At 38.5% G+C, this 72,089-nt stretch overlaps 1 protein-coding gene and 1 pseudogene across 4 annotated transcripts; one reads left to right on the forward strand and one right to left on the reverse strand.

Annotated features, from left to right (window-relative positions):
* Positions 1–17,731: 17,731 nt before the first annotated feature.
* On the reverse strand, positions 17,732–52,946 carry LOC138943135 (uncharacterized; annotated as a pseudogene).
* Positions 25,311–32,065, forward strand: LOC138943134 (uncharacterized). 4 transcript variants are annotated; one of them, XM_070313679.1, is made up of 9 exons: positions 27,066–27,145; positions 27,433–27,540; positions 27,965–28,474; positions 29,249–29,290; positions 30,279–30,438; positions 30,540–30,702; positions 30,796–31,006; positions 31,204–31,240; positions 31,853–32,065. In XM_070313679.1, exons 1-7 carry the CDS (start codon positions 27,114–27,116, stop codon positions 30,999–31,001), a joined length of 1,221 nt encoding a protein of 406 aa, XP_070169780.1. In that variant the 5' UTR covers positions 27,066–27,113; the 3' UTR covers positions 31,002–31,006; positions 31,204–31,240; positions 31,853–32,065. The 4 variants fall into 4 exon arrangements, with proteins under 4 accessions (XP_070169777.1, XP_070169780.1, XP_070169778.1 ...); XM_070313677.1 differs by lacking the exon at positions 27,066–27,145 and having other exon boundaries at positions 27,306–27,540; XM_070313678.1 differs by lacking the exons at positions 27,066–27,145; positions 31,204–31,240 and having other exon boundaries at positions 27,306–27,540.
* Positions 52,947–72,089: the final 19,143 nt, after the last annotated feature.

Genomic DNA, 72,089 nt, shown 5'->3' on the forward strand with positions numbered 1-72,089 from the left:
GGAACCTCGGGAGAAACGCTTTCCTGAGCACAGAGCTGAGATCGCTATGTACGCAAGTTTTGTTCGTTCGGAACGTCTAGTTAGGTGTCAGTATGTGAGATTTGTCGAAAATTCTTGTACATCATCAAGGAACCTCAAGAGAAACGCTTTTCTGAGCACAGAGCTAAGATCGCTATGTACGCAAGTTTTGCTCTTTCGGAACGTTTTAGTTACGTGTCAGTAAGTGAGATTTGCCGAAAATTCTTGTACAACATCAAGGAAATTGAGGAGAAACGCTTCTCTGATCACAGAGCTGAGATCGCTATGTACGCAAGTTTTGTTCGTTCGGAACGTCTTAGTTACGTGTCAGTAAGTGGGATTTGTCGAAAATTCTTGTACAACATCAAGGAAATTGCGGTGAAACGTTCGTCTACGCACAGAGCTGAGATCGCAATGTACGCAAGTTTTGTTCGTTCGGAAAGTCTTAGTTACGTGTCAGTAAGTGAGATATGTCGAAAATTCTTGTACAACATCAAGGAAATCAAGGATAAATGCTTTTTTTGACACAGAGCAGAGATCGCAATTTACGCAAGTTTTGTTCGTTCGGAACGACTTAGTTACGTGTTAGTAAGTGAGATTTGCCGAAAATTCTTGTACATCATCAAGGAACCTCGGGAGAAACGCTTTTCTGAGCACAGAGCTGAGATCGCTATGTACGCAAGTTTTGTTCGTTCGGAACGTCTTAGTTACGTGTCAGTAAGTGAGATTTGTCGAAAATTCTTTTACAATATCAAGGAAATTAGGGATAAATGCTTTTCTTGACACAGAGCAGAGATCGCTATGAACGCAAGTTTTGCTCTTTCGGAACGTCTTAGTTACGTGTCAGTATGTGAGATTTGTCGAAAATTCTCGAACAACATCAAGGAACCTCGGGAGAAACTCTTTCCTGAGCACAGAGCTGAGATCGCTATGTACGCAAGTTTTGTTCGTTCGGAACGTCTAGTTAGGTGTCAGTATGTGAGATTTGTCGAAAATTCTTGTACAACATCAAGGAAATTAAGGATAAATGCTTTTCTTGACACAGAGCAGAGATCGCTAAGGACGCAAATTTTGCTTTTTCGGAACGTCTTAGTTACGTGTCAGTATGTGAGATTTGTCGAAAATTCTCGAACAACATCAAGGAAACTCGGGAGAAACGCTTTTCTAAGCATAGAGCTGAGATCGCTATGTACGCAAGTTTTGTTCGTTCGGAACGTCTAGTTAGGTGTCAGTATGTGAAATTTCTCGAAAATTCTTGTACAACATCAAGGAAATTAAGGATAAATGCTTTTCTTGACAGAGAGCAGAGATCGCTATGGACGCAAATTTTGCCTCTTCGGAACGTCTTAGTTACGTGTCAGTAAGTGAGATTTGTCGAAAATTCTCGTACAACATGAAGGAAATTGCGGAGAAACGTTCCTCTACGCACAGAGCTGAGATCGCAATGTACGCAAGTTTTGTTCGTTCGGAACGTCTTAGTTACGTGTCAGTATGTGAGATTTGTCGAAAATTCTCGAACAACATCAAGGAACCTCGGGAGAAACGCTTTCCTGAGCACAGAGCTGAGATCGCTATGTACGCAAGTTTTGTTCGTTCGGAACGTCTAGTTAGGTGTCAGTATGTGAGATTTGTCGAAAATTCTCGAACAACATCAAGGAAACTCGGGAGAAACGCTTTTCTGAGCACAGAGCTGAGATCGCTATGCACGCAAGTTTTGTTCGTTCGGAACGTCTTAGTTACGTGCAGTATGTGAGATTTATCGAAAATTCTCGAACAACATCAAGGAAACTCGGGAGAAACGCTTTCCTGAGCACAGAGCTGAGATCGCTATGTACGCAAGTTTTGTTCGTTCGGAACGTCTAGTTAGGTGTCAGTATGTGAGATTTGTAGAAAATTCTTGTACAACATCAAGGAAATTAAGGATAAATGCTTTTCTTGACACAGAGCAGAGATCGCTAAGGACGCAAATTTTGCTTTTTCGGAACGTCTTAGTTACGTGTCAGTAAATGAGATTTGTCGAAAATTCTCGAACAACATTAAGGAAATTAAGGATAAATGCTTTTCTTGACACAGAGCAGAGATCGCTATGGACGCAAATTTTGCTTTTTCGGAACATTATAGTTACATGTCAGTAAGTGAGATTTGTCGAAAATTCTTGTACAACATCAAGGATATTAAGGATAAATGCTTTTCTTGACACAGAGCAGAGATCGCTAAGGACGCATATTTTGCTTTTTCGGAACGTCTTAGTTACCTGTCAGTAAATGAGATTTGTCGAAAATTCTCGAACAACATCAAGGAAATTAAGGATAAATGCTTTTCTTGACACAGAGCAGAGATCGCTATGGACGCAAATTTTGCTTTTTCGGAACGTCTTAGTTACGTGTCAGTAAGTGAGATTTGTCGAAAATTCTCGAACAACATAAAGGAAATTAAGGATAAATGCTTTTCTTGACACAAAGCAGAGATCGCTATGGACGCAAATTTTGCTTTTTCGGAACGTCTTAGTTACGTGTCAGTAAGTGAGATTTGTCGAAAATTCTTGTACTACATCAAGAAAATTAAGGATAAATGCTTTTCTTGACACAGAACAGAGATCGCTATGGACGCAAGTTTTGCTCCTTCGGAACGTCTTAGTTACGTGTCAATATGTGAGATTTGTCGAAAATTCTCGAACAACATCAAGGAACCTCGGGAGAAACGCTTTCCTGAGCACAGAGCTGAGATCGCTATGTACGCAAGTTTTGTTCGTTCGGAACGTCTAGTTAGGTGTCAGTATGTGAGATTTGTCGAAAATTCTCGAACAACATCAAGAAAATTCGGGAGTAACGCTTTTCTGAGCACAGAGCTGAGATCGCTATGCACGCAAGTTTTGTTCGTTCGGAACGTCTTAGTTACGTGTCAGTATGTGAGATTTATCGAAAATTCTCGAACAACATCAAGGAAACTCGGGAGAAACGCTTTCCTGAGCACAGAGCTGAGATCGCTATGTACGCAAGTTTTGTTCGTTCGGAACGTCTAGTTAGGTGTCAGTATGTGAGATTTGTCGAAAATTCTTGTACAACATCAAGGAAATTAAGGATAAATGCTTTTCTTGACACAGAGCAGAGATCGCTAAGGACGCAAATTTTGCTTTTTCGGAACGTCTTAGTTACGTGTCAGTAAATGAGATTTGTCGAAAATTCTCGAACAACATTAAGGAAATTAAGGATAAATGCTTTTCTTGACACAGAGCAGAGATCGCTATGGACGCAAATTTTGCTTTTTCGGAACGTTATAGTTACATGTCAGTAAGTGAGATTTGTCGAAAATTCTTGTACAACATCAAGGATATTAAGGATAAATGCTTTTCTTGACACAGAGCAGAGATCGCTAAGGACGCAAATTTTGCTTTTTCGGAACGTCTTAGTTACGTGTCAGTAAATGAGATTTGTCGAAAATTCTCGAACAACATTAAGGAAATTAAGGATAAATGCTTTTCTTGACACAGAGCAGAGATCGCTATGGACGCAAATTTTGCTTTTTCGGAACGTCTTAGTTACGTGTCAGTAAATGAGATTTGTCGAAAATTCTCGAACAACATCAAGTAAATTGAGGAGAAACGCTTCTCTGAGCACAGAGCTGAGATCGCTATGTACGCAAGTTTTGTTAGTTCGGAACGTCTTAGTTACGTGTCAGTAAGTGAGATTTGTCGAAAATTCTTGTACAACATCAAGGAAATTAAGGATAAATGCTTCTCATGACACAGAGCAGAGATCGCTATGGACGCAAGTTTTGCTCTTTCGGAACGTCTTAGTTACGTGTCAGTAAGTGAGATTTGTCGAAAATTCTTGTACAACATCAAGGAAGTTGAGGAGAAACGTTTCTCTACGCACAGTGCTATGACCGCTATGTACGCAAGTTTTGATAGTTCGGAACGTCTTAGTTACGAGTCAGTAAGTGAGATTTGTCGAAAATTCTTGTACAACATCAAGTAAATTGAGGAGAAACGCTTCTCTGCATGCTGGGCCAAGATCGCTATGTACGCAAGTTTTGTTCGTTCGGAACGTCTTAGTTACGTGTCAGTAAATGAGATTTGTCGAAAATTCTTTTACAATATCAAGGAAATTAAGGATAAATGCTTTTCTTGACACAGAGCAGAGATCGCTATGAACGCAAGTTTTGCTCTTTCGGAACGTCTTAGTTACGTGTCAGTATGTGAGATTTGTCGAAAATTGTCGAACAACATCAAGGAACCTCGGGAGAAACGCTTTCCTGAGCACAGAGCTGAGATCGCTATGTGCGCAAGTTTTGTTCGTTCAGAACGTCTTAGTTACGTGTCAGTAAGTGAGATTTGTCGAAAATTCTCGTACAACATGAAGGAAATTGCGGAGAAACGTTCCTCTACGCACAGAGCTGAGATCGCAATGTACGCAAGTTTTGTTCGTTCGGAACGTCTTAGTTACGTGTCAGTATGTGAGATTTGTCGAAAATTCTCGAACAACATCAAGGAAACTCGGGAGAAACGCTTTTCTAAGCACAGAGCTGAGATCGCTATGTACGCAAGTTTTGTTCGTTCGGAACGTCTAGTTAGGTGTCAGTATGTGAAATTTCTCGAAAATTCTTGTACAACATCAAGGAAATTAAGGATAAATGCTTTTTTTGACACAGAGCAGAGATCGCTATGGACGCAAATTTTGCTTTTTCGGAACGTCTTAGTTACGTGACAGTAAGTGGGATTTGTCGAAAATTCTTGTACAACATCAAGAAAATTAAGGATAAATGCTTTTCTTGACACAGAACAGAGATCGCTATGGACGCAAGTTTTGCTCTTTCGGAACGTCTTAGTTACGTGTCAGTATGTGAGATTTGTCGAAAATTCTCGAACAACATCAAGGAACCTCGGGAGAAACGCTTTCCTGAGCACAGAGCTGAGATCGCTATGTACGCAAGTTTTGTTCGTTCGGAACGTCTAGTTAGGTGTCAGTATGTGAGATTTGTCGAAAATTCTTGTACATCATCAAGGAACCTCAAGAGAAACGCTTTTCTGAGCACAGAGCTAAGATCGCTATGTACGCAAGTTTTGCTCTTTCGGAACGTTTTAGTTACGTGTCAGTAAGTGAGATTTGCCGAAAATTCTTGTACAACATCAAGGAAATTGAGGAGAAACGCTTCTCTGATCACAGAGCTGAGATCGCTATGTACGCAAGTTTTGTTCGTTCGGAACGTCTTAGTTACGTGTCAGTAAGTGGGATTTGTCGAAAATTCTTGTACAACATCAAGGAAATTGCGGTGAAACGTTCGTCTACGCACAGAGCTGAGATCGCAATGTACGCAAGTTTTGTTCGTTCGGAAAGTCTTAGTTACGTGTCAGTAAGTGAGATATGTCGAAAATTCTTGTACAACATCAAGGAAATCAAGGATAAATGCTTTTTTTGACACAGAGCAGAGATCGCAATTTACGCAAGTTTTGTTCGTTCGGAACGACTTAGTTACGTGTTAGTAAGTGAGATTTGCCGAAAATTCTTGTACATCATCAAGGAACCTCGGGAGAAACGCTTTTCTGAGCACAGAGCTGAGATCGCTATGTACGCAAGTTTTGTTCGTTCGGAACGTCTAGTTAGGTGTCAGTAAGTGAGATTTGTCGAAAATTCTTGTACAACATCAAGGAAATTAAGGATAAATGCTTTTCTTGACACAGAGCAGAGATCGCTATGGACGCAAATTTTGCTTTTTCGGAACGTCTTAATTACGTGTCAGTAAGTGAGATTTGTCGGAAATTCTTGTACAACATCAAGAGAATTAAGGATAAATGCTTTTCTTGACACAGAGCAGAGATCGCTATGGACGCAAATTTTGCTTTTTTGGAACGTCTTAGTTACGTGTCAGTAAGTGAGATTTGTCGAAAATTCTTGTACAACATCAAGAAAATTAAGGATAAATGCTTTTCTTGACACAGAACAGAGATCGCTATGGACGCAAGTTTTGCTCTTTCGGAACGTCTTAGTTACGTGTCAGTATGTGAGATTTGTCGAAAATTCTCGAACTACATCAAGGAACCTCGGGTGAAACGCTTTCCTGAGCACAGAGCTGAGATCGCTATGTACGCAAGTTTTGTTCGTTCGGAACGTCTAGTTAGGTGTCAGTATGTGAGATTTGTCGAAAATTCTTGTACAACATCAAGGAAATTAAGGATAAATGCTTTTCTTGACACAGAGCAGAGATCGCTATGGACGCAAATTTTGCTTTTTCGGAACGTCTTAATTACGTGTCAGTAAGTGAGATTTGTCGGAAATTCTTGTACGACATCAAGAGAATTAAGGATAAATGCTTTTCTTGACACAGAGCAGAGATCGCTATGGACGCAAATTTTGCTTTTTTGGAACGTCTTAGTTACGTGTCAGTAAGTGAGATTTGTCGAAAATTCTTGTACAACATCAAGAAAATTAAGGATAAATGCTTTTCTTGACACAGAACAGAGATCGCTATGGACGCAAGTTTTGCTCTTTCGGAACGTCTTAGTTACGTGTCAGTATGTGAGATTTGTCGAAAATTCTCGAACTACATCAAGGAACCTCGGGTGAAACGCTTTCCTGAGCACAGAGCTGAGATCGCTATGTACGCAAGTTTTGTTCGTTCGGAACGACTTAGTTACGTGTTAGTAAGTGAGATTTGCCGAAAATTCTTGTACATCATCAAGGAACCTCAAGAGAAACGCTTTTCTGAGCACAGAGCTGAGATCGCTATGTACGCAAGTTTTGTTCGTTCGGAACGTCTTAGTTAGGTGTCAGTATGTGAGATTTGTCGAAAATTCTTGTACAACATCAAGGAAATTAAGGATAAATGCTTTCCTTGACACAGAGCAGAGATCGCTATGGACGCAAATTTTGCTTTTTTGGAACGTCTTAGTTACGTGTCAGTAAGTGAGATTTGTCGAAAATTCTTGTACAACAACAAGAAAATTAAGGATAAATGCTTTTCTTGACACAGAACAGAGATCGCTATGGACGCAAGTTTTGCTCTTTCGGAACGTCTTAGTTACGTGTCAGTATGTGAGATTTGTCGAAAATTCTCGAACAACATCAAGGAACCTCGGGTGAAACGCTTTCCTGAGCACAGAGCTGAGATCGCTATGTACGCAAGTTTTGTTCGTTCGGAACGTCTAGTTAGGTGTCAGTATGTGAGATTTGTCGAAAATTCTTGTACAACATCAAGGAAATTAAGGATAAATGCTTTTCTTGACACAGAGCAGAGATCGCTAAGGACGCAAATTTTGCTTTTTCGGAACGTCTTAGTTACGTGTCAGTAAATGAGATTTGTCGAAAATTCTCGAACAACATCAAGGAAATTAAGGATAAATGCTTTTCTTGACACAGAGCAGAGATCGCTATGGACGCAAATTTTGCTTTTTCGGAACGTCTTAATTACGTGTCAGTAAGTGAGATTTGTCGGAAATTCTTGTACAACATCAAGAGAATTAAGGATAAATGCTTTTCTTGACACAGAGCAGAGATCGCTAAGGACGCAAATTTTGCTTTTTCGGAACGTCTTAGTTACGTGTCAGTAAATGAGATTTGTCGAAAATTCTCGAACAACATCAAGGAAATTAAGGATAAATGCTTTTCTTGACACAGAGCAGAGATCGCTATGGACGCAAATTTTGCTTTTTCGGAACGTCTCAGTTACATGTCAGTAAGTGAGATTTGTCGAAAATTCTTGTACAACATCAAGGAAATTAAGGATAAATGCTTTTCTTGACACAGAGCAGAGATCGCTAAGGACGCAAATTTTGCTTTTTCGGAACGTCTTAATTACGTGTCAGTAAATGAGATTTGTCGAAAATTCACGAACAACATCAAGGAAATTAAGGATAAATGCTTTTCTTGACACAGAGCAGAGATCGCTATGGACGCAAATTTTGTTTTTTCGGAACGTCTTAGTTACGTGTCAGTAAGTGAGATTTGTCGAAAATTCTTGTACAACATCAAGGAAATTAAGGATAAATGCTTTTCTTGACACAGAGCAGACATCGCTATGTACAAAAGTTTTGTTCCTTCGGAACGTCTTAGTTACGTGTCAGTAAGTGAGATTTGTCGAAAATTCTGGTACAACATCAAGGACATTAAGGATAAATGCTTTTCTGGACACAGAGCAGAGATCGCTATGTACGCAAGTTTTGTTAGTTCGGAACGTCTTAGTTACGAGTCAGTATGTGATATTTGTCGAAAATTCTCGAACAACATCAAGGAAATTAAGGATTAATGCTTTTCTTGACACAGAGCAGAGATCGCTATGGATGCAAGTTTTGCTTTTTCGGAACATCTTAGTTACGTGTCAGTAAGTGATATTTGTCGAAAATTCTTGTGCAACATATAAAAAATTAAGTAGAAACACTTCTCTGCATGCAGGGCCAAGATCGCTATGTACGCAAGTTTTGTTCGTTCGGAACGTCTAGTTAGGTGTCAGTATGTGACATTTGTCGAAAATTCTTGTACAACATCAAGGAAATTAAGGATAAATGCTTTTCTTGACACAGAGCAGAGATCGCTATGGACGCATATTTTGCTTTTTCGAAACGTTTTAGTTACGTGTCAGTAAATGAGATTTGTCGAAAATTCTTGTACAACATCAAGAAAATTGAGGATAAATGCTTTTCTTGACACAGAACAGAGATCGCTATGGACGCAAGTTTTGCTCTTTCGGAACGTCTTAGTTACGTGTCAGTAAGTGGGATTTGTCGAAAATTCTTGTACAACATCAAGGAAATTGTGGAGAAACGCTTCTCTGATCACAGAGCTGAGATCGCTATGTACGCAAGTAATGATAGTTCGGAACATCTTAGTTACGTGTCAGTAAGTGGGATGTGTCGAAAATTCTTGTACAACATCAAGGAAATTGAGGAGAAACGCTTCTCTGATCACAGAGCTGAGATCGCTATGTACTCAAGTTTTGTTCGTTCGGAACGTCTTAGTTACGTGTCAGTACACTTACTGACGTGTACAAGAATTTTCGACAAATCTAGTGAGATTTGTCGAAAGTTCTTGTACAACATCAAGGAAATTAAAGATAAATGCTTTTCTTGACACAGAGCAGAGATCGCTATGGACGCAAGTTTTAAACACATGTAACTAAGACGTTCCGAACGAAGGAAACTTGCGTACATAGCGATCTATGGTCTGTGTGCAGAGAAGCGTTTCTCCTCAATTTCCTTGATGTTGTACAAGAATTTTCGACAAATCTCACTTACTGACACGTAACTAAAACGTCCCGAGCGTACAAAACTCGCCTAAATAGCAATCTTAGCTCTGTGTGCCGATATGCGTTATTCCTCAATTTCCTTGACGCTGTACAAGAATTTTCGATAAATCTCACGTACTGACACGTAACTAAGACGTTCCGAGCGTACAAAACTTGCCAACATACCGATCTTAGCTCTGTGTACCGATATGGGTTATTCCTCAATTTCCTTGATGTTGTACAAGAATTTTCGATAAATTTCACGTACTGACACGTAACTAAGACGTTCCGAGCATACAAAAATTGCCAACATACCGATCTTGCCTCTGTGTGCTCTAATGGATTATTCCTTAGTTTCCTTGATGTTGCACGAGAATTTTCGACAAATCTCACTTACTGACACGTAACTAAAACGTTCCGAGGATACAAAACTTGCCAACATAGCGATCATGCCTCTGTGTGCTGTAATGGATTATTTCTTAATTTCCTTGATGTTGCTCGAGAATTTTGGACAAATCTGACTTACTGACACGTAACTAAAACGTTCCGAGCATACAAAACTTGCCAACATACCGTTCTTATCTCTGTGTGCTGAGATGGGTTATTCCTCAATTTCATTGTTGTTGCACGAGAATTTTCGATAAATCTCACTTACTGACACGTAACTAAAACGTCCCGTGTATTCAAAACTCGCCTACATAGCGATCTTTCCTCTGTGTGCTGTAATGGGTTATTCCTTAGATTCTTTGATGTTGTACAAGAATTTTCGACTAATCTCACTTACTGACACGTAACTAGGACGTCACGAGCGTTCAAAACTCGCCTACATAGCGATCTTGCCTCTGTGTGCTGTAATGGATTATTCATTAGTTTCCTTGATGTTGCTCGAGAATTTTCGACAAATCTCACTTACTGACACGTAACTAGGACGTCACGAGCGTTCAAAACTCGCCTACATAGCGATATTGCCTCTGTGTGCTGTAATGGGTTATTCCTTAGTTTGCGTGATGTTGTACAAGAATTTTCGACAAATCTCACTTACTGACACGCAACTAAGGCGTTCCGAACGTACAAAACATGCCTACATAGTAATCTTAGCTCTGTGTGCCGATATGCGTTATTCCTCTATTTCCTTGATGTTGTACAAGAATTTTCGATAAATCTCACTTACTGACACGTGGCTAAGACGTTCCGAGCGTACAAAACTTGCCAACATACCGATCTTAGCTCTGTATACCGATATGCGTTATTCCTCAATTTCCTTGATGTTGTACAAGAATTTTGGATAAATCTCACTTACTGACACGTAAATAGGACGTCACGAGCGTACAAATCTCGCCTACATAACGATTTTAACGCTGTGTGCCGAGATGGGTTATTCCTTAATTTCCTTGATGTTGTACAAGAATTTTCGATAAATTTCACTTACTGTCAGGTAACTAAGATGTTTCGAACGTACAAAACATGCCTAAATAGCGAACTCTACTCTGTGTGCCGAGATGGGTTATTCCTCAATTTCATTGATGTTGCACGAGAATTTTCGATAAATTTCACTTACTGACACGTAACTAAGACGTTCCGAGCGTACAAAGTTTGCCATCATACCGATCTTAGCTCTGTGTGCCAAGATGGTTTATTCCTCAATTTCATTGATGTTGCACGAGAATTTTCGATAAATCTCACTTACTGACACGTAACTAAGACGTTCCGAGCGTACAAAACTTGCCTACATAACATTCTTAGCTCTGTGTGCCGATATGGGTTATTCCTCAATTTCCTTGATGTTGTACAAGAATTTTCGACAAATCTCACTTACTGACACGTAACTAAGACGTTCCAAACGTAAAAAACTTGCCTACATAGCAATCTTAGCTCTTTGTGCCGATATGCGCTATTCCTCAATTTCCTTGATGTTGTACAAGAATTTTCGATAAATCTCACTTACTGACACGTAACTAAAACGTCCCGAGCGTACAAAACTCGCCTACATAGCGATCTTAACTCTGTGTGCCGAGATGGGTTTTTCCTCAATTTCCTTGATGTTGTACAAGATTTTTCGACAAATCTCACTTACTGACATGTAACTAAAACGTCCCGAGCGTACAAAACTCGCCTACATAACAATCTTAGCTCTGTGTGCCGATATGCGTTATTCCTCAATTTCCTTGACGCTGTACAAGAATTTTCGATAAATCTCACGTACTGACACGTAACTAAGACGTTGCGAATGTACAAAATTTGCCTACATAGCAATCTTAGCTCTGTGTTCCGATATGCGTTATTCCTCAATTTCCTTGTTGTTGTACAAGAATTTTCGATAAGTCTCACTTACTGACACGTAACTAAAACGGAGAAGCCTTTACTTGCGCACAGTACAATTAGGCACGTTGCAATTGCACACTGTGATATTAGACACATAAAGTTGCGCACCGTTCAATTGGACACATTTTAATTGCGCACGGTTCGTTTAGACACATGTTATTTGCGCACCGTTCAATTGGACACGTTGCTTTTGGACACAACACATATTTTTGTATAATTTAAAATACATACACACGCATGTATGCATGTATAATTTTGAAATTTTTTGACATTTATTATTAATTTAATTTGGTAAATAAACTTTTATTACTGTTCGTTTACACACAGTTCTTTTGCGCACAGTTCTTTTGCACACATTTCTTTTGCGCACATTTCTTTCGCGCACAGTTCTTTTGCGCATAGTTCTTTTACGCACAGTTCTTTCGCGCACAGTTCTTTCGCGCACAGTTCTTTCGCGCACATTTCTTTCGCGCACATTTCTTTTGCGCGCAGTTCTTTCGCGCACATTTCTTTTGTGCACATTTCTTTTACGCACTTTTCTTTTGCGCACATTTCGATCAAGCGTATCGCATCTGAATATTCATACATTCTGAATGTTGATATATTTAAAAAAAGGCTGTTACAACTGTGATTTCTTGCTGTCAGATTTGCTGTAATCGCTTATAATTAGAAAAAGAAGATGAAAAGCTTATAATTATAAACATATTTCTACTTTTTATATGGTACGTGCTGTCCATAAATAATAATTAATAATTTTATTATACCATTTTGTATCTTTGCCTTGGACATAGTTATTATGACAGATTTCCTAACCTCTCGTAATGACACAGCGTAATAATTAATTTTTTATTTTTAAAGAGTCAAACTTGACTGTAAATTCTCCAAATCTTCTTTTCCGGTCGGTGTCATTGCACACGTAACAGACACAACGTAATGTAATCAGGAAGTAAGAAAACATATCAGTTAAATATAAAGTTAAATTAATGTAGGATTTAAGTATGTATTATATGTACCGATATGCGTAGTATCGCATGTCGATATTGCGGCTAGATCATAAAGTAGTAACGAATCCTTTAGCGAGTCGCCGCTAATAGAGATTTTTGTTATCGCGTGCGCAATCTTTTATTTTGACGCATGCGGCTAGATCACAGGGTAGCCGCGAGTCCGAAAAGATAAGCACTACTCTTCGGTCGGCGTCTTTTACTCTCCGGGCATAAACAGATGAACAGCAGCGAGCGTCAGTCAGTCCTTCGCCGTCAGTTAAGAGTTGTACTACATTCGTATATTCTTTATATTCCTTTATAATAAATATCTGTTTTAAATAAAACCTACAAATTGGGGGCTCAGCCGAGATTATAGCCTAGAGTGTAGTGCTAGCAGACGACCATAAGAAGTGCCTTAGAAGTTTTCAAGAAGTTTTCTAAGACATAACTATAATGACGGAACCAAGTGCCAGCGCAGCAAACGACGATCTGAATGCGAAGCTGACGGACATGACGACAGCTCAATTAAGGCAAGAATTGAAAAAACAAAATTTGAAAACGGCAGGACTGAAAAACGAACTCATCCTAAGACTGTTACCGTTTATGCAACTCGAGCGCGAACACGGTGAAACAGAACAACACGGCGAAGTTAGAAATAAAAATGATGAAGACGCAAGCAGAAAACAAGAAGACAGCAGCGAAAGCGACATAAGTCTGAGCGACGAAGATGAAGTGCCGATTGTTGAAAGAAGACAAAACACAGGAAGGGCCCGAGGAAATCAATTATTAACATTCAGAGATGTTGAAGAATCCTTAGAGACGTTCAACGGAGATGACAAGGTTGATGTGAAGATGTGGATCAAAGATTTCGAAGAAATGGCTGCATTGTGCGAGTGGTCCGATATTCAAAAAGTAGCATACGCAAAACGTCTTCTTCGCGGGTCAGCAAAACTGTTTGTTAAACATGAAAGATGCACGAAAACATGGAAGAAGCTGCGGCGTGCATTAAAGGAAGAATTTGTTAATATCGTGGACAGTCATGCAGTACACCAAGAGTTATTACGACAAAAGAAATCATCTGACGAATCATGTCAAGCATATATATATATAAAATGTTTGAAATTGCCGCGCAAGCCGACGTCGATACACCATCGGTAATTCGATATATTATCGAAGGAATACAAGACGATGCAGTTAACAAAACAGTGTTACACGGAGAAAAGACGATACGTGAATTAAAAGAAAAATTCACTCAATATGAAGCTATAAGGAAGGAAAAAAAATTAAAGACGAAGCAGTCGAAGCCAGAGGAAAAGAAGAAGATGACTCAAGGGGACACGAATACAACGACGACGAAAAGATGTTTCAACTGTGGTAGCAGAGATCATTTGGGTAAAGTGTGCCCGATGAAAGAGCAAGGCGCCAAGTGTTTCAAGTGTAATCAATACGGACATATAGCCAAATTGTGTAAGGGAACAGTGAGTGTACAGAAAGAAGCCGCGTGCGTAATTGTTAAGAACACACAACAAAAGCAGGTAAAGCAAGTAGAAGTCGCGAATCAATGTTTTGTTAGTATTATAGACACGGGCAGCGATTTGAGCTTAATAAATCGAGATTGTTACGAGAAGATAGGTTGTCCGAAATTAAACAATAAAATAAATTTTGACGGTTTAGGCGCATTAAATAATAGTACGTACGGCTCTTTTGCAATAGATGTTGCTATTGACGATGAAACATATAAAATTGTATTTCATGTCGTTGATAATGAAATAATGAAACATGCAATCTTGATTGGTGCTGATTTTTTAAATCTAGTTGAATTACATTCGATAAAAGGTCAGGTAGTTATCCGAAAAAATAAATTTACGGAAATAACCCGTAAGGCCGATAAAACTTTGTACATCTTTGACACATCTGGGGACCGGAAATTTCATAACAGTATTAGTTTTGCATTCCGCGGGTTTTACAGTTCCGTCCGTTACGATATGTCCTAAGTATATAATTTCTGTTTGAATAAATTTACACTTTTGCCAATTTATGTGCAAACTAGCTTGACTTGAAACTTCTAATACGCGTTTTAAACTATCAATTGCTTGTTCAATGTCCTGCGAAGGAATAATTAGATCGTCCATATAAGTTAATACGATTCCCTCAGAAATTAAATCTTTAAATACAGCATTTATAAATTTTTGGAATATAGCCGGAGAATTACAAAGCCCGAATGAGTACGTATTATATGTACCGATATGCGTAGTATCGCATGTCAATATTGCGGCTAGATCATAAAGTAGTAACGAATCCTTTAGCGAGTCGCCGCTAAGAGAGATTTTTGTTATCGCGTGCGCAATCTTTTATTTTGACGTATGCGGCTAGATCACAGGGTAGCCGCGAGTCCGAAAAGATAAGCACTATTCTTCGGTCGGCGTCTTTTACTCTCCGGGCATAAACAGACGAGCAGCAGCGAGCGTCAGTCAGTCCTTCGCCGTCAGTTAAGAGTTGTACTACATTCGTATATTCTTTATATTCCTTTATAATAAATATCTGTTTTAAATAAAACCTACATTAATTGTAATTTTCATTTGAGATAAATTCTTCTTTGAGCTTCAATTAGATACATCACAATTTCAGTAAATATTGTGTATTCAAATACTTCGAAATAAGACAAGAATGCAGTTTAATGCTATTCCTACTAATAGTCCAAGAAGTAATAGATCTTTCTTATTTTCGGTGGTGAATTATATCTTTGTTATAGATAGAATATCATGGTATTTTGTGCAATATCTCCATCAGTTCCGTGAAAGAATTCTGTGTATGAAATTCTAATATATTATGCTATTTATTAACATTTTTTAACGCCTATTTCAGATATAAGAGAATTGAGAGCCATGTATGCTATACATCCATAGTAATTTGCACAGCAGATCTGTCATCGAGCACTAAAAAAGAATTCATTAACAAAATACGAGATTCTTTAAGCGAGAGTTTATTAAAATTTTCTCCGCTATTAGAATCTTGTGAAATGTTATGAAAATATCGATATCTTCATCAGTGTTGTGAAAAAAGTCATTTACAATACAAGTTGCTGTTTCCGTAGCCTTAGGGTAATCTGCTATTTAATAAACTGTACGTACGTATACTATAATATAATATAATAATATAATATACTCATGAGATTTGATAATATTTCTACTAAAGTTATTCTGTATATGAAATTCTAATATATTATGCTATTTATTAATATTTTGAAACGCCTATTTCAGATATAACAGAACTGAGAGCCACATATCCTACGCATCTATAGTAATTTGCACAGCAGATCTGTCATGGAGCACTAGAAAAGAATTGATTAACAAAGCACGAGATTCTTTTAAGCGAGAGTTTACTATAATTTTCTCCGCTATTAGAAACCTGTGAAATGTTATGAAAATATCAACAATCATCTATTTATATTTTTGGGAAATTAATCTTTTATTCTCAAAGCATGTTTGTACAATGACATTTATTGTCCATTATAAGCAATCAAAACAAAACTCTACAAAAAGCTACATCATACTATATATATTTATATAATATAGTAAAAGCGTAAATTTAGTAAGTGTATGTACTTACTAGCCAATGTATGCATTTACGATAGGATTTCAGCAAAACTATCACCTAAATATAAAAATGTCTATTTCTGATAAATGTATTCATTTACTAGACAATGTATACATTTGCTACAATACATTATAGTAGAAAATATATACTTCTACTGGTAAAAGTTTAAATTCCGTTGCTTGTGAATACATTTACTTTTATCAAATTAGTACACATTTACTGTAACACACACACACACACACACACACACACACACACGCGCGCACACACGCACGCACGCACGCACGCACGCACGCATATGAATATATACACATATATACACGACATGGGATTAAAGGTTTGCTCACAACAAAACACTAATAAATAAAATAAAAATACAAACGTTGTATATATAGAAATATACATGTTATATATGATCATTGTAAAATTAAAACACGTTTCTTGTTTGATTATAATTTGTATCTTTATTGAACATTATAACATTATGAAAATAAAATAACATTGTAGCGCATTATACGTTTATACATACATACATACATACATATATATATATATTATAGGAAAAGACTATCAAGTTATATCTTTGGTATCATGTATTTCTTGCGCACAAGGTAAAATCTACATATTTAATTACAATGAGCTACATATATTACATATAAACAACTTTATGAACTATAATCTTCATATACATTTTAAAAGGCACTTTATCGTTATAAAAATGAAATGGGAAAAAATAAAAAGAAAAATGTCTTCCGCTCTGAACTAATTTACAGCTAAATAGAAATAATTTGAAATAAAAAAATCTGAGTTTTGTTGCATTGACAAAGTAGGACAACAAATTCACATTTGTAATATCGTTAGCTGTCATCTCTTTTTTAGACTATTTGACAAGAATGATTACATATACGTAACAAAATAAAACTCATGTGGACACCGCCATATTACATAACTGTACTTATAAAGACGAAATTATATAGGTATAATTGCACAAATATGAATATTACAATAACAATATAAGAAATGCTTTTTTATACTAAAAATTTTCAAATTGCAGCCTGCCTTTAGAAGGAAATATTGCTTGAAGTAGACACAGCTTCTTACGGTTTTCTAATTCTAAGATACTTTTCGTAAGCAGTATGTAATCGATATCCGGTATCGTATATCGCACATCGATTACATTCTAAACATTCGATGCATTCAATGCAATAGGCAAGAGTGACTACAGGGAATAGGAATAAAAACGTGTTTGCTTATTGGTAAAACACAGCGTGCTTTGGAAATATCTTCAAAATATCTTAGGAAGGCTTCTCTCTTGATACATTCTGACTGTTTTGAAGATTCCAATTTACAGTGTGGAATGGAAGTTCTTCAGAGGCATTACTGTCATACTGAATACTAATATCCATAATTGTCATCCGGCACCTCATATATCGATGCAACATCTGTGAAGAGAAAAAGAAAAGAAAATTTACAATTATACTTATATCTCTATGTGAAAAAAAATTAACTTTGATTTTATAGTTTACAGCAGCTGTGTACTACTAAATAGTAATAAGATTACCTTGTTTAGTTTTCGAAGTAGGAATATTCTGATATTAAATTTGAGAGTTCGAATTCTCTAGCTCTTGTAGTGCTTGCCGTTCATTTGTCTTCAACTGTCGATCAATTCTATGTAAAACGAATTTTGGTAATTTCATCACTCCAATATTCCGCTCATGTATGTTTCCGTAAATTTTATTTCCGTGTTTATTGTAAGAGTTTTCTATTAATAAGAAATAATGCAATAATTAGTATATATTATAAGAAAAAATTTTAAATACAGTAGTGTAATAGACAAAAAAAGGAAATTTGAAAATTGAGATGTATGTTAAAAATTAAGAAGTATATCTAGAAAAATGAAAGAACAAAATTATATAATCGACCACGAAGATATTCGTATCCTTTATTAAACAATATAATATTCTATAAAATATATTAAAGAGGAGAAAAAGAAAAGGAGTTATGGTATAACTAACAATTTTGTGTTTGACCTGCTCCGCATTAATGAAAAAAGTATAATTTTCTCAAGTTATTGCAAAAAAGATGGGCCATATATTTTATAAGTTTCTTATCTGCATATCTTGAAAAATTTGAAGATACATATAAAAAATTTGGAAATTATTGCTTATGGAAATTTTTTATTGCGTAAACTGATTCTATTTATCATTTAGCGTACAAATGTGTGAGAGTATAATAATTGAAAAGAGAGTACTTTCGATACGAGATATTTTACATTTTATTTTGCACTTATTTTAGAATATGGCATAAAATTTGAAATATCTTGTAAAGTACTCTCTTTTGGACAATTTTATTTCAATACTTTTACAAATAGAATGACAGGAGAAATGAACTAATGAGAGAGGTATACTAATTTATGCATATAGTTGAATAACTGGAACTGCAAAGTATAATATAATTCTTTAAGATATTTTTGTATGCTTTTCCACATAAATCGATTTTTTTTGTCGATCTATATATGAAAGTATTGAAATAATATTGTCGAAAAGTGAGTACAAGATATCTCGCACTTTATGCTGAAAAGAATCTAAAATGCAAAATATCTAAAGTATTTATTTTCAATTATCTTATCCCAATACTTTTATATTACGAGTAAAAAATCATGAGTAGAATTAATTTATGCAATAAAAAATTTGCGTGAGGTTCCTATTTAAACAGTTCAAGGCAACTTTAACGTGATCTTGACATCTACATCTACACTTACAGTTCAAACTAACATTCATATCCTTTTTCTCCCTAAGCATATGCGAAAAATCTTGTGCCAAAAAATGTTTTGACATAACTTGTAAAAAAAGAAACTTTTATTTAAAAAGATCACTGCTTCAATGTATTATTTCTATGGGAAAAATCTAGTTTAAAGGAATCTTATATAAAAGTAATGTTATCTACAAGTAAATACAAATGAAAACGAGAGAAATAAAAAAAAACAGAAATATATAAAATATCCAGAGATAAGCAATATCATTACAAAATTCAACTGAAAACTGAAAATTATATTATCTAAAAATATATAAGCGTAAACAAAGATGACTTAAGAACCATATAAGTAGAAATTAATAATTAATATCAAGTAACAGACAATAAAGTTTTGGAAAATATCTTATTATTTAAATTTATGTGTATGTTTTCTACTAAAATAATGATAATAGTTGAATCAATAGAAAATAAAAACTGCAACTTTTTCAAAAAGTAATTATATCAATAATATTTAGAAAATCATTCTTTTTAATTTACATCTCTTTATATATACATAGACTGAATTAAATTATAAATACAAAAACTGAAATTGAGATTCAAAAACACTTGACTTGCCAGGATATCAGAGTTTTTTTTACAAGAATTATATATTTGTAATAATCAAGAAATGATTTTAAATAACTCAATAATGCATGCTACATAATATTACTAGATTTAAAGAATATGAAATTTGTAAATAAAATATTAAAATTATGCATTACCTTTGTCAGTGGTTGACAGTTTTTTCCTTCTTTCTGTCTGTTTTGTTTTTTTTGTTTGTTGTGTTCTTTTTGAACATTTTACGAGTACACCATTTTCTTCATCATAATTAAATAATTCTTCTTGTATCGGTTTTCTCTTTGCTATGTTTGCATCAATATTACTGTTAGTATTAATTGTTATAGCCCGAACAGGCTATACACGAATTATTAAATACACTATTCTAAATACATATTATTTTATATGATTGCTCAACGTGTAACGCGAATACAGATCACGTTACGAGCGTTGACCGAACAAAGCGCTAACAACGCGAGCCACGCGCTAAGCCCGAGCGACCGTGCAATCATTTCATTGCGAAAACGCGGAAATCAGGGCAAGCGGAAGAAGGACATTGCGAAAATGCAACGTAGAAGTCCTACTTAAAGGCGAAATAAAAAGGAATAAAGAAATTGCGAAAGTGCAAGCAAAGAAGTCCTACTTAGAACTTCTTAGCTTGCATCCGGAGATTGCCAAAATCAAGCGATACGACACACAGCCTTGTCGCTAAACGACCCCCTCCCGGGAAGCCAAGGGGAGTTAATAAAAAGGCCCACCGCTAACGAACGGCGGGCAGTCTTGATCATTAATTAATATTACGCGGGTAGTGACAATAACTACCAAACGGGCAATCTTTATTCCTTTACGCGAACAATATCTCTAACAACCGCGAGTGTCAAAACGAGTATCAATAATTATTAAAATATTGAATAGCCACGCAGTCGGCAGAAATATATACGAAGAAGCGAGAGGCGAGTCTCGAGACCGAAACTCGACTCTAGACACACGCACGTTAAGATATCCGTTATCGTGATACGCGACGCGAGCAAAAGTGCGGGAACATTGTAATCAAGTCACAAATAAAATAGATATTAATATATTTATTTAACTGAAAAGGTGTCATTTTAAACAAACAACAATAAGTGAAATTCTCAGGCGGAGCCCGAATTCCCAAATTCCTTCCGGCAAACGATCCCAACTACCGTGCCTCTCCGGAGGCACAACATAATTTGGTGGCAGCGGTGGGATCTGCTGGGGCATCGCCAGAACTAAGCAAGACCTGCAAAAGACACGGTTGTGTTAAAAAGCGGGCACGCCAACAATCAATTCAATTGAAGTTGACGGACAGAAGCAGCAGCTAAGCCTTCCCCAAGACCTGCAAAGCACCCAGAGTGTAAACAGGACAGGCACGCCAGCACACGTAAAACGTAAGCTGACGGAAACTACAATCAACGGAAGACACCGCACGGACAACAGAACGAGCATCGCCACAACAGCTGTAGCAGAAACGTGAGCCGCCAAGCATCGCAACCTATGATAACTCTACAGACAACACACCGACGCCGGACAACGACCGCCGTACGACGAGCATCGTCAGCCGTATCAGCCGCGAAGGACTGCAGCGTCAGCAACCTACTGACACAGCGAGCGATCATGCGAGCCGTTATACTATTGTAAGTCCGAAAAAATTTAATAAATATAATAGCGTGAATGTCGGAAAGTTCTAATATACCGAAACCGATAGCGAACCGATCGTGGTTACTGAGTGAACCAGCCCGACGAGCGATTAAATTAAGCTTAGCACCGCGAGAAAATCCTTATAACGTGCGAAAAAACTTAGAAAGTCAATACTCGAGCGAAAGCGAGCCCGAGTTACCGGAAAACGTCGTCACAGAACGCGAATTTCCGTTTAACAATTTTGACGAAAGCCTATTCCCGCGTAATACGACTGACCCCACTGACGACACTCAACGCGAAACTAGACGTACGCGACCGTATATTAGTAGAACTCCAAGTAGAGTATCCCTACGGCGCGAATTTTCATTAACTTCCTACGAGAGCGATCTATTCGATCCGGAAGAAATTTATAGCCAACAAGAAAGTAATATGGCCGAATCGCGAAATCCGCAAGAAAACACTCCCGCGAACCCGCCACAAAGCGCGGTAGACGAGGAAATAGAAAAAATTCGACGACCCATTCACCAAATGGACCGAAATATAGTGGAGGCTGATCACACACCGCCCCACGAGAGAAACCGCGAAGAAAGAGGCGACGCGCACCTTCTCGAAATATTAAATGAAATACGCACGGAAGTAAAATCATTAAACAGGCGAGTAACGCGAGTAGAAGACGCGATTATGGAATTACCACGTCACGGATATAACCGCTCAGAAGACGGTAACGACGCGTTTAATGGAACATACGGACGAACCGCACGCGACATCAGAAGTCGACGAAGCACCGCTCCGAATTACTTACCGTTAAAAGAAGCAAGAGCAATGATTCCCGAATTTGACGGAACATCGCGACATAAGTTATTAGAATTTTTAAATGCATGCATGTACGCCGTTCAGGACATACATCCCGCGGATGAAGAATCATTAATCCGAGCAATATTATTTACAAAACTGAAAGGAAAAGCCATGCAGAATTTCGAGACACGAAATATTCAGACGTTCGCCGAATTAAAACAACAACTCGAGACTTGTTACCAGTCTAAACAAAGTACTACGCACTTACAAATCGAGTTCAATTCCTTAAAACAAAAGCCGAATGAAACTGCGCACGCTTTCGGACAACGTGTTGATTTACTAGCGATGAAATTATATGATTCGATGATCGAAGGAAAGGAGCATTCCGCAACCTCAAAACGCACGATTCAACAAACAATCCAAGAGCAAGCGTTAATAAATTTCCAAATCGGGTTACACGACGAATTACAAGTGCTCGTACGCGCGCAGCGATATACGACGCTCCAAGAAGCGATAACGGGCGCGAGCGCCGAAGAAAAACTCAGACCGGGATCAGCGAGAACAAGTGGTTTTGCTAATAAAAATAAAACCGAATTAAGTTACTCGCGAAATAGTCGAAATCCGACACCGCAATGCTTTAAATGCGGAAAAAACGGACATTTCGGACGCGATTACCGTAGCAGCCGATACGCGCTTCTGAAGCCGGAAAAACCCTCGCGAATAAACGCGATAAGTAAATACTGCTCGCATTGCAAAAGAACAGGACACAGCCGCGACGAATGCTGGAGTCTAAAAGGGAAACCGAAAAACAATACAAATAAACTAAAAGTCGGAAATCAGCAAAAAACGCGCGACGAAAATATACGCGATCGAAAGAACCGCGACAACAAAACAGAAACGCCGATAACGCAAGTAGCAGCAGCGAAGACGAGCAGGAAGAAGCGAGAAAGAGACAACCGCGACCTGCATCTGAGTATCGCGTTACGCATATTATTATATATGCCACGCGCAAAGAAAAAGACGGACTTATTGCTAATAACATTACCAATGCGACAAGCGAAAAACGAAAAAATACAGATGTTGTACGATTCAGGATCGACCATCTCACTAATAAAATTGAAACATTTAAAGGACGACGCATTGATACACGAAGATAAAATCGCGCTCACTGGTATAACCGGACATAAAATACATACCATCGGAAAAATGTACGCCACAATCAAGATAGGAAACCATAAGGTAAAACATGCATTTTACGTGGTAAAGGACGACATTCCGATCGAATATGAAGGAATACTAGGAATTGATTTCCTTCGACAACATTCGGTATCTTGCGATTATAATAAAAATCAATTAAAAATAGAAAACGCCGTACTAAAATTTCATTCGCTTAACAAAACGATTCTAAAACCGCGCAGCGAGACCATCGTAAAAGCGACAACAAATCAAAATCGAATAGGAATAGTACGAGCAGAAGAAACAGCTCCAGGAATCTACCTTGGAAACTGCTTAGTAGAACCAAAAAATTACACGTGTCCCGTTAGTATTATAAATACAACCGATATGGAAGTCGAGATACAGACGCCAAACGTCACCCTCGAAGACATAGAACGCGAGATCGAATCTAAAATACATACGGTGGAAACAAGAAAAAATTTTAAGTATACCCAGACAGCCAAGTCTGTTTAAACAGATTTTGCCAAATGTCTGCTATAAATTTTTGTGAGCAGAAAGGTTACAAATTTAGTACAGAGTCTGTTAATTTCAATTACGTCGACAGACTGTTAGCAGAATTGTAACAGGTCCTGCAGATATAACCTGACAACAGATAGGCGGAAGAAATCGAGCAGGTCTGTCAACAAATCTGATAGCAAATTGGCGACAGAAATCGAACAGATCTGTTAAATATAATCTAATGACAAATTGGCGGCAGAAATCGAGCAAATCTGCAGAATACTTTTTAATGGCAGATTGGCGGCAGAAATCGAGCAGATCTGCACATACATTTTGATGGCAGATTGGCGGCAGAAATCGAGCAGATCTGCCGTAACTATTTAGATGAAAAATAATTAATACATAGAAATAAAAAATAAAATTCTAAATTATTTTATAATTAAAACAATACTTATATATATCCAAGACAAACTATTTTTAACTTTAAAATATATATATTTTAAATAAATTAAAAATCTGAGATTGTTGCTAAAGCAATTGCTCCGTAGAAATTCTTCGTTGCCTCCAAAGCCTATATAAAACATAAAAAAGATCAAATATACAGGGTGTCCCATAATTCGCGGATCACCTTTTAAGAGAAGGTAGAGGGTGTTATTCTGAACAGAAAAGTCCTGTAACATTTTTTTCTATAACGCTTAATAAAGGAGTTATTATTCAGCAAAGTCTGGCCAATCAGTGCCGACTTTTAGCCGAGCGCACGTCGGTGAGCCGCGCGTCTAGTAGTGTGCGGCGGCGCATACTTTACGGCACGGCGCGGGGCTCACTGACGTACGCCCAGCTAGAAGTCGGCGCTGATTGGCCAGACTTTGCTCAATAATAACTCCTTTATTAATGCAGCGTCTACAATACAGATTTTAAGCCCTAAGCTTTAAGAAATTGACCAATCACAATCAAGTATGAGAAGAATACTCGACTGTGATTGGTCAATTTCTTAAGGCTTATGGTTTAAAATCTCTATTGTAGACGCCGCATAAGCGTTATAGAAAAAAATGTTACAGGACTTTTCTGTTCAGAATAACACCCTCTACCTTCTCCTAAAGGGTGATCCGCGAATTATGGGATACCCTGTATATTAATGACGACCATTACTTTAACATATCAGCACGGGAAAGTGCTAATATGTAAAAGAATAAAAAATATATTAATAAGCAGTGAGAAGTACTATTTAATTTCGATATGGGCACTGAAAAGGGCCGATTGATTCCGTAATAGGCACTGAAAAGCGCTGATTGGTTTTGTAATGGTACTGAAAAGTACCGTTTGCAAAGCGAGAAAGTTCCTGAGAACACAGTATTTTAAAAATGGGCACTGGAAAGTGCCGTTTGGTTTCTTCGCTGGTGATATCCACCGACCACTTTCGTTTTGGCGCTAAAAGTGCTGAAAGCGTTTAATTGACCAATCAGAACGAAGAAATTTTTGTTTCGATATTATTAATTGCTCTTTTATTACGATCGTAAAAATTAATAATTGTTCTTTTATTTTGGCGGGGTTTGTTGACGTTCCCGCATTGGGTGAATTACATATCCTACAGCTTGTGATTGGTCGTAGCTTTATCGATTGTTTCACGTCACATCGCTCCAAGCTCCAAGCTCCAAGAGAGCATCGATCATTCTGAGTTCAACTATCGCGAGTTAAGTGTGGTGAACGAAGAAAAAAGTGAGATTTGATCACAGAGGCTATTTGTTGGCGAGGATATAGCGCTTACAGCTTCAAATACTGTCAGAGCAGACGTAACTATGAAATCGATTAATTTAAAATTATCTACCTCGCGGAAATCGCTGCACAGATTATCTGTAAGACAGCGAAGTAGGGTTATGTCCGAGATTAGAAATAATTTACGGTTACTACTTTCTCCAAAAGTTGCTGCTGCTGCTGCTGCTAATAATAATAAATCGAATATTTCCAGTTCGTTTATTGTAGAATGTAGTTCGTTTCCAGAATGTCCGTCTTCTGTTATAAATGATATTTGCAATATTAGAGATAATATGCATACAGAAAGCGATGAATCGTCTTTTTCTTCTATCTCTGATGCCAGTGATGCAGCATCATCATTTTTCAATTTCACTACACAAACAGAACCATCTTTTCGCGAGCGCTTAGCATCTTGTTTTGTAGATAATAATCTAACACATGCTCAAGGAAATAATATATTATCCCTTCTTCGTACACATTCTTGCTTTTATAATTTGCCGAAAGATGTTAGAACATTATTACATACACCACGAAATTGTATTGCTGTGTCTATTGTGGAACCAGGCGAATATATTCATTTCGATCTTGAATCAAGTATTATTCGATGCCTTATGTGTGTTTCATCTTTATCTATTGTTGATCAATTGGAAATAGATTTTAATACAGATGGATGTGCTTTAGATAAATCAGGTTCCATTCATATTTGGCCAATTCAATATAGAATTGCAAATATCCAGCATACAAAACCGATAGTAGCAGGAATCTATAAGGGTACGCAGAAGCCATATGATCCTAATAAATTCTTTGAGAAATTTATTGCAGATATTGATAGAATAATGTCCAATGGTGGAATAAATCTTCATGGCAATAAAGTGCCCATACGCTTAAGATGCTTCATAGCTGATGCACCAGCTCGTGCATTTATCCTGAATCATCGTGGCCATACATCTAGTCAGCCTTGTTCCAAATGCAAAGTTTCTGGTACACGTAGCGAAGCTCGTTATGTCTTCAATGATGTCAATCATCCTCTTCGAACCGATGAGGAATATATAAGGTGTGTGGATGGGGATCATCATAAAGAAGGTAAGAGTCCATTGTCGATGGTTCCAATAGGTATGGTTTCACAAGTGCCATTTGAATATATGCACCTTGTATGTCTGGGTGTAATGAAAAAACTTTTATCCGCATGGATATATGGGAAATATTCACGATTGTCAAAATTGTCTGGCCGATCCATTTCTATTATGTGTGCGAGACTAAACACTCTTAAAGAATATTGCCCTTCGAATTTTTCAAGACGACCTAGATCCCTCGATGCATGCTCTAAATATAAAGCCACAGAGTTTCGTCAGTTTTTACTCTATACAGGTATAGTTGTAACATATGGTATTTTAGATGATCAATTATACAAGCACTTTTTATTCTTACACGTAGCTATAAGAATTTTGGTTTCAAATTCACCATCAAAATTGCAACTACGATTTGCAGAGCTTGCGCTGCAAAAATTTGTTCAACGAAGTAAAAATCTTTACGGTTCAACTTTTAATAGTTATAATGTACATGGTCTTCTTCATCTCACTAACGATGTGAGACATCTTGGTAAATTAGATTCTTTTTCTGCTTTTCCATACGAAAATAACATGACAATTTTTAGAAAATATTGCAGAAAGCCAGGATTATCTCTTCAGCAATTCTTCAATAGAATGGCAGAGATAGAAATTCACGGAACAAATCAGAATCGTGACAATGATTCTTCTATTCACGTATCTGTGCAGCATGTAAGTAACAATTATTCTCGATGTCGTAAGATCATATTTGATGGAATATCATTAAGTGTAGATATGCGTGATAATTGCTGTCTGTTACATGATGGATCGGTTTGCATTGTCTTTGAAATTGTTAAGAACAATAATTCGTATCTTTTGGAAGTTAAAAAATTTTTGCATATTAATGATTTTTATGATATTGGCATTTTGTCTTCTGTTCTCCAAGTGTATAAATGTTCTATGTTGAGCAACGAGGTTTTCCGTATCCATCTACAAAAAGTCCGTGCTAAATGTTACAGAATGCCTCTTTGGAATCCGACATATAATGAAGAAAACGACAGTGATGAAGAAAATCATTCGGAAGCATCTCAATACATAGTTGCTGCTATTATACATAACGAGAAATTGTAGTATACTATATATTGCTACGTTCTTATATATAACTTATAAAAATTTAAAGTTTTTTGGTTTTTATATTTATAAGAATTCGAGAGAGCATGATATATTATTCTTTTTCTTTTCTACACATCTTCTGTGTTTTACAATTATTATTTTGTATTTTATCTTCTGTCTCAGTTTTCCTTGCATTCCATTCTTCGGAACAGCCTACATATATATTTGCTATCGCATGTTAAATCTTCATATTGTATTTCTCTTTTATTTTTGTGTGTGACAGCTTTGTCTTTCTTCGGTGCGCATTTATATTTCAAATTATAATTTTTTCATAATAGACAGGTATAAAAATGCTTCTATTGTTATTTTATTATATTTGTAATATTACATCATGTACACACACATATACTTTTCTAATATTCATTCTTTTGTTTATAGGAAAATGTCGGAACGGCCGAAGCGCATTGTATTGAAACCATTGCGCTACCAGACGACATCATCATCGGACGAGGCTCCAAAGCGTAGAAGAACACTAGAGAATAACGCGAATGAAAATATCGATCAGGACATCGGCGAGCTGAGGACACTTTTAGAAGAGCAAGATTCTTCGATGGATGAACCAATTAATTCAAATAATCTTTACAACATTTATATGCCTAAAACAAACACGCATACACAAAACATCCCATACTTACATACAAATGTTCCATCATACTTATCTCCTCAAAATTCACAATCACGCACACATACATATCCCACACATTATCCCACATCCAATCATACAGTGATTGATAACATTGCGCACTCAAGTAATACAGGTATTAATAAGTTTCAGGAAAAGTATGGCACTACATCAGACATCAGAGATTCTTATCAACTACCAGATGAACGAAGAAGAGAATCTGAAGCCACCTGTACTGAGAGATCCTTCGATGAATCGAATAATCCGTAAGTTTATATATATATATATATATACACACACACACACGTGCGCGCGCGCGCGCACGTGTGTGTGTTGGTACGTGTGTGTGCGCGCGTGCGTGCGTGCGTGTGTGTGAGTGAGTGAGTGAGTGAGTGAGTGAGTGTGAGTGTGTAAGTATATGTCATGATGTAAAAAGAATTACAATTTATAAGGCATGAGACTTACAAAAAACTAAACGTTTTGATCCACTTTGAATCTTTATCAATGATTATGTAAAATTTATATCTATAATGATAAAAAAAAATACAGTGGGAACACGCATATAAAAATTGAGATTCTTTTCCTCGCAGGATTTTCTACAATCTCAATTTTTGTGTGCGTGTTCCTATTGTACCTTTTTTTTTGTATCATTATACATATAAACTTTACGTAACCATTGATAAAGATTCAAAGTGAATCAAAATACTTAATTTTTTGTAAGTCTCATGCCTTATAAATTGTAATTCTTTTTACATCATGACATATACCTACATGTCAAGTTCCAATTAACCCCTCTTTACTTTTTACTAATTATATATCATTGTGCTTCATAATCTTATTTTAAAATTACATTAAAATTATGACAGTAAATATTATTGTTTAATTTACGTTATTAAACATATTTACATTATTAAACATAGTAAATTAAATTTTATTACATCTACAAGAATGCACATAGCTGTAAAAATTATGAAAAAAATTTCAAATTTGTTACATTTGCAAGTGTTAAGCAAGTATAAAATATGAATTAATGTTTGCAGGATACTGAACGAACGCTTAGACCGCTTTGAAGCAGAACTAAAGTGAGTATCAGTGAAATATAACGCAGACTGTAATTTTAACATAAATGTTAACACAAAATAATTTTTTTAACGCGATTACTTGTAATTTTTAATAGAGTAAATAACAAATTTTTTTAATAAAAGTGATCTTGTTTCACAAGATTTATATAATAACTTAAATGGTAACTTTAAATTACTTTTCTCTCTTTCTCTTTCAGAATATTTTCAATGCCAGTTTAATTTTTGTTTTAATGGAACAACATATCTATTTTATTAGAGATTTATAAGGTATTTTATGACAAATTCCTACACTTCATTGCACATTTTTGAATTTGTCATAAAATCAATATCAATAAAAAAAGAGACTAGTTAGAACTTAGTGTGTAGATGTTATTTTTGTAACGTAACAAGAATTACATATTAAAAGGCATAAGGTCACAAGAAATCAAATATTTCGATTTACTTCGGATCATTCTCAATAATTATGTAAAGGTAAAGACTTTAATGAGAAGAATAACTGAGGCATGCAAACATTAAAGTCTTTACCTTCACATGACTATTGAAAATAATCCGAAGTGGATCGAAACACTTGGTTTTTTATGCTTTTTGTATAATGTAATTCTTGTGATGTTGCAAAATAACATCTATACACTAAGCTCCGACCTTTTTGATTTTATTGTATTGATAGTGATTGTATATTGCTTAATCTCGCAATTCAATGTTGTCACAAAGTGTTTTATGAAATTGTTATAAAATAGATATATTATTCCGTTTAAAAAATTAAAACTGATATTGAAAATACTCTGAAATAATTTAAAAAAATAATTAGAAATTTTTGTTTGAGTCATATAAATTTTTAGAAACAAAACAATATATATAAGTCGAAACAATATATATAAGTCGAAAATTTCAAATATCTAGAAATTTAAAGTTTCAAGATTGACAATATTATACGATTAATATAATTAATGACTTTTAATGTCCTGATAATATTATATTTTGTTTACAGAAGAATAAATGGTCTGTTACAAAATATTTTGAAATGCGTGCAGCATTTAAAGAGCGACAACCGCCGTCGTGCACCGACTAAACCGGCCATCCTTCCTATATCTTCTCTGGAAGAAATGGATATTTTCGAAGATATCGATGATGATGGTTATTCCGAAATTGTAAGTTGGTACAAAAATATTTTGTATTGTCCTATTTTGATATGTAATATTATATGTATATACTTTTTTATACAATCCATACGTTTTATTTATTCTTTTAGGTGCATTACTTTGAGTACATTGGTGGGTTCACGTTAAAGGAAGCCGTCAATTTGTGTCTAAAGGAGGCGTTGACAGATTCTTTAACGCCATCGTTTACCTGGTGGGGTCGTGAAGGAGGTCCACGACCTTTATACAATACTCGCCTTATTTTGGCAATTTACGGTATGATCATCTCATTTATTGATTTCTAGATATTTGTAGTCAGTATTATTATGATTTTCATTAACGACAATGTATTTTTTATTTCTTTTTCAGATGCTGTGTGCAACAATCGATACATAAACAATCCGACTCGATCGGAGTTTCAAGCACAAATGCGTGAAGCCCTGCGAACAGGTAAAGAGAGATGGAGGAGCAGAGCGCGCGGTCCACGGTCTACTCATCCTGTCAATCCAAGACCACGCGATTTTTGGAGCGACGAGCGACAAAAGGAAGAAAACAGGAGAATAAGAGATGATTAAATTTGGTATGTGAAATTTTGATATATTAAATTTGTGCGTGTGCGTGCGTACGTTTGCGTTTATATCGTGCATGCGTGCGTGTATGTATGTGCAGAGAGAGAGAAACAGACAGAGTAGCCATTTTATTTTTAGTAATAATAATAATAGCTTTATTTTCTTAGTTATTTTTGTTTTTTTAATATACTAAATGTTCTTTTTACAGATTACTTTCAGGAGAGGCGAATCCACGGATGGATTGCGTAAGTGATAGTGACTGGGTTCGTTTTGACGCTACAATCACTAAGGTCCGGTTTCACAACTTACTTTAATCGAAGTTTAACTCATTAATGGAGAATTCACATTACATCTGATGTCCGATATATCCAATCGGACGTTTGTACATCGGACGCAATGTGAATCCTCCATTAATGAGTTAAACTCCGGTTAAAGCAAGTTGAGAAACCGGACCTAAAAGCATTTGATTGATCAATCGGAACAAAGATTTCTTCGTTCTGATTAGTCAATCAAAGGCTTTCAGTACTTTTAGCGCCAAGACGAAAGCGGTCGGTGGATATCACTAGCGAAGAAACCAAACGGCACTTTTCGGTGCCCATTTTAAAAATATTAAAGCTTCTCGGAACTTCCTCGCTTCGCAAACGGTACTTTTCAGTATCATTACGGAACTAATCGGCACTTTTCAGTGCCTATTACGGAATCAATCGGCCTTTTTCAATGCCCATATCGAAATTAATCAGCACTTCTCAGTGCTTAATAAACTTTTCATTCTTTTACGTATTAGCATTTTCCCGTGCTAATACGTAAAAATTACGGTTCTCATTAATATATATTTGGTATTTTGTATGTTTATATAGGCTTCCGAGGCAACCTGGAGTACTTACGGAGGAGAAGGAGGAGGAGGCAACGAAGAATCTCTACGGAGCAGGCAACAAAGAAGATTTTAAATTTAAAATATATAAATTTTAAACTTAAAAATAGTGTTGGATAAATATTATTATAATTATTAAATAATTTAGTAACTTTAAAAAGTGGTGAATATTATGTTATAATTATGTATATCTTTGTATATTTAGATACAATTATAAATAAATGATTAAAAATTTATTTTTTATTTCTATGTATTAATTATTTTCATCTAAATAGTCATGGCAGATCTGCTCGGTTTCTGCCGCCTATCTGCCATCAAAATGTATTGTGCAGATCTGCTCAATTTCTGCTGCCTATCTGCCATCAAAATGTATTGTGCAGATCTGCTCGATTTCTGCCGTCAATCTGCCATCAAAATGTATTGTGCAGATCTGCTCGATTTCTGCCGCCAATCTGCCATCAAATTGTATTTGACAGATCTGCTCGATTTCTGTCGCCAATCTGTCGTCAGATTGTGTTTGACAGATCTGCTCGGTTTCTGCCGTCAATCTGCTGTCAGGTTATGTCAACAGAATCTGCTGACAAAACATAAGCTTAATGCGGACGCAGTTGATGCCAATCTGCCGCGATACTCTGATCGAATTTGTTGCCAATCTGTCGACATATTGCTAACATTTTGCTTACTGGGTACTAACTCGAGACACGGACAAATATGACAACTACTACGCACGCAACATTTAAATACGGAAGAAAAACAGGCACTCCTACGGATATGCGAAGAATATTACGATACATTTCAGTTGGACGGAGAACCACTGACGTGCACCGCGACGGTAGAGCACGAGATAAACACGCGCGCCGACACCTCGCCGGTGAACACGAGACCGTATCGTCTTCCCGAGAAGCACAAAACGGAAGTAAATAAACAAGTGTAAGAAATGCTAAAAAATGGCATAATCCGAACAAGCGCGAGTCAATGGAACACACCGTTATTGGTGGTACCAAAAAAGGCCGACGCATCCGGAAAACCTAAGCTCCGAGTAGTAGTAGATTTTCGGAAGCTAAACGATTTAACAATAGGCGATTTATTTCCACTGCCCAATATCACCGATATACTGGACCAGCTAGGAAACGCTAAATATTTTACTACACTAGACTTAGCGTTAGGATCTGGTGATAACCAGATACCGATGGCTGAGCAAGATAAACAAAAGACAGCTTTTTCTACGCCCTACGGACACTATGAATTTAATAGAATGCCGTTTGGATTAAAAAATGCGCCAGCAACATTCCAGAGATTGATGAATTCAATTCTAACAGGAATGCAAGAACTTAAATGTCTAGTTTATTTAGCCGACATCGTCATATACGGATCGAGCCTAGAGGACCACAATAGAAGACTCAAGGAAATACTACAGAGACTCCGAGAAAATAATCTAAAATTGCAACCGGATAAATGCGAGTTTTTGCGCAAAGAAGTAATTTATCTAGGTCACATTATTTCGGAGAATGGAATATCTCCGGACCCGTCAAAGCTAACCGCAATAAAAGAATTTCCGACGCCGAAGAAAGTAAAAGATATACAATTTTTCATAGGACTAGCCGGATACTACAGAAAATTCATAGAAGATTTTTCAAAAATAGCCAAGCCACTAACGAAATTAACAAAGAAAACGGAAAAATTCGAGTGGACAATGGAACAGCAAAATGCTTTTGAAATATTAAAAGAAAAATTAATGACTGCGCCAGTGCTAACGTATCCAGATTTCAATCAAGAATTCATAGTGACCACCGATGCTTCCGACTATACAATCGGAGCAGTATTGTCACAAGGAAAAGTAGGTAATGACCGACCAATTGCTTACGCCAGCAGAGTTTTATCGCGAGCGGAGCAGAATTACAATACAACAGAGAAGGAATTACTAGCAATTGTATGGGCTGTAAAACATTTTAGGCCATACATATACGGTACGAAATTTAAAATCGTAACCGACTACAAACCATTAATCTGGTTATTTAATGTGAATGATCCCGGGTCAAGATTAATCCGATGGAGATTAAAACTCGAAGAATATGATTATGAAATCATTCATAAGGCCAGACGAGCGAACGCGAACGCCAATGCACTGAGCCGCAATGTAACAAGAGAAGCGCATAAAACAGAAGAGGAAGAAATCCTCGCAATAGAAGAAGAAACAAACTCCGACGAAGAAAAAATATACACAGAGGAAGACAAGAAACAGATATTATATGAATATCATGATGCATCCACAGGAGGACATCAAGGAGTTGAACGCACGATAAAAAGAATCCGCCTAAATTATAATTGGCCAGGAATAACGAAAGATGTAGAAAAATACATCGCAAAATGCGAATTGTGCCAGAAAAATAAATTATCGCGAAAAAATAAGTACCGTTAATAATCACGGATACGCCTACTAAACCTTTCGAAAAATACGCGTTAGATATTGTAGGACCGTTAACAGTTACAACAAACGGAAATAAATATCTCTTAACATTCCAAGACAATTTAACGAAATTCAGCAAAGCGATACCGATTCCAAACCAAGAAGCGAACACGGTCAGTAAGGAATTCGTTACAAAAATTGTACTTGAACACGGAATACCGGAAAAAATTTTAACGGATCAAGGCACAAATTTCCTCAGCGAAGTATTCCAAAATACATGTAAATTACTAAAAATAAATAAAATACAGACAACTGCCTATCATCCGGAAAGTAATGGCGCGTTAGAACGATCGCATCGAACATTAGCGGAATATTTAAGACACTACATAAACGAAGACCAGACAGACTGGGACGAATGGATACCGTTCGCAATGTTTACGTATAATACGACGCCACATACAGCTACGGGGTATACACTCTTCGAATTAGTGTACGGGCACCAAGCGGATCTACCTACGTCACTGACGAGACCGCCTAAACCGACATACAATTACGACGATTACGCGCAAGGATTGAAAGAAAGATTAAGGGCAACGAGTCAGCTCGCAAAAGAGCATATTAAAGAAGAAAAAATTAAAGCCAAAAAACAGTACGACAAAGGTACTAGAGAAATCAAATTTAAAGTCGGCGACAAAGTATTAGTATACGACGAGACGCTTCGACGCGGACGATCCAAGAAACTTGAATCCCTATGGACCGGACCGTACGTAATAATCGAGAAAAATTCAGACGTGAATTATATAATTAAGAAAGGAAGAAAAGTGGTGCGCATGCATACAAATAAATTAAAACAATTTATAGAAAATTAGAATAAGAACTTACTTATTCGTTACTGGAACGACCGCATCCGATCCAAAGCGCGACGCATTTGCTCAACAGGACGGAGATGGTTGCGAAAAACGCGCCCTCGAAGGCGTACCGGCACATCCAGCCAAAGTCGACGCAAAAATGGAATGAACCCATCAGGAGATTCATAACGAGGAACCCAAAAGGTATCGTCGAACCCATCGTCCACCATATTCATATCAGTTTGAGGCACAATAACCAACACCGCACCATCACCAGTATCGTCAACCTCGCCCTCCAAAGAAGGCAGATAACGCGAACGATCGACTAAATTCACGCACACCATGTTAGTCGGATACTCAATAAAACGCGACTGAATTAAAAACTAACCGACGCTAAGAGCTAGCAAGAAGAAAGCTGAAACTCATAAAATAAGAGCCGATAAAACAGTTATATGAAACATTCTAATATAAAATTGCAGGATACTCGTCAGCTGGAACAGCCGTCAGGCCGAGAGTCGCACGGGGCAACATGAAACGGATTCGCCTTACCAAATCCAAGAATTCCCACACAACCCCGGCATATATTTCGAGAAAATCGGACAATTGCAACAAGTCACAAAAACGTGGAAATTAGTTATTAAATTAGATATAACAACGCTAAACGACAAAGCATGGCAAATAAACCAATACATTCAACAAACCAACGAGATGTGCGAACAAATAAAATCGGAATTCCACCATAAACGTACTTGCGACAATTTAAAGGAAATCGTAAAAAACGAGTCGAAACAGTTAACAAAATTGACGACTCTAATAAATACGTTATATAAGACACGGACGAACGGACGTAAAGGTCTCGTCGACGGAATAGGCACAATAGCGAAAACATTGTTCGGTACAATGGATGCGAATGATAGAGAGTTAATAAATGAACAATTAAATCTCCTACAAAATAATCAACAAACCATTCAACATGTCGCGGAAAATCAAATAAAAATTTTAAATAGTACTATAATACATCTAGATAAACTAGAAAATATACTAGATCATAACGGTAAACTATTAAACCATTATGTTCGAGAATACAGTACTCGCGAAGAAATAACCGAACATTTTACGGTAATCATCGCGATGATAACAGATTTAATTCGAGATGCGGAAGATGTAATAGAATATCTTACGTATGTAAATCACGAAATAATAGTAGTTAATAGAGAAGGAATAACGTATATTATAATAACGGAGGACGATTTAAAAAAGTGTATCCAAATAAATTCCAGATACATATCCGAGAAAACACAACCAATACACCGTATTAATTCAAACGCGCCGTACGAAATACAAATGTACTTGCAACCACAAAACCAGAACAAGGCTTGCAAAAGTAAACATGTAATTGCGACAGAAACGATATGGATACCGTTACAACAGCCACTTACTTGGCTATATTCAACTGTACGCGAACAATCAATAATAATTCAATGCGAAAAGTATAACGAGATTAGAAAAGTAATTAAAGGAACAGGGCAAATTACTCTTCAAAATAAATGTAAATTATTAACAACAGAAATGACGATCCAACCAAAAGAAGTCATACAAGGTAGCGAAATAGAAACATATTTACCGGAAATTAATATTACATTTATACGAGACAATACAGATATACTAGACACGAAACAACAGAATATCGTACAGCATTCAGAATTAACAGAACTAAAAAATAAATTAAAAGAAATGAACAACGATTTGCAAAACATAACGACAAATTCTTCACACAAAAACAATTCGTATATCCTATGGCGACAAGCGGAATAACCACAATAATTATAATAATATTAATAATTTATATAATTATGAAAAATAAAAAGAAATATACGAGACGACCGTCAGTCAGGATATACGAAGAAAACGAACCACGTATATCATACGGATTCCCAAGACCCATACTAAAACGTAGTTTAAGCACACGATTTTAGAATAAGAAACGATTATATTCATATTATATACGGGAAAAATATTGTATATTAGAATAAGAAGAAATTTTGTTTTGCGAAAAACGTCACTTTTACACCTCCGTTTTTCTTTTTCTTACGGGGGAGGGATGTTATAGCCCGAACAGGCTATACACGAATTATTAAATACACTATTCTAAATACATATTATTTTATATGATTGCTCAACGTGTAACGCGAATACAGATCACGTTACGAGCGTTGACCGAACAAAGCGCTGACAACGCGAGCCACGCGCTAAGCCCGAGCGACCGTGCAATCATTTCATTGCGAAAACGCGGAAATCAGGGCAAGCGGAAGAAGGACATTGCGAAAATGCAACGTAGAAGTCCTACTTAAAGGCGAAATAAAAAGGAATAAAGAAATTGCGAAAGTGCAAGCAAAGAAGTCCTACTTAGAACTTCTTAGCTTGCATCCGGAGATTGCCAAAATCAAGCGACACGACACACAGCCTTGTCGCTAAACGACCCCCTCCCGGGAAGCCAAGGGGAGTTAATAAAAAGGCCCACCGCTAACGAACGGCGGGCAGTCTTGATCATTAATTAATATTACGCGGGTAGTGACAATAACTACTAAACGGGCAATCTTTATTCCTTTACGCGAACAATATCTCTAACAACCGCGAGTGTCAAAACGAGTATCAATAATTATTAAAATATTGAATAGCCACGCAGTCGGCAGAAATATATACGAAGAAGCGAGAGGCGAGTCTCGAGACCGAAACTCGACTCTAGACACGCGCACGTTAAGATATCCGTTATCGTGATACGCAACGCGAGCGAAAGTGCGGGAACATTGTAATCAAGTCACAAATAAAATAGATATTAATATATTTATTTAACTGAAAAGGTGTCATTTTAAACAAACAACAACAAGTGAAGTTCTCAGGCGGAGCCCGAATTCCCAAATTCCTTCCGGCAAACAATCCCAACTACCGTGCCTCTCCGGAGGCACAACATAATGTACAATGTATTTGATTTTGTTTTGGAAGCCACATCTTGTCCATCAGATCTCGATGTACATACTTGATTGTTATCTTCAATGACTGAAATAAAATGCGATTAATATTAATTTTTATAATAATAAATAGAAAGAGTTGTAAAAAATTAAAAACAGAAAATTCTTATTCTCTATTAATAACCACTGAAAAACCAAATTTTTATGATTCGTATTTAATTGAAATATGTATTTAATATTTTTTAATAACATAGACTAGGGTGCCTAATCATAATACTGCAAGAAGTAAACTAAAATCAGGATTTAGTATAGTCATTTAAATTCTCATTAAATTATGTGAAATATGATTTAAAAATTTTATATATTTTAACATATACTAAACACTAGCCGTCATGTATTTCATATAGATTTAGGATTCCTAAACATTTTCGACCGAGTGCATAGTTTATAAATATTTGTACATTATTATATTTGTATTAATTTATTATTATACCATATTTGTATTAATTTTGTATTTAGATGTTAATTTTAATATTATTTTAAATATTATTTATCACGCTATTCTGTGTGTGAGAATACAGACGTACTTTTGGAAATTAATTTATCTTCCAGAAAAAAATTTTCAGATCCGTCACTGAACATATGTAAAAAGCATTGAAGACTTATCCTGTAAACAATAAAAAGTACAATTTCACATATCATTTATGAAGAAATATAGAAATGCAAATATATATGCAATATATATATATATATATATATATATATATAGAAGTATGCGTGCATCTATGCATGCAACGCAGACAAAATTAATTAATATTTAAATAAAAAATTATGCTAGAAACGACATGTTACATGTCTCAGAATATATTTTAATAATTAATTATTTGACATACTTTAGGGGACTTCAACACAGGTTTTTTACAAACCTGCCATTTGCAAAATTTCTTTGAGCCTCCAATATTTTATGATCTCGCCTATTATTTTTAATATTAGTACGACATCTAATATTCTCGCCTGCCTGTAGACGTTTTAGTTTTATTTCTTCATCAACAATTATTTTCTGTAGATTGTCTGTAAATAGAATGTTATAAAACTTGTTCATCTTATTACGTGAAACGAAAAGAAGTATTAATAATAACATTATCTAAAAAGTTCCAAATATTTCCTTTTCTGAATCTTTTCCCCACTATATTATGAAAACTCTTTGTTATATTATTTGTCCTCACAGGACAATCATAAACACTAACTTTTGACGCTAATGGTAGCCAAGTTTTGCGTATATAATTTAGAAAGTCACAAATAGCAGGATATTTATTGGAAATCTGATTAGCTTCCAGTTGTATCAGGGAAAATGCTTCTTCAAAGCAATCAGAAGGAATCAATGCCATCGTCATAGTCATGGACAAAACATTTCTTGGTGCATCTGTTAATCCTACACATCTCCAGTAACGTGAAAGTGCCTGTAAAGGTATGTTTATGTATTCTTTTTGTCCTAATCTCTAATAGCGCTAGCAATTTCTCTGCCTTCTCAATATTTCCCACTTACAAGGGGATTTACAGCTTAACGTGGATTCCGAACCACAGATATGTCTTAAGGCTCCTGAGTAGTCACCGTGAAACTCCGAGTTGACGGTGGCGACATAGGAATAAAGATGCTGCGGTAGGAATAAGAACCCTGTTCAACGACTTATCATATAAGTCAGTGCTGGGATTTACTTGCACATTTTGGCCCAATTTCGTGACTCACGCCTATTGTTCCCTACTCACCGCTCGTGCGTTAGCAACGAGTCTCCAGATACACGTAACTAAGGAACGCAACGCTTTGTCTCAGGAGCGTCCGTATATAAGAATGCCCAAATATAATAATAAGACAATACTTTTCTATAATTAAAAGTTTTTCTTCAATATTTTATATCAATAAATTATAAAATATTGAAAAAAAACTTTTAATTCTAAGAATTTTCGCGGTGTATTTAGAAAAGTATTGCCTTATTATTATATTTGGGCATTCTTACATATAAACGCTCCTGAGACGAAGCGTCGCGGTCCTTAGTCACGCATATCTGGCGACTCGTTGCTAACGCACGAGCGGTGAGTGGGGGCAATAGGCATGAGCCACAGAATCGGGCCGAAATGTGCAAGTAAATCCCAGCAGCACTGATATAAGTGAACTGGGATTTATATGTAACTTTCGGCTGGATTTTTTAGCTCACGCCTACTGCTCGCTGCTCCCCTCTTATCTCTCGTTCCTTAGCAACGCATCACCGCATCATAAATCGTAACTAAGGAGCGCATCACTTAGTTTCAGGAACGTGCTATTATAAATGTATAATAGCACAATACTCTGGTAACCATAAAATATAAATATTTTAAATTATTATAGAACATACATATACGTAATTAATAATAGAATAATAATTATTTTTATTATTAATACAAAATAAAATATTGAATAGAAAATTTTAATGAGAACCTCTACTACTAGAGAACTAGAGTATTGTGCTATTATATTTATGATGCGCACGTTCCTGTGACGAGTGGCCTTCACTTGGACACAATACAATTGGACACGGTGCAAATGGACACGTTACAAATGGACACGAGATTGTGCACACGGTTCAATTGGACACAGTGCATTTGGACACAGTAATTTTGGATACAGTAGCTTTTGGACACATAAGAAAATACGCATCGTTTACTTGGACACCGCTCACTTGGACACTGTTCATTTGGACACCGTTCGTTTGGACACAGAAAGACGCGCACCGTTCATTTGGACACCGTTCGTTTGGACACCGTTCATTTGCCCACCGTTCGTTTGGACACCGTTCATTTGCCCATCGTTCGTTTGGACACCGTTCGTTTGGACACCAAAATTTGATTTAAGTTATACGACGTAATCCACACCAAATTTTTGTTTTAAATAAGAAATAGGTTTGGGTTAGGTTATATCTTCCGGAAGTGGAGCCCCCCCGCAGGGGGGGCGGAACCCACTGTATCCATGCATGACATCCAAATATGCGAAAGGCTAAACAAAGTGCTAAAAGCAATGTAAAATTAATGACATCAGTATCAGAGATATATAAGTATGAATATATTTTATTTTGACAGATATAACCTTCAAATGTGTCTCCTTTTTACGATTTCATATTTTACATAGATTTACCAGTATAAAGTGTTATAAGAATACTGATTATATTTTCCCAAAATGATTTTTATTTCTCTCTATCTGTTACATATTCAAACAAACAGTGCGCATGTTTCTGTGTACAAATGAACGGTGTCCAAACGAACGGTGGGCAAATGAACGGTGTCCAAACGAACGGTGGGCAAATGAACGGTGTCCAAACGAACAGTGGGCAAATGAACGGTGTCCAAACGAACGGTGGGCAAATGAACGGTATCCAAACGAACGGTGGGCAAATAACGGTGTCTAAACGAACGGTGTCCAAATGAACGGTGCGCATCTTTCTGTGTCCAAACGAACGGTGTCCAAATGAACAGTGTCCAAGTGAGCGGTGTCCAAGTAAACGATGCGTATTTTCTTACGTGTCCAGAAGCTACTGTATCCAAAATTACTGTGTCCAAATGCACTGTGTCCAATTGAACCGTGTGCACAATCTCGTGTCCATTTGTAACGTGTCCATTTGCACCGTGTCCAATTGTACTGTGTCCAAGTGAAGGCCACTCAAATAAAGTTAATTAATTTAAATTTGTTTTAATTTGTACTTTCGGAAGGCAATTTTCTTTTAATTTATTCATGAAACTGAGCATAATTTTTGTTAAACTTACAACCTTATTATTTTATGCATTCTACTCGATATAAAATAAAGCAAATAAAACGCCACTATTTGAAAATAATTATAATTTAATACAAAATTACAAACAAATGTGTCAAAACTTATTCATCCTTATTATCAGTTACATCAACATTCTCTACAGATCGGTTACAATTATTCGGATGATATATTTGTCGTAATTATTTGTTGTAATTTTGTATTAAATTATAATTATGTTCAAAAAGTGGCGTTTTATTTACTTCGTTTTGTATCGGATAGAATGTATTAAATAATAAATTAAAATTGAATAAATTAAATTGAATAAATTAAAAGAAAATTGCCTTCCAAAAGTGTAATTAAAAAAAATTTAATTTAATTAACTTTATTTTACATGAATATTCGTTGCTGGATTGTATAAAAAAGAATGAGAAAAAAAGTGCCAGGGACAAGGATTGAACCCGGGTCTGATGCGTGGTAGTCACCCGCTTTAATGCCCGAGCTACGTCGCCTTTTTAATAATCGACTTAACAGAGCTGTATATAAGAAAATATATTATTTAAATATTATTAAAATCAAATTTTTTGGGAAATGGCTGAGCATTGCGCCCTTCCTTTGCTCAAGTATTTTTCTAATAGAGTACTACACTATATAATAGATATATAATAGATATATACTATATATATGTTACGTGTTAGCTACAAGTTACCAGCGTGTTACCCATATGTTAGAATTTTTATACAGTGCCTCACGTTGCAAATCGATGAACTATGAGGCGTGAAAAGTGACGTTTTGGCAGCCCAAATTATTCTTGCGTGCCATTTCGTAATTATTCACTTTATGCTAATGCTATGATGTGTAACGTATTTGTGAAACTTATAAAATTGTCCGAAAACTAAGCTTAACAAGTTAAGTATTATGTAAAAAGAACATTTTGCACTTCTTTCGACAGCTGACAAACTACATGTTTTCCCGTATGATTAGGCTTACTTTAACACTCATTTTACAGTTATTTATTAATTGTCAAAGGAAAAGCTTAGTTTTCGGACAATTTTACGAGTATACTAAAGCGATCTGTAGTCTTGTTTCTTTAAAATATCTTTTTATTTAAAAATGGCACGCAAGAATTCTCAGCGTGTCATTTCTCGCTTCTGACGTCATCATTCCAATATGGCCGCGGCGCCTACTCAGGTGCCTTAAGATGACTCTCAAGACGTACCATTCCAGAAAAATTGTATTAGAGAAAAATACACCATGAAAGATAAATCATGTGAGACTTTAAACAAGTTACAATGTCCTCTATGTTCATATATAATGATTTTTATTAATTAATAATAATTTAGTAAACTGCCATACCTGATTAAAGTGAAACCAGCACCCATGTGCCTTTGCTGTTGGAAATTGTTCACTCATCACTTTCATGGCAGCTATTTCATAATCGCTCATTAAAAACTTCACATTTTTTTCAAGTGTTGGTACTAATTCTACAATTTTTTTCCATATAGCTTTGTACATATCACTAGAGCGACATTCACACAGGATAAAAATCGTTGTAACACCCTTAAAAATTTAATAAACTTTATTATATACGTATATATATTAATTACACTGGTCAAGAAAATAATCACAACACTAAATTTATATCAAAATTTTGCATAACTTCAAATAAAAATAATATCGCGAAAAATTATATTGTTCTTACTACGTTCATATGTCGGATATGGATAGTGTACATTTAGTAACTCATTAGTGGCACACGTGGAATAACCTGAAAACAAAGAATATCATTTATACCACATATATCATTTATATCACATATCACATATTATTTTATCTAAGATTATTTTCCAGCTAATAAGACTAGTCGACACAAGTATTATTCTGTTTTTATTCAATATCTAATGAGCAATAAACACAAAATCATTCTTATGTCGATTTGAGTGGCTAGCTGGAAAAAAATCTAGAAATATAGAAAAATAAGTATTTAAATTACCGCACATGAGCTTACATTAAATGTTCCATCTACATACAGTTCCGTTGACTTTCCTAATTCATGTAAGAGTTTATCAGTTGTAAATATTAATGCTATTTTTCCATCATTACAAGTAATACTGTCTTTATAAAATCCTTTAAGAGGTACATATGCTGATAAACTCGCAGCAAGAGTTTCCATGTCTTTTGGCAAACTTGGGCGAAGTTTAATTCTTTCACGGTACAAGATACACCTTAGTATAGCATGTGACAATGTTATAGCTTCTTCAGGATATCTATATATTAAATTTATAAGCAACAATTATAAATTTTATTAACCAAGGGATAATTATTTATTTCTAAAGTTAATGAAAAGGGCGAAAATTATACATTATATTGATCATTATGAAGAACAGAATCAAATCAAATGATTAAAAATATCAAATGGAAGAAAGCATTTAAAAGCATATAATAAAATTAATATTTTTTGTTTGTAACTATATAAGATTAAGTTTTATAACTTTATATTTATGTTAAATAACTGATATGTGTAAAATTAATTGGCAGAAAAATAGAATTAAATGTAATAACAGTGAAATTCCGCAAAGCAATTTTCACACAGTAAGTCTAATAGCTGTCTATTAATAATTATGTTAATTGAAAGGATTTCGCTAGATTTCAATCGTATAACATTTTTCTGCAAATTAATTTCACACGTGCTAAATGATGTGAGTAAAGTCATGACCACGTCATGACCGATTGGTCACAATAGTCATGATATAAATAAATGACCAATAAATGACTGTCATGATTTTGAGACTTAAGATGGACGCGTCGTCCATCATAGCGTCTATGATTTAAACAATATAAATATTAATGCCGCGCGTGCTCTAATGTAAGTTTAGTATACTATGTCATCATGAATTTAGCATACATACCACACATACAATCATGTACTACATTACTAATTTTTAAATAAAAAAAAAGATAATCTTTATTCCATTCTAACAATCTTTCTTTTAGTAAGTATTATATATTTAGTATAGGTACTTGGACAGCTATTATGTATATAACTATTTATTCGATATGATCAGAAAGTTTCCAAAAAGTGAAAAGTCGATTTTGATCAAGTCTCAGGGGCCAGATTCTTCCCTTTCGACGGTGTGCCACCTTGACGTGGTGAAAGGGCTCACCCTGAAGCTCCTCTTGGAGGAGTGGAAGGGTGCTAAGAGCACACCAATCGCGTTGTGCGGGTAGGGGTAGATTCAGGGATACCAAGGGTGGGAAAGGGCCTCGCTGGGGTGGCTCGGCTCTCCCTACGGGTGCGGGGGTCACGGTCGAAGGCCGGGCAAACGCCTGGCTAGTAGATCGGGGGCAGGAATGCCCTTAAGCCTTTCGCACGGCCGGGGGAGGGGCTGGGTAGCTTTGGAGAGGTTCTCGCGTGCGCTAGGGCGCAAACCCAGGACGATGAATTCCTTGGGCCGGCTGTCTGGAAGAGGAGGGACCCATAGCTTGGCTCAAGTCCCGAATCCGAAGGAAATACAGCCAAGGCACTTCCTCCTCGGAGGGGTGCTTACGGGGGGCGGCGTCTTGGGTGGAGTCCGGCCTCGGCTGGACAAGCCACCCGGGAGCAGGCGTCTTCCCGGTAGGGTAGCTTCAACCCCGTATGAGGGGTCCAGGTAGGAGCTCCGTGCCGGGTGGTTCCCGAAAGGGAAACACACGGAGCGGAGTACAGGGGCGGCCTCTCTGTATAATACGATGGCCATCGGTGGTATGAGGAGGATGTGGTGTGGAAGGACTTCGGTCCCGATGCAACACATCCGACCCCCAGGGGTCTGCCTTCCCCCTCGGATAAAAACTCGGAGGCAAGGACACGGTGTAGGGACGATGGAGGGCCGAAGGGGAATAACACTCGAGTCTTTGCGCCTTGTGCCCCAAAGCCCAACATCCTACGAACAGGGGTCTGCATTCCCCCTCGTATAAAAACTCGGATGCAGCGGTCTGGGGATGTCATCGCGGCATGGCGATACACCCCCAGGGGAAGTGGGCGGTGGACGGACTTAGGTCTTGACACCGCACACGGACCAAACAGGGGTCCGCTTCACCCTGTATAAAATCGGAAGAGGCTAGGGCTTAGATATCCCCATCATGTATATGGGGATCCGGGTAGGTGCTCCGTGCCGGGTGGTTCCCGAAAGGGAGACACACGGAGCGGAGTACAGCGTCGGCCTCCCTGTATAAGACGATGGCCATCGGTGGTATGAGGAGGATGTGGTGCGGAAGGACTTTGGTCCCGATGCAACACATCCGACCCCCAGAGGTCTGCCTTTCCCCTCGGATAAAAACTCGGAGGCAGGGACACGGTGTAGGGACGATGGAGGACGGAAGGGGAATAACACTCGAGTCTTCGCGCCTTGTGCCCCAAAGCCTGACATCCTACGAACAGGGGTCTGCATTCCCCCTCGTATAAAAACTCGGATGCAGCCGGTGCAAGGATATTTCAGCATGGCAAATATCCCTGTCTAAATGGCGTGGCCTGACCGGTGGGAGGGCACGTGCCTGCGCGAGTCGGTGCCCCGATCTAACCAATCGGGGTGGCCTTTCCTCTCCTGTTTCGCCGGGGGAGGGAACCCTACGGGGGTCTCGTTGCGGGTAACGACCCGACCGCCAACACAGGCGTCCGCCTAGTGGGGGTCTGTCTCACTCCACTATAAAAAAGCAGAGACAGAAAAAAGGGAGGGGCGGGCTTCCCGTGTTGAGACGAGGATGGCACCGCATGGAGCTCAGACCCCCGGCGAACAGAGGGGGGTCAAGGATGGGCGGCCCGAGCCAAGGGGCCTTGTTCATTTTTCCCTCTCGACGGCTGGCCACCTTGGCGTGGTGAGAGGGCTCCCCTAAAGCCTCCTGCCTTGCGCAGAAGGTGGAAGGGATCTAAAAGCCAGCCAAAGGAGGAGCACACTTCTGGAAAAGCTGGGCAGGACGGGCTCGTTAGGCGTGGTGGAGCCAACCGTCTTAGGGGAAGGAAAACCCCGAAATCAAACCAGTTCTTTGTTTCAGATGGGAATGGACAACAGAACGAGAATGAACTCTGGGGGTTCGGATACCTCAGACCGGCAGATGGGGAGTACTGTCCCGGCTCCCCACAGGTCGTCATCCTGCGACGGGCCGTCTGCGCTGTTGCCAGCGAGCAACGCAGAGGAATCGGCGATCGCTGAGGCGAGGAAGAGGAAGAGGGCGCTTGACCGCTACGTTGCGGAAGTGATTGAGCGGTACGAGGCTCGGGAAGCGACACCACCACGCGACCGGGAGAAGGAGAGGAGGCCCATCGTTCTCCTGGAAAGGCTTCCAGAACATCTGGGTGAGGTAGGTATGACCACCAAGGAGGAATCCTACCAGACGGAGGCCTGCTTTGAGGACTTCATCGGCCCTTACTGTGAACGTAAGGGTCGGTGGATGCCTCCGAGCCCGAGGAGGGTCCCGACGCCGGTGGGGGTGGCTCCAGGGACAAAGTCCAGGGGGCCCTCCCCATCGACGGGGACAACCAGCGCGGAAGGGATGCCGCCACCGCCACCGCGGATTAGGACGCCGCGGAAGAAGAGGGCGAAGAAGAAGGAAGCGTCGGGGAAGGCGAGGTCGCGGTTGCCCCTGGTGGACAGGGATTCCGACAGCGAATCGACCGACTACCCTGCCGACGCGGAGAGCGACCGGGTGGTTCTGACGCAGGATGCGAAGGTTCCCGGGCTCTCTCAGGAGAATCGGCGGAACATCGCCGACGCCAAGAGAGGAAGGGGCAGACCACCCACTACGGCTATGGAGCGCCTAGCCGAAGCCAGGGAGAGGGAGCTGCGGGTTCTCGAGGAGGCTCGTATCCTACAGGAGGGATACGTGCCTCCTTAGACGCAGGGGACGGGGACCCTTCCCCGCGAGAAAGAGATCCTCGAGCAGGCGAGGGACCTTACGACCCTCGAGATCGAGAAGCGGTCTCGTGCGTCCCTGGAGAAGCTGGAGCGGATGGTATCCGTCTCCAGTACTCTGAAGGGGACGTACAAGAAGAGCATGCGCCTTGTTGCCGTGAAGGTCAAAGCGTCGAACTCCTCGGAAGGGCTGCTTCTTCGGAGGACGCACAGATGGGCCTCCTCAAATCAGCCAACGAGTGGCTGAAGAGGAGACTCACCTCATGCGAGGAGGAGATTCGGGCGTTGCGGGAGGAGGTGACGACTCTTCGGAGTCGGAACTACTCTCCCGCAATTGCACCGCCCGAAGGGAGGAGCCCGCCTGCAAAAGTTCCTCGGGCGCGGGAGCCCAAGGGTCCTTCGAGGATGGAGGACGGGGATGCGCGACCGTCGGGGGGGGGTCGCGGGGACTCGGTGGAGTCCTTCCCGGGGGGGGCGCTCCGTTCGGGGGCATGGCGAGTCCTGAAGGACTCACCGAGTCCCGCACCTATCGTCGCCCTCTCTGCGGGCGACATGGAGGTGGAGACGGGGAGGGGGCGATGCCGGGGGCTCTGCGGGCCCCCTGTCCATGGCCCAGGTGGAGGCCCTTCTGGCCGAGGGGATGAGAGGTGTGGCGGAGCGTCTCCTGACCGCGCTGAAACGGTCGGGGGGCGGAGTGGGGATCGGTGGCAAACCCGAGGGGGGAGCGGTGGGGTCGTGGTTGAGGCCCCCCCCCGCCAAACCCCTCCCGGCTCAGCGGCCGGTTACGGCCAAGTCCCGGAAGGGGGATAGAAGGAAGGCTGCGGCCCCTCCCGCTAATCCCGACCGGGCCCAGCGGGCACCCCCTGCGGCGCTCTATCCCGCGCGGGCGGGGGAGACGTGGGCGCAGGTGGTGCGGAGGAAGGGGGCGGGCGCGGGGCCCGCAAGGATCCCGAGTCACCCCAACCCTCTCCCACGGGGCCTGGTAGGCCGTCTGGTAGAGGGGGGAGGGGCGGCCCCCACACAGGCCGCCGAGGGTGCGGAGGCCTCGGCCTCCGGGTCCGGCAGCGGTCATGCTGTCGGCGCCGGAGGGTGCGGGGCTATCCGTGGACGCGGCGATGGCCAGGACCCGGGGGTGTATAGATCTCCCGGGGCTGGGCATCGCCGACTCGCGTGTGCGGGTGGCCATGAACAGGGGGATCCTGATCGAGATCCCCAGGCCAGTTATGGCCCACGAGGAGGACCCGGAGCCTCCCACATCCGCCGAACTGGCGGACAGGCTAGCGGAGAGCCTTAGGGGGGTCCTAGAGGGGACAGGGGTCCGGGTTGCCCGGGCCACTAAGTTCGCGGAGATGCGACTTAGGGGGCTGGACAGCTCGGTGACCCTCGAAGAGGCGCGAGAGGCCCTCATGGCCCTCCGGGAGCTGGGGGCGGGGATCTCCGGGTCGGGGAGATTCGGAGGTCCTCGTCCGGCCCGGGGACCGTATGGGTGCGGGCTTCCGCGGCCTTCGTCAGGAGGCTGGCGGTGGCCGGGAAGGTCCGCGTGGGGTGGACGTGGGCACAGGTGGAGGTGCTCCGCGCCCGCCCCTTGCAGTGCTTCCGCTGCCTGGCGATCGGCCATGTCAGGCAGCGGTGCACGGGGGGGGGAGGATCGGTCCGGGCTATGCTACCGGTGTGGCAAGTCCGGCCACCTCGCAGCTCGGTGCGAGGGGACCCCGAATTGCCCAATTTGTTCGGGACTCGGGCTCCCCGCCGAGCATCGCCTGGGGGGTAGGGGGTGTAACCCCTCCCTTCGGACGGGGAAAGGAAAGGGGGGGAGGCCTCCCGATGTATCTCGGAGAGCCTTGGGCCGGGCGCAGGAGCCTGGTCCCTCCGGTGCGTGTGCCGTCCCGGAGCCCTCGACTACCCGAGGGGCAGACGGGAAAGGGAGTGACCAGGGGATGGAGGTGGAATAGCCCCTCCACTCTCTGCTCACCCGTTGGAGGATAGCGCCAGAGGGCGCGCCCTGAGGTAGGGTTACGGCGGAGGGGCGCAGGAAAGCGCATGTGTGGCCCGGCGGTGGTTGTAGAGCGTAAGCATATCCCGCCGTCGGGCCGGGAAGCGCCAGGTAGGAGCCTGGCGCCACGGAGGGGATTTTAGTGGGTATTCTCCGGGCCGTTTGTTTAGGCCCGGGGGGAGTCCCACATACCCCTGTCCACTGAAATGTGGGCAGAAAATGCGTAAAGGCATTTCTCCTCCCTGCTAAGACTAAAAAAAAGGGGGCCATATTCCTAAAATCATTTGTAAGATCACGAACATTAGAGAATAGAAGAAGGATAGGCATACGCTTTTGAGATATTTTTTTAGACATAAAACAATGTAAATGCTGATTGTTCTCTCCGTGTCTGTGAATGTGATAGTTAAACAATTAATTTTATTAGTAAAATCTGTAAATTAAAAATAAAAAATGGAAAAACTGTTCCTTGCACTGTTTCTAACTGTATAAGCGGTAGAATAACAGAAAAAAGAGAAAAAAGTTTTAAACGTTAGACAAACTTGGGCTGTCTTTATTTAAAGTTTCAAAGGTATATATTTAATTTTCTAAAGTTTTTTTAATTAAAATTAAATGTAAATAAGGCTCTCAAATTAGAAATCTATTAAAGGGATATATTGGCAATAAGAGCCAGGCGCAGTTATAAAGGCGCAAAATATATAAAAATATATAATAATCTCTCTGTCACGATATTAACATTTTTATAGTACTGTGTATTAGCATTTTTATAATACTATATATAATATCTCTTACAATACTACTATTTTTTATACATGTTTGTAATATTAATCAAATATATTTTTTCGTCTAATTTATTTTTTTCTTATCTTTAGAAAGATTATCAATGCTGTTAACAATGCAATTGCCGAAATAAACAAAATTATTCTTTCATCAATAGATATCAATAGATAATTAAACAACTTATGGAAAACAATTTGTTTTATAATGGAACTGGATTCAATTAGAAAAGGTATTTTTTCATTTTTCTATATTGAATCATTCAATATTAAAATAAAGACATATCAAATATTAATTATTCTTATAATATAAGTAATTTAATCGTGTGTTATTGTAAATATATCATAATTTATAAGTAATGTAATAAAAGTTATAATTTTAGATTTCTATGTATATACTTGATATATGAACTGATATACAGAGATTTTTAGAAACTTTTTTTGCATTCAAAATACAAATTTAATACATATGAAATTGATTTCTTATAATAGAAGTAATTTAATAGAAGCAATTAAATGATATGGTTTATAAATAATGTAAGAAGTTAAAAGTAAGTTAGAAGTTATGTAACTTATTCATCAACAATAGTACATAAAGAAATTGGTTCTATTAAACAATCAATTTCATATGATGTATTAAATCTATATTTCGAATGCAAAGAAGTTTGTAATTATCAATTTATAACAGTTCATATATCAAGTATGCATACATATGAAAATATAGAATTATAACTTACATAACTTATAAATCACAATAATAACATATTGTGATACAAGTTTTTAACAAGTTACACAAAAGTAACATTTTTTTATAGAGCACTTTTTTTACATATGCACTTGATATCTTTTTATCTTATTTTAAAATTGCTATAATAAAACTATATGTAAGAATAAAATTGTAACGATGCATCCCTCCACCGTTATCCGGCCGTCGATCCGCCGGAAGTCCGCCGCCCGACAAACACCGGTCGGGCATAATGCGGAGGCGCCGAGCGCCCATTTTTAAAGATTTATCAAACGTTCCGATTTGTAAACCGCCGTTACAACGCGTGTTTACCCGGAACCGTCGCCGCGCTCGGGTAACCGTACCGACCGTTCCCGAAACCACCCGAGTCGCGCGCGGCGGTTCACCGAAAAACAATCAGGCATATTACGCACGCGCACCCGCCGGAAAAGCGGTATAAATAGGGCACGTTTTACATCTCAGGACCAGATCTTCCGCAACCGCCAGAGTCAGTACGACGCCTGGAATCCAGAACGATCCTGAAAACACGCTCAAAGAGAGAGAAAACGGGGTTGGGAGTACCCAGCCTCCGCCGAGAGTTTGCGGCATCTCTAAGAGCGATCCTTTGAAATCTCTGCGACCGAGGAACACGAGGTTGGGCGTACTCAGCCTCCGTCGGGAGTTCTCGACACCTCGCACGCATCCGTCCAACTAAGTGCAACGGTGATCATCCAGTGGTAGGGAGTTCCCTGCCATTGACGGGTGTTCCCGTCGGCCGTTGCACTCCTGCATTTTACGGGAAAACCATCCCCGACGAAAATAATACCGCGATATCCGCGAACTCGCAGTAATTCCGCGACAGCCATTACCGCGATCGGACTCGCCATTAATACGGCGCGCTAAATTCCGCTCAAGGGGGAGGATCTAACCCGGCCGCGACATCGATCGACGCAATCAGATCGATACCGACACGTCTAAGGACCGCCCACCGGCCCGACCGAAATTACCGCCCGGTAGTTAGCGGCCTCTGCCGAAATCCAGATCCGCGCACGTAATCGATAATTGTATCGAATCGCTGAAAGCGCGCTCCGCAACACACTCCGCGCATTGTAATTCGGATGCATCGCGATTGCCTCGACCATACACATTGTAAACCATACAAAATATTTCATTTTCGCACACGCACTCGCTCGCTCACCATCTCACTCACATACAAGCGCACACGCTCACACACACACAACATTTATACACATACACTCACTCTGTATCCACACATACTTACACGCAATAAATTATATTTTACCTAACGTATCTATCGTTCGTCTCTCGATACCCTTTCACGAGCCCCGGATCCCGACCGAGTTATCCACGACCGCCTCGCGAAAGCGGTTGATTACAAAATATATACTTACTTTCGACAGACGCTATCGAATATTTCTTTTAGAGGCAAAGACGTCTCTCGACAAAGTTGTAACATTTCTAATATTATAGCAGACTGTTGTATTTTCCATTGTGTCTTAGTATGGTTATGTTCTTGATTTAAAAATATTTTGCCATTTTTATCAATGATTATAGTACCAGGACATCTTGAAGAACGACGAGTACTGCATCGTAAAATGTGATTATTGCGAGAATCTTTGTTATAAGTGTAGTCATTGTACACATAAACTGTTGTACCAGGCTGCTTTCCAGGTATTTCGTCCATCTAGAAAATATTAACGAAAAAATTAAAATCAATATCACAAAAAAATTTGAGAAAAATAAAATACTCCTATTGATCATAAATAATATTGAAGTTATGTAAAATTTCAAGTTTATTAGATGGAGGAAAAATGTGCCAAATATAAATATTTTTATGTAATAATTATTACATTGAAAAGATATTTATTGAACATACTTGTAAATACTTCATTTAGAAAATTCTTGGCATATATATTATTTCATTAGTATTACATGTATGAAAAAGATTATTTTTCTAAGATTATGCAGTATACAAAATACAAAAAATGTTTTATACTTACATACTTTTTCTCGTCAAAATAATTGTAATAATTGTACAATATGTAATGGATTATTAAACGATTATAATACTGTACTACCAAATTTTTTTGTAATTTATTGTAATTGTATTTGTAAAAGCATCGGTATCTCTGGGAAACCAAATGTCTTTATCGTTTGATATTGCACTATCCAAAATAATTTTATTAAAATAAAAATATATATTTTATAGCCACACACAAATTTGAATACTTTAATTGCACACCTAGACTATGTTAACATGGCAACTTATAATTGAGCTACCATATAATATCCAATCAAAAATTATATACTAGAAATTATAGTTGAAGCATCAAAAGAGGCTCATATTTAATCATAATCAGATATACAGGGTGTCCCATTTTAAAGGACCCACTTAAATATCTCAGAAACACTGCGTTAAATCGAAAAATGTTTCAAACAAAAGTTGTGTGGCTTCAAGGGGGCCATAAGATGGTGACAATGATTTGACCTTGGAAAATCATTTGTAGGTCATGTGAAGGTTAACTTTAAAATCTTAAACAGAAACCTCCATTTTTTATTTAGTATTCTTGTAGCTGACATCGAGAGCTTTCCAAAACACTGTAACTATTTTTTATTCAGTACTTTTTGAGTTATTTTATATTTTAATCTGACATCTTTTGATATAAAAAATTAAAAATCTCATAAAATAGTTAGTTTTTGATAATCTTACCGCAATACTTTTATGTACAGAATAATGATACAAATCAATTAATATGAAAAAATAATAGTTTTTAAAAAAATTATTTATGTATTTTTTTAAACAATTATTTGGTTTTTTTTTGCACTAATTGATTTGTCTCATTATTCTGTACATAAAAGTATTACGGTAAGATTATCGAAAACTGAATATTTTATGATATATTTAATTTTTTATATCAAAAGATGTCAAACTAAAATATAAAATAACTCAAAAAGTACTGAATAAAAAAATAGTTTATTATAGTGTTTTGGAAAGCTCTCGATATCAGCTACAAGAATACTAAATAAAAAATGGGGGTTTCCATTTAAGATTTTAAAGTTGACCTTCACATGACCTTCAAATAATTTTCCAAGGTCAAATAATTATCACCATCTTATGGCCCCCTTGAAGCCACACAACTTTTGTTTGAAACATTTTTCGATTTAACGCAGTGTTTCTGAGATATTTGAGTGGGTCCTTTAAAATGGGACACCCTATATATACCATATATATATATATATATATATATACACATTAAGGGAATCCAATATTACCGACAGAACGCGAATATTCTTTATTTTGCAAAATCTTTTTGTTGATTATAGATATCAACAAATCCTTTTCCACAATTAAGGTACACATAATAACGGAGTGCGGAGTTTAACATTTCATATGAAAAGTTAAAAAAAATGAGAAAATTAGTTTTGTTCTCGGCTTCTGCGTCAACATTTATTTAATATAACAAATTTGTAATCTACACGTGCCTAATCAGTAAACTCCGCACTCGGCATTTCATCAAAGAGTATAAGTGAACTTAGAGAAGTGAGTTTAGAAGCTTTATAAAAAAGATTTTGCAAAATAAAATTTTCGTGCATATGTGTGTGTGCGAGATGGAGGCTCAAGAGTAAAACAGAGCAGTAGATTAGTTGCGTGATGTCGCGATAGACGGAGCTGCAATCTTACATGACAAGGACAGACATAATCGTACTACCTTTGTCTCTTTCATGCGTGTAGAGTAATATACATGTATGCACTAACATTATTGCAGTATCTTTTTTCTCTCGATCATACGCTCTGTCTCTTTCTAATCGCCCGCTCGCTATGTACTACGTATCGCTTAGCTTCATGCTCCTCGCATATTCACTTACGCGTTCACTCTCGCTTCTCTCTCTCTCTCTTTCTCTCTCTCTCTCTGTCTGTCTGTCTCTCTGTCTCTCTCTCTCTTTCTTTCTGCTCGTTCATTATTGTATATTGTATTCTTTTATTCCCACTATTATATTCTTTTATTTGCTCAATTTTTATTCTTTCTATTCTCGTCTCCCTACATGAAAATAAATAAATTTATTTATTTATGTTTATTTGATACATCATAAATGAGAGAACATAAGTTATTTTCTTTTTCTATTTAACTATAGTTAAATACAACACATGTACATACAAAAATACACATAATTAAATACTTTTTCTATTTATGATATACACAATATCTCATTTATGTTGTATAAAATAAAGACGAATAAATTAATGTATTATTATGTAGAAAGACGAGAATATAGAAAGAATAAAAGTCGAAGAAATAAAAGAATATAATAATAGGGATGAAAGAATACAATAAAGAACGAGAAGCAAGCGAGATGACAAACATCAAACAGTACCGAAGTCTCGTTCGCGAGGCTCTCTTTATCTATAATATCTCGGGTTACATATCGTTCGTAAAATTTCTGTTTTTTGTATTTTATCGATATCAAAATAATTTTAATAGATTAATGAGATTCTTGCGATTAAAATAATACTAAACATGACATAAATCGGATAATTTTTAATCAGTTATGTTATTAAAATTATGATTACTTATTTCATTTAAAATAATCGGATTTATATTGTATTTGGTGTCATTTTAATCGCAAAAATGTAATTAATCCATTACAATTATTTTCAGATATATAAAATGCGAAATACAAAAGTTTTATTTTCTATAGTAAAATGACATATATACGTGAAAGATTACAGATAAAAGGAGTCACGCGAGCGAGGCTTCGGAACTCTTTCATGTTTGTCATCTCACTTACTCCTTCATTCTTTCTCGCTCTCGCTTTTGTCGACTCTTCAGCGTCTGGGATCTTGCCTTATCTACAAAATATAAACATCTTCTAAATAAAAAGTGAAACTTGTATTTTCCATTTCATCTGTATAAAAATAATTATAATGGATTAATGAGATTCTTGCGATTAAAATGACGCGAAACATGACATAAATCGGATTATTTTTAATCACTTATGTTATTAAAATTATGATTACTTATTTCATTTAAAATTATCCGATTTATGTCATATTTGGTGTTATTTTAATCGCAAGAATCTCATTAATCCATTATAATTATTTTTATACTAATAAAATACAATATGAAAGTTTCAGTTTTTATTTTATAAGATGTTTATATATAGTAGATAAGGAAAGATCCCCGCGCGATGCTGGAGAGTCGACAAAAGCGAAAGCGAGAAAGAATGAAGAAGCAAGCGAGACGACAAATATCGAAGAGTTCCAAAGTCTCGCTCATGAGGCTCCCTTTATCTATAATCTTTCGCGTTAGATTAATATATATAAATTAGAGGATTGTAGATATAAATACGCGACAACGTGAAATTTTGTTTCTAATCTAATTTTACCTCAGGAGGATTTTAACTCACTCTCTTTTCTTGATTCCATGTTCTACAATTTTTATTTTATAATACTTTTTGATAAATCTAATAATTTTAGTGTTGTTTTAAGTTTTTTGGTGAAAATTATTTGTTTCATTTTTTGCGATTTTCTTCAAAACGAAGCAAAAACGAGCAAATCTCTAAAAGACTTTTTGTCTTAGTTTATCGGTAGTTTATTTATATATATATATATATTATACATGTATAAAATATATTATATATATATGCATGTATATATAAATATATACACATACACAAATGATCAAGTGATATTTCTCTTGAAAAATATATGGAAAAGTACATGTCACAATATGGGCGATGTTGAAATTTTGTGTTCAAACTATGCAGTAAAGACACATCTATATTTTACTATCATCGACACGCTTAGATATGTTTCGATATCTACGAGACGATGCAACAGTAAAAATACGCGATATTGTCTCGATACACAATGCAAAAGATTACTTTTTCTGTTATGCATATGTTTTAAATAATAATGTGTCGGTAATGGCGGAACTAAAAACGTCGGTATTATCGATATTTTTAGTTCGTTTGGATGAGGGCGCTAACCCGTCGGAGTTCGCCCGTCGCTTTAGGATCCCCTTAAAAGAGATTGATGCAAACATTTAGAGCATCAAAATAGCTTCATATTCAAACATTATAATCAAAAGAAGAAAAATTTTAGATCGGATAATATTATACGGTAATTATTAAACCGTCTAGTCGACGCCGATGAGCATCAGTTACATTATAATATATATATTATAATTTCGCACTCAACAATGTAAATATAATATAACACATGATGTATTACGTTTATATTGTTCAGTGCGAAATTGTAACATAGATGTAATGTAACTAATGCTCGGTGTCAACTGGACGGATTATAAACCGCTATGTAAACGTAGTCATTAAAGGACCATCTACAATAGCCATAAGAGTATGCAGTAAGACGTAATGTTTGCTTGGCGACATGCGGCAAAAATTATATAAAATTATATTTATTGTTTTCGGAAAAGAAAGACAGTAATTGATTATCGCGTTGCCGCATTCTGTATGCGGAAGCCATAAGCAGTAAGAAATTGTGATCCACAATTTCTTAAGCTTGTTCTACAATACATCGTATGCTGCTGTCGGATGTCGAAACGCAGCCGATGGTCCAATGAGAAAAACTCGTTTTCGAAAAAGAAATTCTTTCATTCCGATATCTGACAGCAAGGCTGCGTTCGGAAATATCACCCGTGTGCACACGAGTGTCGTTCTATCTTTGTTCAACTTTTAGTAAATAACGAAGATAGAACGACGCTCATGTGCACACGAGTGATGTTTCCGAACGTAGGCCAACATGCAATGTATTGTAGAACAGGCCTTACTACTTATGTCTTACTCCAAACTCTTACAGATATTGTAGGTGGCCCATAACACGGCCTGAGCACAGAAATTGTTGTAACTTTTTCCGATGGAATTGTAAATGTAAAGAATATCGCACATTGCAAAGGTACAGGGAATGGAAACTTTGGAATGGAAATTTATGTAAATACGCGCTCGTTCTAGCAAATAAACTGAATCACTGTGATTGGTTAGGAACAGGCAATAGAGAACAGAAATCCAACTCGTCGGAAATTCTGTTCCTATTGCCTATTTCATATTATATTAAGTAGTGTATCTAGGCCGGTTCTAAGCCATGGTCCTCTGAGGGGTGGTGAGGGGTGAGGGGAAACCGGCGCGGGGGGATGACGTCACGGAGGGGGGGTATGACGTCACGGGGGAGGGGGGGTGACGTCACGGGGTGGGAATGACGTCAGGGGGGTGACGTCACGGGGGTGAGTATGACGTCACGGGGGTATGACATCACGGGGGTGGGAATGACGTCATGGGGTGGGAATGACGTCACGCGGGGGTGACCGCGGCGGAACGGTAGGCGTGGGGTCCGCGGTGAGGGGGAGGGGACCGCGGCGGAACGGTAGGCGCGGGGGCCGCGGAGAGGGGAAGGGGGACCGCGGCGGAACGGTAGGTGCGGGGCCGCGGGGAAGAGGGAACGCGAAGGTACGATGCCGCGAGTAGGTGTGACAGAGATAGCGCGAGGCGTCCGCAATGTGTAAGAGAAGGATAGCGCTAATGATATTCTATGGGCGTGGGAGAAGAATAGCGCGAGGCGGTGCGAGAGAGAGAGCATACGCGAGGCGGTGCGAGAGAGAGAGCGTCCGCATGCACTTGAAAGAGAGATAGCGTCCGCACGCTTACTCTCAGCTCTTGATAACAAAACAAATGTTAGCATGTTTCCACGAGCAAATATCTAAAGTCTTTTAAATATGAATAATATATTATTATAATATGTAAACCACTATCGAACGGCAATCGAATGGCTATGAACGGCTATTGAACGGCTATCGAACAGCTTTGAACAGCTTTTGAACGGCTTTGAACGGCTATTGAACAGCTTTGAACGACTATCGAACGGCTTTGAACGACTATCGAACAGCTTTTGAACGGCTATCGAACAGCTATCGAACGGCTATCGAACAGCTATTGAACGGCTTTGAACGACTATCGAACGGTTACTGAACGGCTATCGAACGGCTTTCAACGGTTATCGAACGGCTATTGAACGGCTTTTAAACGGCTATTGAACGGCTATCGAACGATTATTGAACGGCTATCGAACGGCTTTGAACGGTTATCGAACGGCAATCGAACAGCTATTGAACAACTATTGAACGGCTAACGAACGACAATTAAACAACAAAACAATTATTTATACACTATTCAAATATTTAAAGTCTATGTGCATGTACTGAAATGTAACATTCATAGCCTGATAAGGTGGCTGACGCTGCTATCTAACGTCACGTACTGAAATTTAATACTCGCATACTGGGATATGAAAGAGGAAAAGGGAAGAATAAAAGAGAATAAAATATATTTTAACAATAGTTTATTCTAAATAATGTTTGGGCGAATCTTTATGACGATTCGTCCACCAATTGAATATTTTAAATACATTTTGTAAAGCGCAATTTTTCAAATGTTTTTCACAGCGCATAGTATTAGTAACATCTAGCTTATTTAACGAAGTGATATCTTCATAGTCCGCATCCAAGGTCTCAATAATAACGTCGTTTCTCGCATCATCGTCAAGTATATCGACCAGCCATTCTCGTTTTTCGCATCCTTTAACGTACACGATAGGAGATGCTCCATCTTCCTCTTCCGTCGCGCCCATCACAGCTCTCGTAATTAAACGCCTAGCGAAGCTGTATGGAACGTTTCCATCCTCCCATTGAAGTCCATGGTGATGTCCGATTAACCATGAAGCTTGGCATCTCTCAGATTTTGTAAGCGCACGCCATGGTACGGGACTTGCAAAAAAGTAATGAGAGAGAACAGATCCATTTCTCAATATCGCTACTTCCTTCACGACAAAGTTTCTCCCGATAATGAATCCCTGCAGATCCACAAACGTTGGCGCGATCATGCTAATAATATTACCGTACAATTGCAAGAACGATGTAAGACTGTTGCCGATCGTCAAAATCTCAATCTTTTTATATTTTGACATTGGAGGGGATATTTGCTGATTTAGGTAATTTTACGAACTACGTTGGTCAATGGGCAATATTCGACAACGCGATCGTGCAAGATGAGACAATAGGCGGTAGTATTTGTCGGTATATCCTCCTTGCACTCAAACTCTAATCTCACGTCCACGGTGGAATTTTTGACAGACTCGTTTTGTCGCGAGCAATCGATAACCGCGAGAGGACCGCAATGTAGAAATTTTGAAATGTTTAATAACACATCATCATTATCACATCCGTAATAAGATTTGCGAAAACGAGAATACATATCGAACAAGAGGGCGAATCTATTTTTATCGAAATCTAAATTCAAATCATCGTAGAGATAAAATTCCGAGTTCAGATAGAGTTTAACGTTGGTCAATTTGCAGTCGTCGAATGTAGTAATATCTTTTGACACAGCATTTTTTCTACCAGTCTGCAGCGCAAAGATCACGTATCGCGGCTTCTCCAGCTGAGAGGCGGCTTTCACGGTCCACGAATGCTTGGTCGTATTATGCAATAGAGGAAATTCGTATAGATCCCAAGAGCGAAAACTGATATTCAAGTATCGCCCGCTTTCCAACGCGCGCAGCAAGGATAGTTTATTGACCTCGCTCAATATTACATGTGGCATACGCCATTGTATCTTGAATAATTCGATATCAGCTTCAGCCGAAGCATGTCCAAATATGCAATTGTTATCGTTGCGCGAACGTATCAGAATTAATTCGTGACGAGCGTTGATCACAATTCGCTTATAATCTTCGCAAAAACCCAATAGTATGTTTAGCGGCACGCAAAAATTGAAGTAAGATTCAACAGCATTATGTGACATATTCCACGCAGCATTCCCCAAGATTTTACCTTTCTCGGTTGTTAGAGAGATATAGTTTTTAATCGTAGAAGTTATTCCAACGTTTCTGTTGCGGTCAATCTCCACACCGTCGAGTTCATATCGAAGTTCATCAAACATAAACGCGACACAATTGTTTCCCAATACCACTCTTCCCTCTTCAGCTACTTTACGCACCATCAACTTTCCTTCGACGTATAGAAAACTTTCACATGGTAACGTGTACAAATCTTGATGTTGTATCGGTATCCGTATCTCGTCGCTATATCCAAGCGTTGTGTTGGCGTATGGATTGTACGTATGAGTCTCAATCTTGATGATACGGTCGTCAAAGATCGGCTCATCTCCGATATTCAAGATGTCAATCATATTGTTATGTATTTCGTACGACGAATCCCAATGATTTTAAAAACTCGCGATTCAACGCGCTGAGCTTCTTTTTAGCGTAACCAGATATCTGATTATTGTCACCCGATACAGCAGTCACTCGCCTTCTAGCAAAAATATTGTCCCTCACAAAGATATTGTCTCTCGCGTGCTCCGTGCTTCCGTTCAACACAAGCATTTCATTTGTCAAAGGCTTTATTTTTGCCGCCGCCGTATATGCAATCTTACGGTAATTTCCTCTCCTCGAAAATCGAGCAAATGTCCTTCTTGATCAACAATGCGTATCGTTAAATCAGTAATGCTCCGTGCGACGATCGGTAGATAAATGATCTGTGCTGGCGTTTCCGATATTTTATATCCTGGCGGCACGCTCGGTGAAAATTTATGTATCGTGTGTACGCGCTTGTCATTGCTGTACGCGCCAGTGGTTACGCTGCATTCTATACGAATAATATTTACGCTAATAATATTTATTGGTACATCCGATTCATGCCATTTCCGAGGCTGTAATATACGATTCGACGAGAATCCCAACAACGATCCAACATTGCTCGGTTTACTAAAATTTATTCTATAGACACATTTGATTTCACTTTTTAGCGTATTATGATTAGCGCGAAGCATTATTGGATATTCATCGTGTTCTTCGTCATCAACAATATCGTTGGAATCAACTACGCGTCGATGTCGTAAAATTGCATGTCGGAGATATTCGTTTATAGCGTGTAATTCGTACGATCCCTCGGGAATCGTAATTTCCTTATCGTCGTTATCAAAATAAAATTTATTATTTCAAGAATTCACGTTCGATATCGTATGATACGTTTCAAAGTCCGTTAAACCAAGCTCGTAATCGCCATCGTCTAAATCTATAGCCGGAAAGTAACTTACAGCAAGCGCGCTACTCTTGCCGGTCAACGTAAGTGTAAGTGACATGCTGGAAAACTGTCAAACGAATACTGAGTCGCGATGGTGAATTGTCAGACTTTAAATTTATATCGATCATCGGCCGTTTGAAGAAATCCAAGACACAATTGTCCACAAATACTTTGATTATAATTTTGATAGGCTGTGTGATTGTATTCTATATTTGCAACATTCTGTCCAAAATATCGCACTAATTCCTTGGGCGGTCGCAAATTTCCAAAACTATCGAAATATACTACACGATCTCCCCTCTTTGCATACGCAACCCAATGAGTACCGGAACCATCGACCTCATCCAAATTGACGATACCGCTCTCATTTCGTCGTACACCGTTTATCGGTAAATTATTGCGCATGAAAACACCTCTAAAAAATTGTATACGCATACGTCTTGCAAGCTGTTCCAATTATACATTGGTTGTTACACCGGCAGGCATTTTTATTTTGACATTTTTTTTTCTTGGCTGCTGTTGAGAACCCTCGTCCACGCTTGTATGGAGCGAGATAAAGTCCGTGACCTTCCATGGCGCGATTATGACGCTGCATTTCTTCGAGCTGACGTTGCGTCGCCTTGCTATCGTTCACCGCCTTCGCGATTCCCGCTGCTCCGCCAGCCAACGAACCGAGAACTCCCAATAATGGTAAAATTGGTAAGATACCACCGCGCTTCGCATAGGAAGTATTCGTTTTTTCGTAGTCTTTTTCTTCATCGATGATTTTTTTGTTTTCAGCCCCATACCGAATTTTGTCTTTGCCTTCATAGCCGCCCAAACAGCTGTAGCGGCTGCTCTTTCGCCAAGAGTCGATTCTCTCGCGGTAATACGCGTTCGCGCTTTCGTAGCGAGTATATTATCCGCAACGTGTCGTTGACCAAAATCGTTGCTTCGGGAATAAGCTATGTCGTGCTCGCGACACGCGGCACCCAATGGATTGATACCTCGATCGCCTCTAGCCAATCGTGTTTCTAAATGAGTTCCTGGTCCGCAAAACTGATAGCCTGGAATATGTAATTCGATAGGAAGTGCGTTTATCGCACGATTTAACAAACCGCTACCTCTTATAATTTTTGCTGACATTTGTCACAATTTTTTATTAACGGTGTTGGACCGTCGAAATGTGTTTGTTGCCACGACAAATTATAATGTCGCGTGCATCGACGATACTGTTGAACCTCTGAGTCAGCTTTTATATGTTCGGGAAGCTTGTCCCACAATTGTTCCACGTAGCTACCAAAGTCTCGCAGTAAAACAATCTTGGAGATAATCTGTAACTGCTCGGTGGTAAGCTCGAGAATATCGCTGTCAACCGATAGAAGAAGAAACATTTTTGAGACTGAGCGGTTTCGATTCGGTGCGCCTCTATAAATAGGGTCCCGATGACTTATTTTCCAAAATCTGATTTGAGATTCGCGAGAGCAAACATGCGGTTCGCGCGACAAGCGACGATAATCAAAGTGATAAATTTTGACGATAAAACACGAGTAATGTCCGAGAAAGAAATACGCAAGCATGGAAACATGCTGCCGTATAGTAATACGCGGTATCATTTGCGGTCCTTCGAATTGCGGTAAGACTAACGTGTTGATAAGTTTGATAGAAAGTCCACACGGTGTACATTTCGAGAATGTGTACGTATATTCGAAATCGCTTCAACAACCGAAATATCGATACTTGGAAAATTTGCTATTATCGATCGATGAAATTGGTTATTTTACATTCTCTAATAATAGTGACGTTATTCCACCGAGCGAGGCGCTTCCGAATTCCATTTTTATCTTTGACGACGTGGCGTGCGATAAGCAAGATACGATAAGAGAGTACTTTGCAATGGGTCGACATTCGAGCGTCGACTGTTTCTATCTTTGTCAAACGTATGCCAAGATACCCAAGCATCTTATACGGGACAATGCAAATTTACTGATTTTATTTAAATAAGATGGTACAAACTTGAAACATGTATACAACGATCATGTAAATACTGACATGTCTTACGGCGATTTTCGCGCATTCTGTCAGAAATGTTGGCAACACAAGTATGGATTTGTAGTGATTGATAAAAACAGTTTACAGACTAATGGAAGATATCGAAAAGGATTTAACGATTTTGCAATACCGTAAAGTGGTTAGTCGCTATCGATACATCGATCGAGCAACGTCTAAAAATTTTCGTCCGAGCGCAACATGACGATGACGATTAACAATGACGATCGTGAGAAAATTGCGAGAGAGATTGTAAAAACGAGCGAATCAATCCGCAAAAAATATCGTTCTTTAAAAACCGGTCAAATGGAGGAAAACGTCGCATTGGAGAGGCACTTTAAACCAATTATCGAACCTCTAAAACAACTTGTCGAAAATACAATCAATGTGGAATCTAATGAAGCAAAAATCGAACCATCGAGTATGCTCGAAGACAAGCATCTGAAAAAAGAGTCTGGAACAAAGCGAACAAGGTCAAATATATCATTGAACGATTCGCTAATAACTTCTACTCCAAATCAATCGAAACGTAAACGAATGAAACAATTATCGAATGTGATAACTTCTACTCCCATAAAAGATGTACAATCGAGTCAAATATTGCACGAAAGATCGTCTCCGTATGTGGAAGAAGTTTTCGAAACCATGCCTGAAACGCTTGTGACATCGGTTCAACATCTGCTACAAACGTCCGAGGGTCAAAATACATTGCGCACACATCTGGGTCCACTAGGGCAAAAATATGTGTGAGCTATTTTGAGTCAAGATAAAAATAACAGTATGGATTATGTTTACGGTGTTAAATTTTGCAACGAAGGAATGATGCTTGGTGATCAAATTTTTGATGTGGATAAAAATGACAATATAATTATCGGTGGAATAAGATACATGGGAACACCAGGTCTCTATGAGTTGATTTTCAAGAGAATACCCGACGGTGACGTATACAATGATGATGATAAAATTAAATATAAAAATATATTACTGGCGACAAATGCACATAGACGTGGCAATGATATGCGTAATCCAGTGTTAAATAACAAGGGATACAAGTATAAAAATATAATAGCACCATTAATCTCTATTAAAAATATAATAGCGCCTGGAAAAAAAGCTGGAAGAGGTATAAACATACCGCGCGCTATGACGTTAAACGATAATAAGATCGATTACGTGCATTGGAATGATCCCAACGAGTTGGTAGATCGCTTGCGATTGCTGGAAGCTTCGCGTCAAGCCGGCAACAATGCCCACGACAATGAAATATTATCAATTATCGAGGAACTTTGCGAAGCTGGCCTTATTATAAATTAATCTATGCGTCGGCGAAACGAGTCAGTCTGTCATTATTGTTTGTATCGAAATGTCGATTAATAAATTTGGATTATCGTTGGGAACACCCAACAACTCATACTATCAATGGAATGGATTACTAAGAAATTACGTGCGCGATAACGCTCTGTGTCAGACAGCCTCCGGCTTTGACGCAAGTTCGCGCAAGATACGACGCGTAGCGCAACCGGAAGATGATACTGATGCAGCAAACAAACAGTACGTGGAAATACGTGTCAAGCTTTTGGAAGACAGACAGGAAGAACTTGAGAAAAAAATAATCACGCTCGAGACGAATGTGCAAACGCTGCAAATAATGATGGATGAGATGCAGAAAATGCTTCGGTATGCAACTCACGCGCAGACTACATCTAATTCAGCGCATGAGAAGAAAGATATATAAAGAATATATATGGAGGAATTATCTCATTATTGCAAATTATGTCTCGATCAAATATGTCGCAAAAGATCTCTGAAAAACAGCTGCTCGTGGAAGAATTGCATGCTCCAGCGAGAAAAAATTTCCCACGTAGACGTGTCATAGTACGCGGATACGACGATCTGTGGCAGGCGGACGTGGTCGAGATGCGTCCATATGCACGATTCAACAAAGGTTACAACTACATACTCACAGTTATCAATGTGTTGAGCAAGTATGCGTGGGCTGTACCGCTCAAAAGCAAGAGTGGAAACGAGACGGCTGATGCTATCGCAAAGATAATTCGAGACGATGGAAGAAGTCCGAAAAATTTTCAAACCGACAGAGGAAAAGAATTTTACAACACAAATGTACAGAAACTCGCGAAGAAACACAGCATTAATCATTATTCGACGTACTCTATTATGAAAGCCTCGGTCGTGGAACGATTTAACCGAACGTTAAAGAGCAATATGTGGAAAATGTTTACGTTTAATGGAAATTACAAGTGGATCGACGCGTTGTCCCGGCTCGTTAGAGAGTACAATGCGCGAAAACATCGCACTATCAGCATGAGACCTATCGATGTTACCCCCGCGATCGCCGATAAACTTTTAAATACGGTATACAGCAACGTAAAGATTGCGGCACCGGCAAGATTCAAAGTAAGCGATCCGGTACGCGTGAGTAAATTTAAGACCATCTTTGACAAAGGTTATACGCCAAATTGGTCGACCGAAGTGTTTAAGATCGTTAAAGTGCAGAAAACTAATCCCGTGACCTATGCACTCAAAGATTCGCGCGGAAATTCCGTCGCCGGCGGATTTTACGAATACGAGTTACAACGCGTTGCCAATCCCGACATACATCTCGTGGAAAAGGTAATACGCAAAAAGGGCGATGAGATTTATGTGAAATGGCTGGGATTTGATGCAACACACAATTCTTGGATACATAAAAATAATATATTATAAATACGTTAACAATAATACATAATATTAAAGATATTTTCCAAATATATAAACAAAATTGTATACTTTATAAAATATACATATAATTTACAATAAATATACATATAATTTTAATTTACAATAAATATACAATTTTTATTTACAATAAATATACATGATTTTTATTTACAACGGTATTTTGTAATGTCCCCACGGTAGCGTGTCGGTGGTTTCGGGTACGATATACCGCTTGTCATCGTACGGACTTAGAGCAATTTTTGTCTCGCGAATAGTGTATACTTCGTGTAATTTAGATCTTATACAAGACTGCTGACGCGTCATTTCAATCTCTTCGTTCAAACACCGGGTGTAATCGTTGAACGTTATCGTTCTCGCGACGACGTTACTCTTGACACCTTTTACCTTTTTTGTGTCTTTTTTACCATCTACTCGCAACGCGTACATTTTTGCCCTAAGCCCGACGAATTCGGTCATGATGGCGCCATTATTTTCATCCTTCATTAAACCCGGTATCTTTTTATTTGCGAGCGGTATACCGTACACATTGTCCACCGCATAATCGCTGGTATCGAATCTGTCGACGTTGCGCTTTATATTCTCATATACATCTTCACACTCGATGTGATATATGAGAATGTCGGTGTCGGTGTACATGACTTTACGTTTCTCTCGATACATAGGTATCATATAATCGTGGTGAAACTCGTACAAACATATCTTGGATATGTCGAGTATACACATACCCACGTAGATTGGTTTATTAAATTTCACCTCGAGATTGCGCAATTCAACGGCGATCAGATTCTCCGAAAACACGCTTCTACTATGAAAATTTGGTTTTGCGATCATTGCCTCTGCGCCATATCTTCCATCCCAATGTGTCACGAGCTTAATATTAACGTGATTGCGCACATTTTCCATCGTTTTGCCAAATACCGCATTATTCATTAATTTATATAAATTTTTTTCAAAATCATTTTTCGCGAGTGTTCGGAATTGTGTATTAAGTTCGATATAACTGTGAAGCCATGGAGATTGCGAAAACTGTAATATTCGATGTATTTTTGTAACGCGAAGTCCGTGTCGCGTGCATTGCTGCAGGTTGCGGTAATGTATTACGTAACGTTTCTTATCGTATAAGGTTGCGAGCAGCTTATCCTGCCGCTTACCAGGTGGTTTGTCGCGTGTCGGGCAAAACGGTAGATCAGTGTGCGCATCGTGAACACGTTGCGGATACTCGAGATCGACTTCAAGGATGTAGCCTATAGGCGAATCGAGCGCGATCGATGATGTATCAAAATCGGATACGTCGTCGACCCATCGAAAATCTGCATAGGGCAAGGGTTGGCACATTGCCCATCCGTACAAATTATTTACATCAAAGTACGTAAGATACGTTGAAGGTTTCGATGGGTCGTACGACTGCATATACTTGTTATTAGCATGTGCGTATCTGTTGGAACATTGACTCAAACCACCGCGTATTCCGCGTTCGATAAATAAAACCATATCGATATCCGTAAGCAATTCGAATGTAATATTTGTATGCTTCAACATGGCGTCCCACGTATATCCGGGAAGAGTGTAGTAATACGCGGGGTCGAGCCCATAACTTTTAATACAACTCTCGCGGAAATTTTCAAAAATGTCTGCTAATAACAAGACATCAATTTTGAGATACAAGTCGCTATATTCGCCCAGCGTTCGAATGGAGAACCGCTCCCACACGTTCTCGGCGTGCGCGTAATCGCTCTCGGATATCGTGTCACCGGTCAAGGAACTGTAAAATGATTCGCGCGGCGGTAAACACGTATCTTGCAACCTGTCGACGCAGTCAATATATTCGTACGGAAAGACGCCCTTCCGTGTTAATAAATTGAAATTGTCATTCGATAAATTTTGAAATTCAGATTTTAAAATTTTGAGTTTGTCTTTATTCAAGAATGATGCCAATTTATCGAGACTAGCTGTGAGAAATTTATACGAATCGATAAAACGCAATTTAATATGATGTTTTGATTTCTCTTCGGTAAGATTAACATTTTTTGTAAATGATATATATTTTTCCTTCGTTATTGGAAGTAACTCGATTCCCCCTTCGAACGCTGTAGCTATTTCTTTGATAATGAAGTGCGCGTCGTAACCGGATAAATTATGAAAAACTATTGGAATGCAAAAAGAATCTTTATAATTTAGATTACAATTTGAATGCGCGGGACCTCTATATCGCCCGGTCAGATGGCAATGATCGCGTACGCGTGTATCGTCTTGTACAAATGGTTTCTCGCAAATGTGGCATTGTGTCGCGCTATGAAAATTTTCCCATTCATCAGATGTTAAATTTACCATGGGGACATTAGCTGATAAAATACTTTTTACACGCAGTGCTAAATTTTTAAGTTCTTTGACGAACCATGATATGCAATCGATATCGCGACGAGAATGATACGCGGATAACGAATCATCGTACGAAGAATGTACATAATATGCTAAGCTAAATACTTTGTGATGTTGGTAGTTTCTCTCTTCCTCCGTCTTCTCTAAAACGCACTCCAGATCGGCGTACACGACGAAAGGAAGCCGCTCCTTCCGATTATAGTTGTTGAACGTGAGCCACTTGTCCTTATCGCTCGGTAATCGGATAGCGCACTCGTTCATCTCGCGACAGTCCACCGTATGTGATTGTAACTTGTCGTTCGAGCCAAAGTAGTGCAAACATCTGTAAAAGAAATATTTTTTAATTTTTGTTCAAAGATTTCTGTAATATAATTTATTAAATATATACGTACCGATCGCAGATATATTTCTTGTGTTCTTTTTTGCTCAATTGCGAGCTCACGAGGCGGGATAGATTCTTGATCCACGCGAAATGTCCAACGTTGTTGTCTTCCACGTACAACAGGTTGACGTGTTTGTCTTTTTTCAGCTCACTCAGACGTATCGGGACAATGTTCTTTTCCTCGATACTATATACATTGATTGAGATATTGTTGGCATGTTCGAATTTTTTAATTTGATTCACAGTCACTGGAAACTCAATGTCCTGGAGATTCAGCACTGTCGTGTAATGTGGGTACGAAGATTCCCGATAAACATGATCTTCAGTTGGATATAGAGCGGCGACCACAGACCACGCGAAACACGCATTGTCATTAGATTGCACGTTGATTACCGCTCTCTTCATCGTTATTTCTTGCGGTAATTTTATGTGGCATCCCGCGCGCAATGGATTATATTTATTTATATTTACATTTAAATCGAGTATTCGTGATAATGCCCACCCACTATCGCGTTCTTGAAATTCTTCGAGCGATGCTAGAGTGGGCTCAACAACGCGCCGCTCGTACCATTCGCGTAAATCGGATGTGCGAAAGAGTTCATAGTTTCTCGTATTGATACTTTTATTTGCGCGTTTATCACCCGTCACAAATTCACCATTGAACACTGTATTAATTTTCACATTAAAGTGTTTTTTCTGCACGGTTTGCACGTGTTCGAGCACAATGTCTTTAGCATCCTCGAAAAATTGACGAGGCTCGATGTGATTATGATTTATAACCGCACCAGTCAATATGCGGCTCTCGAACGCCGTATCGATCTCTCGCCAAATCAATCCGTGTTGCCGCGTGCTGCATCCTGCACCCGCGTGTACAAAACGTGTGCGTAACGAGTTCTTCAATCCCTCGATCCGTCGTGCAATTCGGGCAATCAGCGATTGTCGAATCCCAATCGATAATCGTGGACGTTTGATTCGACTTTGCCCTTCTAATGATTCGATATATTCGTCGCATCGTTGCTCCCACGCAACGTACTCCTCTATCGAATTCACCCTTGCAGATTGCTCGCGTAGATTTCGTTCGGCATTGTTTTCCGCCATATTTCCAAATTTATACAAAAAATTTTTTGCTAACAAGATGTGCTTATTAACAGCTCTTGTCTCGGAACTCTTGGCGAAAATACTGACAGGGTGTGCCTCTTTACCATGATTTTATATTCTATCTTGATATCTCTTTCCATCATGTGTATCTAAATCTTTATTTCGCGATTTGTCACGTACATTTTGGCTAATGTCGATTATTGCATTTTGTCGTCTAGAGATGATGTCAAATCCCAGATGTATCGCAAAAGTTTCAAATTACATGCAGCTGTCCAATGTTAGTGCAATTTAATCATGAGGATTATCCTTATATTATAGGATTTTGTCATGTTTTGACACGCGCGTTTGAAATCTGATATCTATAGGCGATGTCATCGCGAAGCAGCCGCACATCGGCGCTTGCAAATTTTATATTACGTTGCATTTTTGTGCATTCGGCTAAATCTCACACCTGGTGATGATGTCATCGCGAAGCAGCCGTATATCGGTGCTTGAATGGAAAAATTGAAAAAAATATCGCGTCCATAATAATCCCCCACCACATTGCAATTTTGAAACGCTAATACATATTTTAAATATGTTCAATACGTTCAGTATTGCATCAACCACTTGTGTGAAAGGTTCATATAAAAATGTATCCCACTGAAGGAAGTCGCATGAATTATTACGTTCCGATTCAAGATGCTGATGAAACTTCACCGTGTAAGAAGAAATGTAACAAGTAAGTTTTAATTAACTTGAATATTTTTTATACTTTTTAAATATTTATATAAATAATATTGTTTTTACTCCCTAGCATTTCATCCGAGTCTCGTCGCGCGGTTCGTATACTCGGAAGACGATACGCCTTAACTCCGACGTCGTACAAATATTTGGACATTGGAATAAACGTTGGAGCTGTATCTTGCGTGGAATTAGTTCTCGGCGATAATCGGGGCAATCAAATAATATTGCCCTTTGAAACGTGGAAATCGCTAATGCAGAAACGTGCGGACATTGAACGACTTCTACAATCGGCTGAAATCCCATTGCGGATTCCAGATTTGACATTCGAAGTGGTTAAAATATCTGATTCGAATATTATAAAAATTGGATTATCAAATAA

This window comes from Polyergus mexicanus, unplaced genomic scaffold (assembly GCF_030449975.1).
Source record: "Polyergus mexicanus isolate NDT 795.1 unplaced genomic scaffold, iyPolMexi1.0 SCAF_25, whole genome shotgun sequence".
Classification (NCBI taxonomy): Eukaryota; Metazoa; Arthropoda; class Insecta; order Hymenoptera; family Formicidae; genus Polyergus; species Polyergus mexicanus.

Bases quoted from the DNA above. Each gene is read 5' to 3' on its own strand.
- LOC138943134 (XM_070313676.1), top strand. From the start codon at position 25,412: ATGAAATCGATTAATTTAAAATTATCTACCTCGCGGAAATCGCTGCAC. The intron at 27,146-27,432 runs GTAAGTAACAAT...TAAATGTTACAG, and splicing joins TTCACGTATCTGTGCAGCAT to AATGCCTCTTTGGAATCCGA.